The sequence below is a fragment of the Thalassophryne amazonica genome, chromosome 12 (genome assembly GCF_902500255.1).
Source record: "Thalassophryne amazonica chromosome 12, fThaAma1.1, whole genome shotgun sequence".
In the NCBI taxonomy this organism is placed as follows: domain Eukaryota; kingdom Metazoa; phylum Chordata; class Actinopteri; order Batrachoidiformes; family Batrachoididae; genus Thalassophryne; species Thalassophryne amazonica.
In genome coordinates this window covers 32,007,811-32,068,758 of record NC_047114.1, presented here as the reverse complement: position 1 = coordinate 32,068,758, position 60,948 = coordinate 32,007,811, and the positions used below count along the sequence as shown (strand labels likewise).

The 60,948-nt window shown below is 41.1% G+C and overlaps 1 protein-coding gene and 1 long non-coding RNA gene across 2 annotated transcripts; one reads left to right on the top strand and one right to left on the bottom strand.

Moving 5' to 3' along the window:
* Positions 1–261: 261 nt before the first annotated feature.
* Positions 262–16,767, bottom strand: LOC117522550. Its single transcript, XR_004564240.1, has 3 exons — positions 16,756–16,767; positions 1,534–1,540; positions 262–350 (listed from the first exon to the last, which is right to left on the bottom strand). It is a non-coding gene; the product is annotated as an uncharacterized LOC117522550 (long non-coding RNA).
* Positions 16,768–22,711: 5,944 nt separating this feature from the next.
* On the top strand, positions 22,712–45,271 carry LOC117522530 (sodium/potassium-transporting ATPase subunit beta-3-like). The gene is made up of 7 exons (XM_034183976.1): positions 22,712–23,104; positions 24,196–24,324; positions 24,554–24,652; positions 24,798–24,991; positions 37,965–38,015; positions 43,518–43,604; positions 43,684–45,271. The coding sequence occupies exons 1-7, from the start codon at positions 22,990–22,992 to the stop codon at positions 43,849–43,851; spliced, it is 843 nt and encodes a 280-aa protein (XP_034039867.1). The 5' UTR covers positions 22,712–22,989; the 3' UTR covers positions 43,852–45,271.
* Positions 45,272–60,948: the final 15,677 nt, after the last annotated feature.

Genomic DNA, 60,948 nt, shown 5'->3' with positions numbered 1-60,948 from the left:
TGTCATGCACTTCACATGACAGAATCTGGAGGTGGCTTCAAGAACTCTGACTGTACGTACAAGTGATGATTTAATACATATGTTTAGAATAACTTTCCCCTGCCCCACCTTTTTTTATGTGTTGCAGGCAAGAGGAATGATGTCTAGATATTAACATGAAATAAAGTTGACCACACAAAAACATGAAATATCTTTGCTTCATGCTATCTGCAGTGACATAGATGTCAAAGTAAATTTTATATATATATATATATATATACTTGCCTAAACTTCCATGAAAGCTGAAATTACAATTTTGTCCTTTTAAAAAAAGGTTTGTGTGACTATGATACATAATCACACTTAAGAATCTCATTTGTGTTGGGATTGCCAGACGTGTTTTAATTTTTTTCGACAATATTTGCATATAAAGTGTTTTCATGCATAATACAGAAATTGAAGTTGTATGTGGCTTAGTGTTTAGTACTGTTGCCTCACAGCAAGATGGTGGTGGGATCATTTCCTGCCTGGTCCTTTCTTTGTGGAGTTTGCATGTTCTCCACGTTTGTGTGGGTTCCTTCAGGGTGCTCCGACTTCCTCCCACATCCAGAGACACCCAGGTTAAGTGAACTGGAAACTTTAAATTAACCGTAGGTGTTTGTGTGGATGTGTTTTTGTCTATAAATATCACCATTGCTCTGCGACAGACTGGTGTCTGTCCAGGGTGGACCCCGCTTAACACCCTACGAGGTCTGTCAAAGTAACGGTCCTTTTTATTTTTTCAAAAACGATATGGATTTCATTCATATGTTTTTACGTCAGACATGCTTGAACCCTCGTGCGCATGCGTGAGTTTTTCCACGCCTGTCGGTGATGTCATTCGCCTGTGAGCACGCCTTGGGAAGGAGTGGTCCCGCCCCCTCGTCGGATTTTTATTGTCTGGAAATGGCGGAATGAAAAGGACTTTTTTTCCATCAGAATTTTTTCAGAAGCTGTTAGAGACTGGCACCTGGAACCCATTCGAAAAATGTATCTGGCTTTCGGTGAAAATTTTACGGGCTTCACAGAGAATAAGGTCTGTTACTACAGCTTTAAGGACCCCTTTACGGATGCTCGGTGCGCCACGCTCCGAGCTGCGACGACACAGCACAAGCCACCGGACCATTTCTAAACGGATGGCTCTGTGGATACGAGACCGTCGTGTGCTCTTTCTCTGGTTATCACAAGAGCTGGACATCAGCCATTTTCCGGCAGATTTCACTTTTAACAAGAGATTTTGCCATGGAAAGCCGCGCGGAGGCTTCGCGCGTCACGACCGATTCGGTTTGGAAGCGAGACAAAGGAACACCTCTGTTTCGGCGTGTCAGAGGACAAGTTTGGACATGTCCAGCTCTCCACAATTTCACTGATACTTACTGGACTGGTAAGCATTGAAAGCCGAGATAGACATGTCCAAACTTGTCCTCTGACACGCCGAAACGGTGGTGTTCCTTTGTCTCACTTCCAAAGCGAATCGGTCGTGACGCGCGAAGCCTCCGTGTGGCTTTCCATGACAAAATCTCTTGTTAAAAGTGAAATCTGCCGGAAAATGGCTGATGTCCAGCTCTTGTGATAACCAGAGAAAGAGCACACGACGGTCTCGTATCCACAGAGCCATCTGTTTAGAAATGGTCCGGTGGCTTGTGCCGCGTCGTCGCAGCTCGGAGCTTGGCGCGCCGAGCATCCTTAAAGCTGTACTAACAGACCTTATTCTCTGTGAAGCCCGTAAAATTTTTACCGTAAGCCAGATAAATTTTTCGAATGGTTTCCAGGTGCCAGTCTGTAACAGCATCTGAAAAAATTCTGATAGAAAAAAAGTCCTTTTCATTCCGCCATTTCCAGACAATAAAAATCCGACGAGGGGGCGGGACCACTCCTTCCCAAGGCGTGCTCACAGGTGAATGACGTCACCGTCAGGCATGGAAAAACTCATGCATGTGCACGAGGGTTCAAGCATGTCTAACGTAAAAACATGAATGAAATCCATATAGTTTTTGAAAAAAATAAAAAGGACCTATACTTTATTGACAGACCTCGTATGACTGCTATGATAGGCTCCAGCCCTCCTGTGACCCTTAAATGGAGTAATCGGGTATAGAAAATGGATGGATGTAAATCTGGCATCCATGTGTAAATTTTATATTTAATCGAATTAATTCAAACATTTTTACTTGATACCGAACTTTTCAACAATGATGCTCCTTAGTGAAAATAAATTTCTACAACATGATCTCAGGCAATTAAAAATGTAAAACACTAAATAATGGAGGATAAGAACTGGTCCTCTGAGCAAATTTCATCACTTTTACAGCCTTTTTTTTTATATGAAATTACCGAAGCATATTGCATTCACTGGATTAAAAAAAAAAATAGACCCCTGATCTCGTAATTACGAGAAAAGATCTCATATTTACGAAAAAAAAAAAGCTCATAATTGCCTGATCTTGATTCTGTAATCATGAGATCAGGTGTCTATTTTTTTTCTTTTTTAATAGTTTCCGTACAATGGGCTTCTGTATTTCCAGTCCTTCAGTAAAGACAAGCAGGAGAATTCTCATGTCATAATCAAAAATTGGCTGATCTGTAACTACTGACACTGCACTGTGATCACACAGTGTGCGATCATCAGCTAACCTTAACCTGCTTCTTTACTGAGGGATTGGAAGTACGGAAGACACATATATATATATATATATATATATATAAATTAGGCACCTGATCTATAACTATGAGATCAAGATCTCGTAATTACGAGATCAGGTGTCTATCTGTAATTATAATTTTATAACTATGATTTTATAATTATTAGATCATTTTATAATTTTTTTTTATGAGACACCCGATCTCATAATTATGAGATCTTGATCGTGTAATTATGAGATCGGGTGTCTAATTTTTTTTGTTATCCAGTGACTGCAAAACGCCTCCGTATGAAATCATTTCTGAGTTATTGAATGTCCATAGTTCAGTTAAATCAATTTAGAGTGTTACAATGTTTTTATTTTTAGTTTAAGTTTAAAATTAATGAGTAATGTAATGAAATAAAAAAAATTATGTTTAAATTATTTTGATATAAGAATACATGCAGGTTGTTCCAGTGGACTCAGACTGAAAGAATGTTTCAGGTCAGAATATGTATGTTTCATCGCACTTCTGTAATGGCAAATGTCATCCTCCCAAACTGCTGGGAAATTATCCAAAGTTAATTTTTTTTTGTGACTGGAAACATTTTGTATAATTGTATGAAAATATCTGGGATTTTGTGTGTCATCAAAGGGCTAACATTAAAATAATAAATCTCAGCAGTTGTGTGCGTCATTCACACAGAGGGTCAAGCACACGTGCTGCCTCAAAGGTTTTACCGCCCAGAGGATTGTGGGAAAAGGCTGTCGTCGACTTATCAGAATGAGGCTGTGAGATGAGCGTAGGGATCGCGTCCCATTGATGTGACCAACCTCACTGTGAGGGTTGCTATGGTAGCTTGCGGATGGAGTGACTGAGAACAAATGGGGTGTGTATTCCTGCTCGTGGTGCTGCTGTGGTGAAGAGGGCTTTAATTGAGTGCACAGAAAAGGGGCTTTTCCGAAACAATGGGACGATTGTGTGCTTGTTCACTCAGAGGAAGATGCCGTGGCTGGAGTGAGCGCGCAGTGCACAGGCATTGCATTTCTGCACCACCTCACGCACACTTTGGTGTAGCTGTCAGCCTCAGCTTCCATCTTCCATATTTTTTCTTCTTCTTTTTCTGCTGGTGGGTTGGCTTGCCTTCAAGGAGAAATGTGACTGACTACCTACGAATCAGTGCACCAGGCTCTGAAGTGGTGTATTTGTGTCCGGTATGAGTCTTGGTGGACTCTGACTTGCACCAAATCAACTCTGACAGCAGGAAGTGGACAACTCCAGTCTCCCTCCCCCTATACAGGCTGAACCCTGCATCATGGGTCATTATATAACTCTTCTCGCTCAGTGACACACTGGGATTGTTCTGTGAAGTGTCAAAGGGGGGTTGTAAGTTAAGCTTTTCTCATTTCTTTTCTCCGTCACTGTCTCAGCCTGTATCCCAGCGTCCACAGCGCCTTCCTCTTTCCTTAATGCCTCTTAACTTGACTGGTGTACATGATGGCAAGCATATGCAGTCCTGGTCAAAGTTATTGACACCTGATTTTAAATGCTGCATGTCACCACACCACAGGAACACCTCATGTTGTGGGTGGCAGTCACAGAAATGGCCAACAAGTCCACCCTGATTTGATTAAAGCAACCATGTCTACTGCAGCCAGGTGAAACATGAGTGTCGTCTCTGTCTTTTCCATTTGCTGGGGTTCTCAACACTGAGGCACCTGCATGCTGGAGTATGTTGACAGAAACGTTCCACATGGCCAAAATATTGAAGCTGATGGTCCCTCGCTACACAAGTGATACTCTTCATCTGAGTCTCTACAACTGTTTGACACAACCATTCCAGCAGTACCCAAGGATCCAACAAAGACATTGTACAAAAGACCTCCAGATGTCACCTTAGGTCACTGTTAGCATCCATGTCTCACTACCATATAGTATGACAGGAAACACCAGAACCCTAAAGACTCACATCATAGTCTGTTGCATAGCTATTGGCTTTGCTAAGACCTCTGTCCAGCATCCTTGTGACTCCATAACGTCAAGTCAGGCATCTTTCAACCTTAACGACAGAGGACCCGGAGACATGAATGTCACTGTCAGGATAAGTAAACATCTACACAAGTTCAGCAATAACACCACATACAGCTACGCATCTGATGGCTGGATCCAGGAAGTGAGTGAAAGCCTGGATCTTTGTCTTGACACAGAACAAATGCTCTGATTCCTCTCTCAGCTGCTCAAGTACTGAGATGACAGCATTGTCCACAATGCTGTCATCTCCCTTTCTTCACCAACAAAAGAATCTAAGCCACTGGCTTTAACAAACCTCCATATCACCCAGTTTATGTAAGTACAGAGCAGCATAGGATCCAAAATATCCTTGACGAACCCCGGAGATTCTCACCCCACTCCCACTACACCCACACTACTTGTGTGTTGTGTTTGTGTGGTTATGATGTCCAGCATCCTGTTGGAGAACCTCCATATTCTCAGGATGTCCCAGAGAACAGCACAGTCAATCAAGCCAATCACTTTGGGGAAAAATCAACGAAGGCTGTAAAGAAGTGCTGCTGATATCCACGCTTGCATTCAGTGAGTACTTGCAATGCAAGTATGCAGTCAATGGTTGACTTGAACAAGAAAAATAAAGTTGTTAAATTACAAATGCATAGTTAGTGGCACACTGATCAATTTGAGTTATTTCCCTAAAGTAAGTAAGTCCCTTCAGCTACTCCCTTGATTGTACTTGGGGTCACCACAGGAAATCCGAAGTGGATCTGCATCTTGAATTGGCACAAGTTTTACTTGTGCTGGATGCCCTTCCTGACACAACTCCACATTACTACATGGAGAAATGTGGCAGGGGTGGGATTTGAACTGGGAACCTGCCACACTAAAACCAAGTGCACTAACCACTTGGACACCACCCCTGCGAGTTACTTCCCTAAAAAAAAAAAAAAAAACACAAAATAAGACACCTTTACTGTCCTGGTTCACATGACCTAAATTAATTAATCTAAAGTCTACTAGGCAATCAGCCAGGAACCTGAAATCAAGTGGTGGGCACAGTTGCGATAACCAATAATTATCAAAGATAATGTTTTCATTATCGGATTATCTTTTCAGATAACTTTGAAAACCATTATCGGACTACTTATCTTCCAATAAATTTTTGTCCGAAAATTTTTAGACCGTTAACATGGTAAACAAAGCTGAACAGCTACAAACATTTAAAATCAGTTGAGCACCTACCTATTAAAGGTTTTGTAGCAGAAGTGCAGTTCTGCTCTTTGCAAACAGAGGAGAACTGCTTCTAGAAGAAACCACTCTATTCTCTGCAAACAATGGAAAACTGGTCACAAAAAAAAAAAAAAAATCATTTAACCCATACTAATATGACGGCAATATCACCCAAGTCATCCAGAGGCATACATTTTTAACTTATGGTTCAAATTTTAACCAAACTAATTTCGGACAAGTTATTTAAATTGACATCACGTGAAGTTTTATAAAGTGAAAATATCAGATAAATGTTTTAGTTTTAAAGTAATGCGCTAATTTTAAGGTTTTAGTGTGCACATGCTGTGTCCAGGTGCATTATGGGTATAGGATAATCTCAGTGTGTTCACGACATGAAAAATGCATTTGAGACACTCTGATCAGGCTCCACGGATAACAGCATTAAACTCTAGTGCCTAAAACTCTTGTGAATATATTCTCTGGTTTTTAGACATTATTGTGTTTGCGTTTATTAAATTCCATGCATCTTCAAATCAATTTTATTTATATAGCGCCAAATCACAACAAACAGTTGCCCAAAGGTGCTTTATATTGTAAGGCAAAAGCCATACAATAATTGCAGAAAAACCCCAACGGTCAAAACGACCCCCTGTGAGCAAGCACTTGGCGACAGTGGGAAGGAAAAACTCTCTTTTAACAGGAAGAAACCTCCAGCAGAACCAGGCTCAGGGAGGGGCAGTCTTCTGCTGGGACTGGTTGGGGTTGAGGGGAGAGAATCAGGAAAAAGACATGCTTTGGAAGAGAGCAGAGATCAATCACTAATGATTAAATGCAGAGTGGTGCATACAGAGCAAAAAGAGAAAGAAACACTCAGTGCATCATGGGAACCCCCAGCAGTCTGTCTATAGCAGCATAACTAAGGGATGGTTCAGGGTCACCTGATCCAGCCCTAACTATAAGCTTTAGCAAAAAGGAAAGTTTTAAGCCTAATCTTAAAACAGAGAGGGTGTCTGTCTCCCTGATCCGAATTGGGAGCTGGTTCCACAGGAGAGGAGCCTGAAAGCTGAAGGCTCTGCCTCCCATTCTACTCTTAAAAACTCTAGGAACTACAAGTAAGCCTGCAGTCTGAGAGCGAAGCGCTCTATTGGGGTGATATGGTACTATGAGGTCCCTAAGATAAGATGGGACCTGATTATTCAAAACCTTATAAGTAAGAAGAAGAATTTTAAATTCTATTCTAGAATTAACAGGAAGCCATTGAAGAGAGGCCAATATGGGTGAAATATGCTCGCTCTCTCTATCGCTCTATCTTAAACGTAGCAGAGTAGCAGCAGACACAGATTATCTAGAATCTTGTTTTGGTAAGTCTCTACTGCCATCTCCTGGCCAGTAGTGTTCATGGCAGTATTCAAACTGAAGCTGGGCTGATATTTTCAATCACTGTACTCGGTTCCAGCTCAGCTGTACCACAGAACCACACGGTGTAAAAGTTCAAAGCGCACGATTTATGTTCTGACACACATTGTACGTTCAAAAACCACATGTTGGACTCGTGTTTCCAGAAGCAAAACGTAAACAGAAGTGTTACTCCATGTATACTAAATGATGCAGGACGCGCGATTAGCCTGAAACTCTGTGCGATCCAAAAAATTCTTGCACCAATGAAAAATCAACTGAAAAAGGGCCAAAACTCACACTGGCACCAGTAGATCATGACAGTGTTCTATTTGTTTTGACACCGGTTATATCAGATGGTTATCTAATTACAACTTGGCTTTTTTTTTTTTTTTTTTTTTTTTTTTGAAAATGCCTTTTCTTACAAATGAAAAATGGAATATTTTACAAAAAGCACATTTATCTGTAAACACCAACACATGACACACCTCACTTTAACATGTTGGTTTACATGTTGGTTGATTGGTTTGCCAATCAGTGAGCGGAGTCACATTTTACCCAGAATGCCATGTGTCTGTGTTTGTTACAAAACTTAAGAATTAGTGCATTATTCAACATTAAAAGATATATGTTATATCTTAACTTTGCACAAATGACAGAATTGACATTAATGGAGTTATACTATCAGTATTCATTTTTTTATACACCAAACCATAACTCAGCACTGCTTTATTTTCCAAGACCTCAGCCTGACGACAGCACTGTGATTGGGTAGAGAGTGTTGAGCTTTAGGGCTTCTCTCAGTTGCGCTTTTGTTGGGAGCCATGTAGTAAATTGGAGTTTCCAGCAGGGGGCAAGACACTCAAAGACAGAGTGCTGACTCGTTTGGGTTTGTGGTCACCTTTGATGCTTTCAGAAGCATGTACTGGAGACAATACTGGAATTTATTGGTTATAACTTCCGATACATTTTTGGGTGGTTTATTGTTTTAACTTTAAGTCTGAGGGGGAAATTTAATTTAAAGCATCAGTGGGCATGAACAACATTAAAAGGTTTCTGTATTTCTGTCTGTGGGGTGAGGATGTGGAACAGATTGGGAGTGGGGCTCAAGCAATGTCCAAGCATGAACCAGTTCAAACAGCGGTACAAAAATATGTTTGATTGCAGCGTCGGCTCGCAGCCGCAGCGACGCTCCGTCACAGGAAAAACACCTTTGTTGGAAGCCTTGAGGACAAGTTGGAACATCTCCAGCTGATAAACAATTTCTCATATACTCACTCCACTGAAAGCCATCAAAAGCCAACTGGATTTTAACAAATGGTTATCAACACGGAGGTGTTTTTCCTGTGCCGCCGCGCCGCGTCGGCTGCATCCCGACGCGCGGACCCGTCCGCACGTCTTTCATTAAAAAAATCTCCTTTAACAGTGGAATATCCGGATAAAATGCTGAAACCGACTTCTTCTGAAACGTCTCTGTTCTCTCACGACGTCCTGGATCAACAGAGCCTGAAATGTGGAGGTTTTAAGCTTGAAACAGGCTGATGACGCTGCCTGAGAGCGCTGCACGACGTCTCGCACTGTGAAAAGTCCTTAAAGCGACAGAATCACCTCAAAATCTCTCATCAGCTGTTAAAATTTTCACTGAAAACCAGCTTAATTTTTCGAACCATGTCCACTTCGATGTGTCTCACAGGTTTAGAAAAAATTTTGATCAAACAAAGCGCCAGTCTCTCAGCAACTTCTCAGACAAAGGAATTCCGATGAGGGGCTGGACGACTCCTCCCACAAGGAGTGCTCACAGGCGAATGACGTCACCGACAGGCATGGAAAAACTCACGCATGCGCACAAGGGTTCAAGCATGTCTGACGTAAAAACATATGAATGAAATCCATATAGTTTTTGAAAAAAATAAAAAGGACCTATACTTTACGGACAGCCCTCGTAGGTGTGTAGGGATCTATGTGTATATGTGGCAAAGGGTATCACTGGTTGTGGGGAAGAAGGTTGTGTGCTTCACCCTACCCCTTTTTGGACATGTTGGGTACACAGTAGGAACTTTTTTGTTGTTGTCTTCACTGATCTATCTTGTAATTGTTGTATCAAATGTTCGAAATAAACAGTTTTCATTCATTCATTCATTCAACTTTATCAAAGCTGAGTTGAAACTCACCAAGAGACTTGCGTGAAGCTCAGTTTGGATTTTGGGAGAGGGGGAAATAAAACCACAAGACGTCAAAAGAGCTCCAGGCTGAGCTGGATCGAGGTGGAGTGGTGATTTCAGCCCGTCCTGTAAGCCGCATGCTAACCCCAGCAGGTACTTGCCCAATACTTTAGACCTCCTAGGTATGCTCTTAGACAGTACATCCCGTGGTGCCCTCCATCCTCATTTGTCCGGATGATTGCTTCCCCCCAGATGAATGAAGGGATATCCTCGTCCTCCATCATCTGAAACTCTAGGAACCTACCAGTCAGAAGGTCCTGCTCCCTTGCTTTGTTGTAGGGCAGGAGATGGTTGAATCTAAACAGAGATACATTGGTTTGAGAAAAACTCTTTGTGGCAGAAACAGAATGAACCACTATCCCTCTACAGCCCAGATGGTAGCATCCATACCTTTGAGACAAAGTAGAGCATATCATGGAAGGTAGTACCATTTTTTGTCTGAAGTCGACGGACCTTGAATGTTCCAACACAGGGTCATGCAGTGGGAGCTTCGCTGTGGCGTACTGCACTGCTTTAACAAAAAAGTTGTTGATTGCAACATGGAAATTTTCTTCTGTGTCCATGGAGACATCCCCTGCCTCTACAAGGCAGTTTAACATTGTCCTTGTTGTAAAGCCAACACCAAGCTGAGAATCTACAAAGGAATGTATGGATAATTTAGTGCTTAGAGTAACAGGATACCCACATATAATGCAAACATGATATAAAACCTTTGTTTTTGTTACTCCTAATATTCACTTGGCAATTGGCTGTTCTCTTCCGTGAGGTCCACTGTGTCCACATTCACCCCTCTAAAAGCTTGCATCTTCAAGAACTTGAACATGCATTTCTTGATGAAAAACCTGATCTTGAATACAGTGGTCCCTCGCTATAATGCGGTTCACCTTTCGTGGCTTCGCAGTTTCGCAGATTTTTGAGTGCAATTTTGCATGCTTCTTTTTTTTTTTTTAACAGCACATTGTGTTCTGCGTCCTTATCAGGCGGGCCAGTCGTGGCACCAGTCGGCATCACCGCGATTGCTCAACTGCCTCCGATGCGCTTACTGAGTCTGCTGGCTCGGCAGCGGGCCACTCACACAGCCCCCCTGTCTGCTGTGCAGAGCTGCGGACAAGTCTGGCAACAAGTCCAGAGACTACGCTCGCTGTTTTGATGCGGAGCGCTCCACCAGCCCGCAAGGATAGACTTCTTGCGGAAAAATCCGCAGTGCCCCCTGCACGGTCTCGGTAACCGCAGCCGCAGAGCTCCGTGGCCATGTGGATTCTTTGCGGGTCCTGCATCCGTACCCCCGGAGGCAGTGAGTGAAGGGAGAGCACGCGCATTGTGTTCTGCGTGTGTCTTTATAATCTTCTCACCCAGAAGAAAAAAGAGAGCGTTTACACAGGAGAGAAAAGTGAGAAAATGTTAATGCCTGTTTGAGAAAAGTGTATAAAGTGTGGAGTGAGGGGTTTTACAGCCTTAAAACATCTATAATAATTGTAAAAAAAAATAACACTGACTACTTCGCGGATTTCACCTATTGCGGGTTATTTTTAGAATGTAACTCCTGCAATAAACGAGGGACCACTGTGCACAAAAGTCAAAATATAAGGTTCTCAAAAATATGGCCTCTCACACATTTCCTTAAAACATATACCCCCTTGAAAATTATCCCTATTTTCACAATAACTTAAGGCACAGGGCTAAAGTAATTCTAAAATAGCGAATTGAATAGAATAGTAGACACTAACTTTGAATATATTTGAGAATGCAACAACAATTTAAACGCAACAGCAAACAAGAGCAATCAGATATTTCTGCCAATCCAGATCCAGATCACCTCCAAAATGTAGTGGAGTCTTCTATGCCCTAATATCTATCAGTGGTGCAAATTTGGTGAGAATCCGTGAAGTAGTTTTGAAGTTATCCTTCAAAGACTATCCATCCATCCATCTATCCATTTTCTTCCGCTTTATCCAGAGTCGAGTTGCGGGGGCAGCAGCTCAAGCAAAGCCGACACATCCTCTCGATCCACACACATCTCCCCCAGCTCTGGACAACATGCCCAAGCCACCTCAGCTGGCTCCTTTCGATGTGGAGGAGCAGCGGCTCGACTCCAAGCTCCTCCCGAGTGACCGAACTCCTCACCCTATCTCTAACGGAGTGCCCAGCCACCCTGTGGAGGAAACTCATCTCGGCCGCTTGTACTCGCGATCTTGTTCTTTCGGTCATGAGCCAAATCTCATGACCAATCGATCGGTAAATCGAGAGCTTTGCCCCCCTACTCAGCTCTCTCTTCACCACGATGGTCCAATACAGCGACCGCATCTTTGCGGGCACTGCACTGATCCATCTGTTGATCTCACGCTCCATCCGTCCCTCGCTCGTGAACAAGACCCCAAGATACTTAAACTCCTCCACTTGAGGCAAGGACACTCCACCGACCTGAAGAGGGCAAGGAACCTTTTGCTGGTCGAGAACCGTGGCCTCGGATTTGGAGGTGCTGATTTTCATCCCAGGTGCTTCACACTCGGCTGCAAACTGCCCCAGTGCACGCTGAAGGTCCTAATTTGACGAAGCCAACAGAACCACATCGTCCGCAAACAGCAGAGATGAGATTCTGTGGTAGAAAGACTATATAAAGAGAAATTTTGATCCATAATCCGGATCATCTCCAAAATTGAATGGAGTCTTCCATGGCCTAATATGTATCTGTGGTTCAGATTTAGTGAAAATCTGTGCAGTAGTTTTGACATAATCTTGCTAACACACAGACAGATGAATAAATAAATAAATGCCAATGATTTTATTACGTCCTTGGCAGACATAACAACAAAATAAATGCAACAAGTGCTATGTACTTTTTCATGAAGTAGACAAACACAAGGGTCTTGCAGCTGTACAAGCAGGTTGAAATGTGGGAATGTTATCAGTGTGGAGTGGTAGAACAGGACCTGGATCTCCGTCATTGGGTCCTGAAACAATTCACACAATAGCATTGAGAGACCAGCTGATCAATTACATGGTTAATCCAAATCTTAATTTGAAGAATTCATAGTCTGGTGAAGCTGGGACTTTGAAGGTCAGAGCAGAGACAGAGAAGAGAAATGGAGGAGAGGAGAGGGGAGGAATGCGACCGTCCTTGCTGGAGTCCCAAGCTGAATCTTTAGACTGCATCAGTGGTGGGCACAGATAACCAAAAAATTAACTTCGATAACAAATCATCAGATAACTTAAAAGTTATCTTTGATAAAGATAAACCACCCAAAAATATATCAGAAGTTACAGATAACCGATAAATTCCAGTATTGTCTCTGGTACACTTGCAACTACTAACAAGCTGATTTTGAGTTTTAACACCACGATCGCTTTTGGAAGCATTAAAAGAAACAGCAGACCAAACAAGAAGTCAGCACTTCTGTCTTTGAGCATCCTGCCCCCTGTTGGAAGCTCCTGTTTACTACATGGCTTCCAGCACAGACACAAGCTAAGGAGCGCTATGAAGCTCACCTCTCTACTCAATCACAATGATGCCGTGAGGCGGAGGAGGTCTTGGAAAATAAAGCAATGCTGAGTTATGGTTTGGTTTATAAATAAAATGAGTACTGATTGAATAACTGTCATTTGTACAAAGTTAAAATATAACATATATCTTTTATTGTTGAATAATGCACTAATTCTGAAGTTTTGTAACAAACACAGACAAATCACAAAGGATTCTGGGCAAAATGTGCCTCCGCTAACACTGATTGGTTTGACTCATACATTATGTAAACCAACACTTTAATGTGAGGTGTGTCGTGTGTTGGTGTTTACAGATAAATGTGCTTTTGTAAAACATTCCATTTTTTTATTTGTAAAAAAAAAGGCATTTTCAAAAAACAAAAAAAAAGCCAAGTTGTAATTAGATAACCGTCTGATATAACCTGTGTCAAAAATAAATAATAGAACACTGTCATGATCTACTGGTGCCAGACGTTCAGTAAGCTGGGTTTACACTGTGTGAGTTTTGGCCCTTTTTCAGATGATTTTTCATTCATGCGAGAATTTTTTGGGTCGCACCGAGTTTCAGGTTAATTGCGCGTCCTGCATCGTGTAGTGTACATGGAGTAACAAGCTGCGTTTAACATCTCACGGCCACCTCCTGATTGCCGATCGTATGTTCAAATGAAAATCAAACCTGTTTGATATTATTCTGGTCGGCCGTTGTGAGGGTATCCCGCTGCTGAAGAGCTACAAGCGTCCAACCGTTCGCACTGTGCCTGTGCAAACACCGCAGACCTGTCTTGTAATGTTTTTTTGTTGTTGTTTTATTTTGTTTTTAAACTTTGATGTCTCCCATCGAGAGTTTTTGTAAATTAAGTTTGAAAAAAGCTTACGTTTTGCTTCTGGAAACACAAGTCTGACGTGTGGTTTTTGAACGTACAATGTGTGTGAGAACATAAATCATGCTCTCTGAACTTTTACACCGTGCGGTTCTGTGGTACAGTTTGAACTGAAACCGAGTACAGTGATTAAAAATATCATACAGTGTCTGCCCAGCTTCAGGATATACTGCCATGAACACTACTGGCCAGTAGATGGCAGTAGAGACTGTGTAAACTTGCCAAAACAAAATTCCAGATAATCCGTGTCTGCTACATTTAAGATGCGTGGAATTAAACAAACGCAAACACAATAACAACGTCTATAAACCCAGAGGATATATTCATGAGAGTTTTAGGCACTAGAGTTTAATGCTGTTGTCTGTGGAGCCTGAACAGAGTGTCTGAAATGCATTTGTCCTGTCGTGAACGTACTGAGATTACCCTATCCTACCCATAATGCACTGCTGGGCACACCATGTGCTCACTAAAACCTTAAAAATTAGCGCATTACTTTAAAACTAAAGCATACGAGTATATCTGATATTTTCACTTTATAAAACTTCAGACATGACAGTAATTTTAAATAACTTGTCCGAAATTAATTTGGTTAAAAGTTGAACCATAAGTTAAAAATGTATGCCTCTGGATGATTTGGGTGATATTGCCAGTGTATCAGTATGGTATTAAAATATTTTATTTTTATTTTTTTTTTTGTGACCACTTATGCTTTGCCTGTAGAGAATAAAGCAGTTTCTTCTAGAATCAGCTCTCTTCTGTTTGCAGAGGGTAGAACTATACATCTGCTATGAAACCTTTAATAGTTAATTGCTTAACTAATTTTTAAAATGTTTGTAGCCGTTTATTTAGAAATTATCGGATGAAAATTTATTGGAAGATAATTAGTTCAATAATGTTTTTTAATGTTATCTAAAAAGATAATGCGATAATGAAAACATTATCTTCAATAATTATCTGTTTTCAGATTATCGGAACTGTGCCCACCACTAGACTGCATATGAGCTTTGCCATCATCTAACTCGATGGAATGCCCCAGGAGTCTCAATGTGTACATCACCATTGCAGTCTAGAAACAACAGTGACAAGTGCAGGAGCTCACGGTAATCTAGTGCTAGGTTGAAAAGATCGATTCGCTGATTTTAAATCGATTCTCATTTTAATTCTACTCTTAAAAACCCTAGGAACTACAAGTAAGCCTGCAGTCTGAGAGCGAAGCACTCTATTGGGGTGATATGGTACTATGAGGTCCCTAAGATAAGATGGGACCTGATTATTCAAAACCTTATGTGTTATGTGTCGACGCAGATTGAGGAGCGAACCTGCGTCAGACAGGACCCAGCAATAAAAATAACCAGAAAGCGGTTCCATCAACAAAAAACAATTTATTTTTCACCTGTGCCTAAATAAATTATACAAAAAACCCCAACCCAATGTCCTTCAAGAGGAGTGACTGCTGGCACGCTCTCCAGTGTTCATGGGGAGAGAAGTCCGGTGCTCCTGGACTCACTACCATCAGACAGACACCCCCCAGGTGGACACGACAAACTGACTCTCTGTTGAAGCACAGAAGATGTGAGGTACGTTAGCAGTTATAGCAATTTCTTTCACAAAACACATGCTATCAGCAACACATCAAGGTCTGTACTTTTTATCTTTATGCACATGAGCAGCTTCTCACAATAAGTGGAGGATCACTTATCCTGCACGCCACAGCAGTGAGAAGCAAGCCACACCATTCCCATCACAATTTCACGTATACTATGTAGCAAAACATAAAGTTACTATCTACAATTAGTCCAACAGTTAATTACCTTTACTGTGTGCTGACAGCATGTGTCCTCACCCTTCCTTGCTTCACAGGCTTAATGTGTCAAACCCAGGTGCGGTCCTCAGCGTCTCACAAACAAACATCACAAGGTCGAGTTCCCGGCAGTTCTGCTTGGTTCACACATGCCTTAAAAGCAGAACGCCATCCAATTATCCGCTACAGCTGAAAGTCTTTAGGGCTGCACGTGAGCACCAGTCCCAGGTGCCTCACATGATATTGACGAGGGTGAGGATTCTTCAGCCAGCACCTTTTTTCCACAGACAAATCAGCTTCCATGCCACCTGAGGAGCAAAGAAAAGAAAACAACACCAAAACCTCCAGCCACACCCCCCAACACACAACACTTATGAGTAAGAAGAAGAATTTTAAATTCTATTCTAGAATTAACAGGAAGCCAATGAAGAGAGGCCAATATGGGTGAAATATGCTCTCTCCTTCTAGTCCCTGTCAGTACTCTAGCTGCAGCATTTTGAATTAACTGAAGGCTTTTCAGGGAACTTTTAGGACAACCTGATAATAATGAATTACAATAGTCCAGCCTAGAGGAAATAAATGCATGAATTAGTTTTTCAGCATCACTCTGAGACAAGACCTTTCTAATTTTAGAGATATTGCGCAAATGCAAAAAAGCAGTCCTACATATTTGCTTAATATGCGCATTGAAGGACATATCCTAATCAAAAATGACTCCAAGATTTCTCACAGTATTATTAGAGGGTAATGCCATCCAGAGTAAGGATCTGGTTAGACACCATGTTTCTAAGATTTGTGGGGCCAAGTATAATAACTTCAGTTTTAGCTGAATTTAAAAGCAGGAAATTAGAGGTCATCCATGTCTTTATGTCTGTAAGACATTCCTGCAGTTTAACTAATTGGTGTGTGTCCTCTGGTTTCATGGATAGATAAAGCTGGGTATCATCTGCGTAACAATGAAAATTTAAGCAATGCTTTCTAATAATACTGCCTGAGGGAAGCATGTATAAAGTGAATAAAATTGGTCCTAGCACAGAACCTTGTGGAACTCCATAATTAACCTTAGTCTGTGAGAAGACTCCCCATTTACATGAACAAATTGTAATCTATTAGATAAATATGATTCAAACCACTGCAGCGCAGTGCCTTTAATACCTATGGCATGCTCTAATCTCTGTAATAAAATTTTATGGTTAACAGTATCAAAAGCAGCACTGAGGTCTAACAGGACAAGCACAGAGATGAGTCCACTGTCTGAGGCCATAAGAAGATCATTTGTAACCTTCACTAATGCTGTTTCTGTACTATGATGAATTCTGAAACCTGACTGAAACTCTTCAAATAGACCATTCCTCTGCAGATGATCAGTTAGCTGTTTTACAACTACCCTTTCAAGAATTTTTGAGAGAAAAGGAATGTTGGAGATTGGCCTATAATTAGCTAAGATAGCTGGGTCAAGTGATGGCTTTTTAAGTAATGGTTTAATTACTGCCACCTTAAAAGCCTGTGGTACATAGCCAACTAATAAAGATAGATTGATCATATTTAAGATCGAAGCATTAATTAATGGTAGGGCTTCCTTGAGCAGCCTTGTAGGAATGGGGTCTAATAGACATGTTGATGGTTTGGAGGAAGTAACTAATGAAAATAACTCAGACAGAACAATCGGAGAGAAAGAGTCTAACCAAGTACCAGCATTACTGAAAGCAGCCAAAGATAACGATATGTCTTTGGGATGGTTATGAGTAATTTCTTCTCTAATAGTTAAAATTTTATTAGCAAAGAAAGTCATGAAGTCATTACTAGTTAAAGTTAAAGGAATCTCGGCTCAGTAGAGCTCTGACTCTTTGTCAGCCTGGCTACAGTGCTGAAAAGAAACCTGGGGTTGTTCTTATTTTCTTCAATTAGTGATGAGTAGTAGTAGTAAGATGTCCTAGCTTTACGGAGGGCTTTTTTATAGAGCAACAGACTCTTTTTCCAGGCTAAGTGAAGATCTTCTAAATTAGTGAGTCACCATTTCCTCTCCAACTTACGGGTTATCTGCTTTAAGCTGTGAGTTTGTGAGTAATACCACGGAGTCAGGCACTTCTGATTTAAGGCTCTCTTTTTCAGAGGAGCTACAGCATCCAAAGTTGTGCTCAATGAGGATGTAAAACTATTGACGAGATAATCTATCTCACTCACAGAGTTTAGGTAGCTACTCTGCACTGTGTTGGTATATGGCATTGGAGAACATAACAAAGAAGGAATCATATCCTTAAACCTAGTTACAGCGCTTTCCGAAAGACTTCTACTGTAATGAAACTTATTCCCCACTGCTGGGTAGTCCATTAAAGTAAATGTAAATGTTATTAAGAAATGATCAGACAGAAGGAAGTTTTCAGGGAATACTGTTAAGTCTTCAATTTCCATACCATAAGTCAGAACTTGTGTATGTTTGTAAAATAAAAATACTACTCTATCATTCTGGGAGGTGCCATCAGTCTTATAACCATCATTAACTGCCAATACTTTTATTTTTAATAATTTGCCAATACTTTTAATAATTTGCTGTCAAATGTCAATATAATACTAGTATTATGTTGAATAACTAGACAATTAGGTAATAGCTCAAAAACAGTTTTAATAACACTAACCCAAATTAATATCAGATCGAATTGAATTTAATCAAAATAATCGATTCTGAATCTTAAGAATCATAATCTAATCGATTCTTGAAATTTGAATCAATACCCAGCTCTACGGTAATCATCTCTGGGATGAAACTCTCTTAGTTGTTGCCAAATGAAGCGAATGATGTCACCCTTAACTGAATTGACAGCTGACGTTTTGAACTCTATATCTAGTCCACTTTCATAGCCAGACTGGTCAGTTGAGACCCAGTTATATTACGCCATATAGGAAACACCTCAGTTCAATGAATTACCAGTAAATATCCACATATGTGAATGAAACTTGTAGCAGTTAATATGCTTCATTAAAGGAAAAAAAATTAGGAGATCGGACCTGGAAGAAATTGAAAATTTTTTTTGGCTATAATATTGAGTGGCACCCTAATAAACAGTGCAATGATTTAAGAGAAAAAACAATATATTACTACATCTGTATGTAAACTATATCTGGAGGAATGAAATGGATGAATTACCATCCAACATGCTCTTGCGTTTGGTGCTAGGCTTGAACCAATAGTCCACATCTACTGCGAGATCCTCAATGTCGAACCCTGTGAACTGGAAGGATTATTTTCTTTTTAAAGAAGGAATGCTTATGCAAATGGGATAGAGTTCATAAGGAACACCAAATGAACATTTTCTTTCATGTAATAGTGTATGAGACATACTGTTGTTTCTTACGTGAGCTTGAACTACTACATCATCTTTATATTGCTATGACTAGACTAACTGAGCAACCTCTATGTACACGGTACCACCAGCAGAGGCATTGTTGCATGTGGCATGGGCAACCTAAGATTAGCACTGGAGGGTTTTCTCTCATCACCCTCGACTTGATAGAGCTCCTGTCTCCCATATTGACACTGGCATTGTCCACAGAGTGTCTGAAATGCAATTGGCCTGTCATGAATGTACTGAGATTACATCATCCTATCCATAATGTAATGCTGGGCACAGCATGTGCTCACAAAACCTTGAAAATTAGCACATTACTTTAAAACTAAAACATATATCTGATATTTTCACTTTATAAAACTTCAGACATGACAGTAATTTTAAATAACTTGTCCAAAATTAGTTTGGTTAAAATTTGAACCATAAGTTAAAAATGTATGCCTCTGGATGACTTAGGTGATATTGCCAGCATATCGTTATGGTGTTAAAGGAAATTATTGTTTTGTTTTGTTTTGTTTGGCCATTTCTCCTTTGTTTATAGAGGCTAGAGACGCTTTTTATAGAAGCAGCTCTCTTCTGTTAGTAGAGGGTATAACTGTCCATCTGTTACAAAACTTTTAACAGGTAGGTGCTGAACTGATTTTAAATGCTTGTTGCTGTTCAGCTTTGTTTATTGGTCTAAAAGTTACTGGACAAAAATTAATCAGAAGATAATTGGTCCGATAATGGTTTTTAAATTTATCTAAAAAGAAAATCCGATAATGAAAACATTATCTCTATTAATTATCTGTTATCGGATTATCGGAAGTGTGCCCACCACTGGATGCCGGTAATGCGTTACTTAGTAACGTGTTACTCTAATCTAACCACTTTTTTAGTAACAAGTAATCTAACGCATTAATCTTTCCAAATCAGTAATCAGATTAAAGTTACTTCTCCAAGTCACTGTGCGTTACTATTATTTTTGCATTGTGGGCCGATAGCAGCATTAAACTTGGTCCGTGGGAAGGGGTCGGGGTTCGACTGAACTGCCCAGTTTATGCGAGCTGTGAGCTTTTCATCCGCGGTTTTCTGCAGCAGCTACGACTCGTCCTCAAGCACAGTGACAACAGCACACCTGCACTGAGCTTTACAGACATTTTTATGCTTTTTTCTCCTTTATTTAGAATTCTGAGCTGAGCCACGCTAAAAACAGCTGATCCTCCTTGACGTGTCAACAACTAACACTATTTTCCAGTCAAATGCACCTAAACTCGCTTTCTGGGGACCACATGATTTGAAAACGCAATAAAACTTTCTTACCTGTAAATCTGGTCATGTTTTCTGCATAAATAAATGTTATCCATTCTTTGTGCTCAAATGCCAAAGCAGGGGCGAATCCAGATGGAATGGGGGCGTGGGCCAAGGATGTGCCCCCCCAACAACACCCCTAGATTAAAGGTCCAGTTTTGAAGCTGTTTTTTTTACTACAACTACTAATACTACTTATAATAATAATAATTTCAATAAGTAAAATGTTTAGAGATAATTTAAATGTTAGAAAAATGTTAAAAAGAATTTAATAGTTACATTTATAAACAATGTAGGTTAGAAATTGTAAGTTTTACTGTTACAGTGCTGTCAACAGTTAAATATGAGGTCAAGAAAGAAGTCTTTATTTTACTTTTTATAAAACAAGCATTTATTTTCATTGAAGTCAAGAAAGGGTGACAATAGTCCTGGGCTGTCCTCTGGACTCTCTGGAGGAGGTGGCTGAGAGGAGGCGGTTAGCCAAGTTCAAATCCATCATGGACAACTGCTCTCGCCCTCTGCACCAGACTGTAGTGGAGCTGAACAGCTCATTCAGTGACAGACTGAGGCACCCTCAGTGCAAGAAGGAACCTTACTGCAGGTCGTTCCCCCCTGCTGCTGTCAGACTGTACAATAACACTGTGAAATAACCGCATGCAATAATATGTCCACAAATCGTGGGCAATATTAATATGTCCACAAATCATGTGCAATAACAACTCATTTACAAATCCCTGCACTAATGTCACCTTATCACATCTAAACTCCACTTCACATATTATAAATAAGATGCTCCTATCTCTTTTTCAATCCCAATCACTTTATATATATATATATATATATATATATATATATATATATATATATATATATATATATATATATATATAAAGTGTGTGTGTGTACGTACATATTTATATATGCATATGTATATGTGTGTATATATATATACATATTCTATTTCTACCTCATTTTCGTATTTTATTGTACTGTTAAAAGTATTATTATTATTGCTTATCCTTGCACACACTGTTTGATGAACATTTTCCTCTACTTGCACCCATCTTGTGTGTTTTTTAAGAGCTGACATAACATGTGAATTTCTCCTCTGTGAGATCAATAAAGTTTATCTTATCTTATCTTATAAAGTGAGTTTTGGCAAAACAGGTATCACTATCATGTTGAGGTGGCACAGGGTTGTTGTCAGCAGCTGGGAAAAGTAACTAAAAAAGTAACTAGTAATCTAACTTAGTTACTTTTACAATTTAATAATCAATAAAGTAACTAAGTTACTTTTTCAAGGAGTAATCAGTAATTGGATTACTTTTTCAAAGTAACTGTGGCAACACTGCAGATGACCAATCTTGTACTTTGTGGAAGTGGGGGGAGGCAGGGTAATGGGGGTCTCTGGCATTATTTATTAGTCAAGCTGCAGATGAAAAGAAGCTGTGACAAAAAGTTTGTGTCCTGGGTGAGAGGGATCGGCCACAATCTTCCTTGCTCACCTCAGGGCCCTGGAGGTGTACAGGTCCTGTAGGGATGGCAGAATGCAGTCGATCACCTTCTCTGATGCGTGAATGATACGCTGCAACCTGCTCCTGTCCTTATAAGTGGCTTGACTGCTAACTCCTAACCCTGACCATAATCCCTAGCCATAACATGGCTGCACTACCTAGAGAATTTGGAATTCTTAATACACATAGTTTTGAAGCTACAGCATATTACTACTTTGTTGCCTCTTTTATTGTCTGTAGTGTCCCGTGCACACACATATTCTACACAAATGGTGGTGAAAAACAGACAAAATTAGACTCTCACAGCTGCTGTGGTCTCCATAATGAAATACATTTCTTTGTGTTGAACATTAGATGAGTTTTACATAAACTGCAGGGATGCGGACCAAGGTGTGAACTCTGAGTTCCTACTGACTGCTGATGTTTTGTAGGCATACATATATTCATCCCACAGAGTGAGATTTCCTCCTGCTAACTTTGACACATCTGTTTCACTCTAATCTCACACATTTTCCACTTTCATTAGTGCTAAATTGCCATAGCAACAAGGATTGGAAAATGCCCCAAATATCTGCGCTCAACCAGTCACTCACAGATCGTGCTTATGCGCGTGTGCGCATATCAGTGCGTGTTCGTGTAGGTCCATATAGCGATCAGTCTTCATGATTGGTTAATGCTTTCATGACTCAACACACACGCCATGCATGCGGAAGCTGCACTTTATTATATTATTGGAGGGTAGAAAAAAAAAAGCATAAATGTTCCACAGACAGATTAGATTCCTTAGAGGATCCCACATCCAACATGTCCCAGTCTGTTCTCAGGTCTATAATGTAGCTGATGACCTTACGGATATTTAGAATTGCTGCGCGTAACGGCGCGTCGCCGCGCATCTCCGTCATTAGCCAATGCACATCCGTCTGACCGCACTCCATCAGCTGCTGCGACGGGCTTGGACGTCACAGATTCCCCCCCTCCCTTCCTTACCTTCCCCTTCTCGTTTTTTTTTTTCTTTTTTGTTCCATCAGAGCTCTCCTCCTGCTCTCCCTCTTTCTTCGCCGCCCACTCCTCCCCAGCCGCCGACCACTCGCCGCCGCCTCGCCGGCTTCTTCGCATCATTCCATCGCTCGCTGCGCTTTTTTTTTTTATTATTCATTTCGGGACCATTAGAATTTCATCATGGCAAGCACCGAGGACAAAGCGGCCACTAAGGAGAACGAGGCGTCCAGCTGGAAGGACTCGTTCTACAACCCGCGGACCGGGGAGCTGCTGGGGCGCACGGCCAGCAGTTGGGGTAAGTTTTGTGCTGCGTTCACGGTCATCCGTCCGCTCCTCGTTCCGCTTGATGTCGTTCGTGGATGCGTGCTCCCGAACGTGTGTGCGCTTTTGGCGTGCGCGGAGATTGACGGGTCGGGACGCGCTCCGGAGCCTCCGCAGGCCTGCGTGAAGGTGCAAAGGAGAAGCCTGCAGGAAAAAGGGCAAGGTGTGCACGAGCCTCTGCTGCAGAGGCACGAAATGCCAGAGAGGTTGTGACCAATCAAACCTTGCTCCCCCAACATCTCCACCTCCACCTCGCTCCCTCTGTTCTTTAAAAAGAAAGATGTGCAGATCCCATGAAGATAATGAATGTGATGGTGAGTGTGCCAGTGAGGGTGCACGCGTGTGTACTTAATGTAATGGTGATTTTTGCAGCCTGAGGTGCAGCTCAGCGCCTCCCTGCAGCTCTCTGCTCCTGCAGGCTCGCTGGCTCTCAGCTTGCGGGCCCCTGTGCTGCTGTGCAGTGGGATGCTCCACTGCAGTTGCATGGCCGCCTACATTAGCATGCCTGTCAAGGTCAAATGGGATTCCCTCTCTCTTCTTTCTCAGTCTTTCACGCATCAGACAGGTGCATTGTGGGATATTGTTGGAGAGGAATGACAGAAACAGGGGAGGGGGGGTGGAGAAGAGTCCATCCTCCTCTTTTATAAACCCCCCGTCAACTTTAGAGGGCATCTGTGTTGTGAAGCTGGTGAAGCTGGATGCCGGTGAACCATTTTGAATCAGGTCTTTCTGTAACCGCAGCGTCTCACATCGCAGCGGCGAGTCAGCCGCTGCTTTGAGCAATGCGGCATCATCCCCCAAAATGTTAGCCCACGTGAAAAAGTGTAGGTCTGCAGTTGGGAAAATGGCCTCGTCTGCAAAGCAGTGACAAGAACACCCCCATCCAAAATGGTTTCTCTCAAAGGGCTAGTTCACTCAAACGACACTTTGATCTGAGCCGTTTTGGACGGCTGATGAGAAAAAGATGCTGAAAATGTGAAGGCATGTGTGTGTCTGTCTGAGTTTGTGATGTGTGTCTCCTCTCCTCCCTCTCTCTTTATGTCTGCTGTGTGTTTCTCCATCCAGCCCTCATCCTGCTCTTCTACCTGGTGTTCTACTGTTTCTTGGCCGGCATGTTCGCTCTGACCATGTGGGTGATGCTGCTCACGCTCGACGACTATGTGCCGAGGTACAGAGACCGTGTCCTTCACCCAGGTCAGTGTCCTCCCGCGGGGCCGCAAAGGCGCTTTCAATCATTAGTCTCTGTTACGATATAGCTGCTCTTTGCTTCGATCTGTTTTGAAATCTCTTCCTGTGTATTCAAAAGTCTTTATCTGTAATTCAAGACAAATGCTGACGCAGTGAACCGTATCCCGCCCTCAGACACACACTGGGGGAATCCCTCGTGCTTTCTCGACCACAAACCATAATTATGTCTTCACAGGCTTGGTGATTCGTCCTAATACTTTGGATATCTGGTTCAACAAGTCCAATCCGGAGAAGTATTTACACTTCACACGTCATCTGGACTCTTTCCTGCAAAGTGAGTGCAAAAAACCAATTAGGCAATTTGGCTGAAGGAACACTCATTAACAACAATCATCACTGTTGTACACATTGATTTTCGTGCGTAGACCTTCTCTCCTCTGTCTGTCTTTTCTCTGAAAATCCCTTGCTCCTTTTTTCAGGTTATGACGATGCCGAGCAAGAGAAGAATGAGGAGTGTCGTAGTGGAGTGTATTTTACACAAGACAACAGCAGTGAAATGACAAAGAAAGCTTGTCGGTTCAAGAGGAGCTCCCTGAGTTTCTGCTCTGGCCTGTCCGACGTCAACTTTGGATATTCTGATGGGAGGCCCTGTGTGCTGTTGAAGATGAACAGGGTAACATCCACTTTTGTGCCCTCTCTCCACTTTGGTCCTTAAAGGGGAACGTTGGCATTTTTCAGTCTGAGCTCTAATTTTAGATATTTTGGGGTTCAGCTTGTAACTTAGGATGAAATCAATGCTAATCAGTCCACTGCCGAGTTAGACCGCTAACAGTGTCACAGGTTAAATGGCTAAACAGTATAAGTCTATGGGGCAAGCAAAAACCGAGAGGAAACCACTTCATGTTGCCACTAAATCACTGAAAATGTCATAAGAAGGTTCTAGATAGACAAGATCACTGCAGGGCTACATGTGTGCACACTGACCTCAGTTCAGTTTATTTCTGCAGCACCAAATCACAACAAAATCATCCCAAGGCCTTACATATGAATAAGGTTTAAACCTTGCCCACCCCATGAGCAAGTCAGGAAAAACGCCCTCATGTGTTTTTCTGATTATAGGAAGAAACCCCAAGCAGACCAGACTCAGTGGGGTGACCATCTGCTTTGGCCATTCTGACAAAATTAAACAAAAGTAGAAAGCACATACTGTACGTCCACCAACATGTCACACATATCTTGGTAATTGTTAGAGATAACTGTTTGCAGGATTGTGCAAAACCTATTTTTTTATTTTTTTTTTCTTGAAACTTAGTGAAAGGGTGGGGTATGGACCATGGAAGAAACCATGAACTTTTTGGAGTGGATTTGATTGAGGGGTTGGATCCAGAAATTTTCTTTAACATTGTGAGATAGGGCATTTAAAAAAAAATATTTTCTTGAATTTCTCAAGAGATGGTGCACATTTCTTTATTTAAAAAAATGTGGCATTGGAGAGTGCTGATGTAGATATTAGTACATCATCATAAAGATATATGCATTAGCTCATCAGAAATTCACAAACATGTAAAATGCATATTTTATAATGTTAAAGAAAAAGAAAAAAATTAATGGATCCGTCCCTTAATTGGATCCACTCCCAAACGTGATGGGTTCTCTGCACATACTCCACCCTTTCACCAAGTTTTAAGAAAAGCGTTTTTTGTAGTTTTTGCATAATCCTGCTAACATCCAGACAAACAACACTGAAAACATTACCTCCTTGGCGTATGTATAAATGGCATTAGAAGTGTCTGGTTGCATGAACAGAATCCCTACAGAGGTGCACGTGTTTACACTAGTTCATTTGAATTTAAATAAATGTACCAAATTAGTCACCCATGGCCCACACACAAGCAAGGTTTAAAACATATCCACCCCATGAGCAAGGACATTGGCGATAAGTGGTAAGAAAACACTCCCTTGGACATTTTTTGATATGGAAGAATCCTGAAGCAGACCAGACTCAGTGATGTGACCATCTGCTTTGGCCACGTGTAAAACACAACAACACATACTGGTCAGAACACACAATGACAGAAATCAACCATATATAGTCCAGTAAGGACAAACCCAGAGGTGAAGACTGGAGTCTTGGATCCCAGTTCCAACCCCAACCAGCCCCCAACATCTGACAAGCACAATGTGGGGTTCAAAAGCTCTAATGTGGAGACAGTAAATAACTTAAAAAAAACAACTGATTATACAGGCAGCGACTTACCTTAGCCGTCTTCCTGTTTGGCGACTCTACTCTCTACTAAGTCCACACAAGACAATCAACACTTCAGGACTTTTGCTTCAAACAGCAGGACCCCAGCAGACAAATTACGCTGATCCAAACCTGATCCACATTGAAGTTTGACGTTGAATCAGTGTCGAATATACATTGGATTTGGAAAAACTGGATCAACATAGAAGTCCAAATGTTGGCTCAACACAGATATTCTCTGTAGTTATTCAATATTTTGTTCAACTTTTCATAATCTATCTATAAAGCAAGAAAGGTGTGTGTGGCTCATATCTTTCTGACTGTTTGTCAGATCGGCCTCAGCTTTCGGATATGGCTTGCACATGGCACGGTGATGTGCGTCCTTTATTATGAAAATTTGGGGGATTAATTTTCAAAACATTTATTTTGAAGTCATCATCATTATTGGCACAAGACAACATTCTCATCTGCCAGCTTCACAAAGATCGTCAACAACGATGAGTCACTCTCTGCCTTAAACAGATGCGTTCACGGGGGAGAGAAGAAAAAAATTAAACAAATAAATAATACACAAACAGTCTGAGAGATATGTGAGCCACAGACAGACACACAGACGCTTCTTACTTTATTATCACAAGGCAGAACGTTCTCAGCCCCAGCTTCAACAAAGATCGTCGACAAAGATGAGTCACTCTCTGCCTTAAACAGATGCCTACTGTATCTCTAACGTGTTCACAGGGAGAGATGGAAAAAAATAAAGAAATACATAATACACAAACAGTCTGACAGATATGCAACCCATAGACACACAGACGTTTCTTGCTTTATTATCACAAGGCAAAATATTCTCACACTCCAGCTTCGACAAAGATTGTCAACAAAGCTCCCATTTTTCTGCAGACTTCCTGCAGCCACTGAAATGCGTGTTCAGCCAGTTGCACATCTGGGTACTTCGTCTATGAGGTTTTAGCAATGTGCTTAGCAATACTGGCACCTGAAGCAAACTGGATGTTATGTCGCCGTGACAGGGTCCTCATGGCAGATGAAATGGATGGCATGGCACAGCACCCACTTTCAAAATGGCAGCGCCCATTTGTTGTAGGGGTCCTATTGGCAAATGACTCAGACAGCCCAGTTGGATCCTTTTTTTGTCATCACCCGAACATCGAGTGATTAAGCTTCTATAACATACAACCCCTGGCAAAAATTATGGAATCACCGGCCTCGGAGGATGTTCATTCTGTTGTTTAATTTTGTAGAAAAAAAGCAGATCACAGACATGACACAAAACTAAAGTCATTTCAAATGGCAACTTTCTGGCTTTAAGAAACACTATAAGAAATAAAGAAAAAAGATTGTGGCAGTCAGTAACGGTTACTTTTTTAGACCAAGCAGAGGGAAAAAATATGGACTCACTCAATTCTGAGGAATAAATTATGGAATCACCCTGTAAATTTCCATCCCCAAAACTAACACCTGCATCAAATCACATCTGCTCGTTGACATTAACCCTATGTCATGAAATTGACCCTATGTGTCTTTTTGCAAGGAATGTTTTCACAGTTTTTGCTCTATGGCAAGATGCATTATCTTCTTGAAAAATGATTTCATCATCCTCAAACATCAGAAAAGTGTCCAAAATATCAACGTAAACTTGTGCATTTATTGATGATGTAATGACAGCCATCTCCCCAGTGCCTTTACCTGACATGCAGCCCCATATCATCAATGACTGTGGAAATTTACATGTTCTCTTCAGGCAGTCATCTTTATAAATCTCATTGGAACGGCACCAAACAAAAGTTCCAGCATCATCACCTTGCCCAATGCAGATTCGAGATTCATCACTGAATATGACTTTCATCCAGTCATCCACAGTCCACGATTGCTTTTCTTTAGCCCATTGTAACCTTGTTTTTTTCTGTTTAGGTGTTAATGATGGCTTTCGTTTAGCTTTTCTGTATGTAAATCCCATTTCCTTTAGGCGGTTTCTTACAGTTCGGTCACAGACGTTGACTCCAGTTTCCTCCCATCCGTTCCTCATTTGTTTTGTTGTGCATTTTCGATTTTTGAGACATATTGCTTTAAGTTTTCTGTCTTGACGCTTTGATGTCTTCCTTGGTCTACCAGTATGTTTGCCTTTAACAACCTTCCCATGTTGTTTGTATTTGGTCCAGAGTTTAGACACAGCTGACTGTGAACAACCAACATCTTTTGCAACATTGCGTGATGATTTACCCTCTTTTAAGAGTTTGATAATCCTCTCCTTTGTTTCAGTTGACATCTCTCGTGTTGGAGCCATGATTCATGTCAGTCCACTTGGTGCAACAGCTCTCCAAGGTGTGATCACTCCTTTTTAGATGCAGACTAACAAGCAGATGTGATTTGATGCAGGTGTTAGTTTTGGGGATGAAAATTTACAGGGTGATTCCATAATTTATTCCTCAGAATTGAGTGAGTCCATATTTTTTTCCTCTGCTTGGTCTAAAAAAGTAACCGTTACTGACTGCCACAATCTTTTTTTCTTGATTTCTTATAGTGTTTCTTAAAGCCAGAAAGTTGCCATTTGAAATTACTTTAGTTTTGTGTCATGTCTGTGATCTGCTTTTTTCCTACAAAATTAAACAACTGAATGAACATCCTCCGAGGCCGGTGATTCCATAATTTTTGCCAGGGGTTGTATTACCGATTCATTTCATGGAACAATAACTGAAATGTGTCGAAAAACAATGATATAACAGGTTGATTCGATCCTCGTCACAATCCGTCTTTCCCATAAACACTGAGCTCTATGTGTGTTATTATGTCCTGCTTTCAGTAATTCTACAACTAGTAAATGTTAAAATCAACAAGTAACACATCTGCTGTCATCTAAAGAAAGAAATACATTTCCCATGGGTTGTTTACAGACATTAAAAAATTGGTAATAATAAATGGACTGCATTTATGTAGCACTTTTCCATCTGCATCAGACGCTCAAAGTGCTTTACATTTATGCCTCACATTCACCCCGATGTCAGGGTGCTGACATACAAGGCGCTCACTACACACCGGGAGCAATAGGAGATTAAAGGCCTTGCCCAAGGGCCCTTAGTGATTTTCCAGTCAGGCAGGGATTTGAACCATGATCTTCTGGACTCAAGCCCAACACCTTAACCACTAGACCGTCACCTCCCCTAATAATACACATCAGGGGCCTAACCACATTTCAACACGTGTCAATGTCACATGACTGACTTTGTTACATCGGGAGATCAACGGAGGAACAACGGCGATATCATGTTGATCAATGTTGCAGTGTAATACAACCAAAAACCAACTTTGATACGATGTCTCCGTGCCCACTGAAAACAAGTCCCTCATCTATAATCGACTTGTGTGGACTTGGTGAAGAGTGGCGCCACCAAACAAGAAGAAAGCTAAGGTAAGTTACCGCCTGTATAATCAGTTGTTTTACACCTTTCTTTACATTTTTGGAGGTAAATAAACACACGTGTCCCTCCTGTCTGTGCTACCACGTACGTCTAATGACATTTTTGTTGTGGCTGGCGTGCCTGGCTGGCTTTTGTGTCTTTTGTTTCTGTCTTTTGGTTTTCCTCCCAGGTGGTGCGCATTTGGGACTGAGTGGCTGTGTAGCTGAGTTTATCAGGACCTCACCCTGATCACCTGCGGCTCGTCAGGACTCACAGCTGTGGTGCATCTACATGGATTGGAACATGGTGGCATTTAAGACTGGAGTACACAGTGTGTATTTGCCAGAGACTCGACCTTGTGACCAGACGGGTGAGATCGTCGTCTCGGGAGCCATCTCATCATCAGTGGATGCAGAGAACGTCCAGGTTTGATGCATGGTCTGTGAAAGAGGAGGGGGCGAGGTCTCACGCTCGTCAGCACACTTCCTGAGGTACGTTAGATTTTGTGACTAACATTTATACAGTCAGTAAATGTGGTGTCCCTCACACCTTATTGTATTGAGCTGTATGTTGGTCATGTAATCAGCTTCCTCTGCAGTGGAGTTTTGTGAACTGGGTGTTCCATGCCTGCAGGGTGGGAAGCTGATTAGTAATTAAGCCAGGAAGTGTTTGCTGTTTGTGCACCTTTGAGCGTTCTCTCTGTGTGTTGAGTGTGGACTCACATAATGATTCCTTCTTTCACAGACTCGGTTTGTCGCGGCCACCTGAGGGGTGTCGGCGGGGTCCTTGGGTCCGGGTTGGTTCTGGCTCCGGACCGTTGGCGCTGCTGGGAGCGCACCGCAAAACCACCATGCCAGACCGCGCACTTTTATATTTTTTCACAGCACTGTTATGTTCATTAAACTCTGTTATCCTTTGTACCGTGCTCTGCTTATTTTATACTGGGTCCTTCAAACGCTGGTCGGTTCTCTGGGCTGCGTCCGACACATAACAATTTTCACCTGTTTAGTGGTGACATGAAGCATTTTACTGTAAGTTTTTTCAGCTTGTCCCACAGGCTTACATTGTACAGCTGTTTAGCCCGTGACAGCGTTGGCGTTCTAACTACAGGATCCATTAGTATCATTTTTGCCCTGTGTGAAAAGTTGAACATAAAAATATCTAAAAATCAAGTCCAGGTTGAAAAGTCCTTGGGCTTGATTTATCAAACTGTGCACAGAAAAGGTTGTAAATGTTGTTGTGCAAACTACATTTAGCATTTAAATACAATAATACGAGCGGAGCGCCGTGCAGTGGCGCGAGACTCGCTGTATGGTAGACGGAAGCACAAACTGGAAATGGAAAAATCTCAGCAGTGGGAAAAAGCCACAAACCGTTGTCGTTAAAAGCCGCAAACCGACGGTAGGCAAACATAGACATTATAAAGAAGAGCAGACACTGCATTGGTTGCTGTGGCACAAGAAATGCGGCCGCCATCTTGGACTAGTCATCATAGTGATTCTATCACAAGGTACAGTGAATGTTTAATTTTTTTTTTATTTACACACAAAGTGCAGCAACAGTGAAAAGTATTGGAACACTTGGTATTTCACACATATTATGTTAGAAAGATTAAAAAAGAAAATAAGATTATAAAATCAAACATTCAATCAACAATCAAACAAGGCGGGGGTCTGGAGGGGCTCGGCCCACCAGAAACTAAAAGTTTTAAGCCATGCTCATGCTCCACCGAAGCATTTACTCAAAAAAAGCCTGAAGGACCTAAATGACATGGTGAGATGCTGAAGAGCTTTGCTCGTCATGTCCGCGACATATACATATTAATAATAATAATAATTCTAATAATAATTACATATTTATCAAAGAGGTAAACACACATCAGTAAGTGTTAATGGTAAATGCACTGCATGTATCGAGCACTTACATAATCAGAGTGCTTCACAGTGAGCCTAGGGCTGCCACAAACGATTATTTTGATAATCGACTAGTCGCTGATTATTTTTGCGTTGAGTCGACAAATCGGATAATACGTAAGTTATGTCTTAATGAACCAGTATGCAGCTGCTGTTACATAATAATCATTAGTTTCAAGCTTGAAGTGTTAAAGATATGTGTGAAATAAAAATGAAGACAATTAAGATGGTGACAAAGTCGTTCATTGAAGAGGAACATATTTTTTTAGCACTGTAATTTATAAAACATTAGTGTTATCACATTTCCTATTCAAACATGACATCATTGTTATAAGGTTACAGTGAACACATACGCTATGTGTGCTAAGGCTAATGAAATTGTTATTGTGAGTGTTAAGGTTTACAGCTAAGTAAGCAGCTCACTATAGATGTTAATGTTAGCGGCTAACTAGCCAATTAGGTTGCCGAGACAAATGTCCCTTTGTCATAATCAGCCACAACGTGCTTCTTTCTCAGATGTTTCTTCATTGCAGTTGTACTGCCGTGGAAGGCAAATTCTGCCATGCAAATTTTGCATTGCACAATTTTCTCGTTAATTTGGTTAAAATGCTCCCAACTTTTGAGCTTCATTGCTGGCTAGCCAGGCTATTGTTTGGCCTTACCTTTTCCGGTGACATCACGGCTGACCTGGATTATCAGCCTATCCCAGCAGTCATAGGGCGTGAGGCACGGTACACCCTGGACAGTATGCCAGTCTATTGCAGGGACACATATTGACAAACAAACACATTCACACACACCTACAGCCAATATTAAAGTCTCCAGTCCACCTAACCTACATGACCAGAATAATGTAACACGAGAGGGATGAACATCAGCTTGTGTGAAATAAAGATCAAGATACCTGTGTGTTAGAGCATGACACAGGAGTGGATTTTCACTCCCATCCCATCCCGCTCCCAGAAAAAAAATGCCATCCTGTCCCAATCCTGGACTGGAGTAAAAAAATAAATCCCATCCCGTCCCACTCCTGTAAAGATGACTCCCAATCCCATCCCGCTCCCACTCAAAATCAGTCCCAATCCCATCACACTCCTGTATGTCTCACGTCGTGATGACCAATCAGGGACTGAATATGTGGTGACGTTCAGATGTCTGGAGTTTGACTGAAGATGTGAACATGTCCTGTATCTGGTAGCAGCCTGTGAGCAGGACTTATGTCTCTTTTGTCCTTTATTTCACAATTATGACAGAGTTTTTGGAGCGAGCAGCAGCACCACGGCAAGCAGCGGAGTTTCTTTCTCTTTTTATTTTACGTGCGCGCGAGCGAATCGTCTGTGGAGAATATTTTATTAATTAACTACACAGATGTATAATAAAGCAAATGGTGACTGGTTTCTAAACACAATTATGACAGAGTTTTTTGGGAAAGAGCGAGGAGCAGCCCTGCAGCAAGCAGTGGAGTTTCTTTCTTTCTTTTTTCTTTTTACGTGCGCGCGCGAGCAAACCGTCTGTGGAGAATATTTTATTAATTAACTACACAGATGTATAATAAAACAAATGGTGACTGGTTTCTAAACACAATTATGCCAGAGTTTTTTGGTGGAAGAGCAAGCAGCGGAGTTTCTTTTTTTTTTTTTTTTATTGTTTACATGTGCGCGCGTGAACGGGACGGTTGGTCCTCAAGTTGGGTCCTGCAGAGGCGGAAGGACCGCTGAAAGTAGCTGTCATCCAGACTCAGCTTCTGGAGCAAATAATGATACTCTCTGTATTGGGAGCTTTCCACAACAACTCGCTCCATGTGATCAAGCTCCGTCATGTTAACTTGACTGACAACCGGAGCCGGCGAGCGGAATGGAAGCTCCTCCTATTTGATGACGCACCGGGGTGAATTTTTGCAGCAAAAGCAGAGCGACACACCGGGCGCGTCCGTCACCACGCGACCCCCGCAAATTTGTAGCGTCTGATTGTGCCCGGTGTGAACGCATTTTGGTTGTTTTAAATAGATGAAAATCATCATCTATTTTTGGCATTCCCGCTCCTGCCCGCTCCCGTTCATTTTTATTCCCGTCCCATCCCAATCACGGGATTGATAAAATTTTGACTCACATCCCGCGGGAATCCCACAGGAATCACGTGACCCACGGGAATTCCCGAAAAATGTCATCCTCTACTGTGTGTGTGGTTACAGCAGTGAGAAGAGACATATACAAAATATATATACAGTAGTGTTCAGAATAATAGTAGTGCTATGTGACTAAAAAGATTAATTCAGGTTTTGAGTATATTTCTTATTGTTACATGGGAAACAAGGTACCAGTAGATTCAGTAGATTCTCAAAAATAAAAAGACCAAGCATTCATGATATGCACACTCTTAAGGCTATGAAATTGGGCTATTAGTTAAAAAAAAGTAGAAAAGGGGGTGTTCACAATAATAGTAGCATCTGCTGTTGATGCTACAAACAAAACTATTATGTTCAAACTGCTTTTTTAGCAATCCTGTGAATCACTAAACTAGTATTTAGTTGTATAACCACAGTTTTTCATGATTTCTTCACATCTGCGAGGCATGGAGTCAACCAACTTGTGGCACCTTTCAGCTGTTATTCCACTGCAAGATTCTTTCAACATTCCACAATTCATTCACATTTCTTGGTTTTGCTTTAGAAACAGCTTTTTTGATGTCACCCCACAAGTTCTCAATTGGATTTAGGTCCGGGGATTTGGCAGGCCACTCTAAAACATTAATTTTGTTGGTTTGGAACCAAGATTTTGCTTGTTTACTAGTGTGCTTGGGGTCATTGTCTCGTTGAAACACCCATTTCAAGGGCATGTCCTCTTCAGCATAAGGCAACATGACCTCTTCAAGTATTTTGACATATCCAAACTGATCCATGATACCTGGTATGCGATTTATAGGCCCAACACCATAGTAGGAGAAACATGCCTATATCATGATGCTTACACCACCATGCTTCACTGTCTTCACTGTGAACTGTGGCTTGAATTCAGAGTTTGGGGGTTGTCTCACAAACTGTCTGCGGCCCTTGGACTCAAAAAGAACAGTTTTACTCTCATCACTCCACAAAATATTCCTCCATTTCTCTTTAGGCCAGTTGATGTGTTCTTTGGCAAATTGTAACCTCTTCTGCACATGTCTTTAATTTAACAGAGGGACTTTGCGGGGAATTCTTGCAAATAAATTAGCTTCACACAGACATCTTCTAACTGTCACAGCACTTACAGGTAACTCCAGACTGTCTTTGATCATCCTGGAGCTGATCAATGGGTGAGCCTTTGCCATTCTGGTTATTCTTCTATCCATTTTGATGGTTGTTTTCCGTTTTCTTCCACGTGTCTCTGTTTTTTTTTTTTTTTTTTTTTTTTTTGTCCGTTTTAAAGCATTGGAGATCTTTGTAGATGAACAGCCTATAATTTTTTGCACCTGCGTATAAGTTTTCCCCTCTCCAATCAACTTTGTAATCAAACTAAGCTGTTCTTCTGAACAATGTCTTGAACGTCCCATTTTCCTCAGGCTTTCAAAGAGAAAAGCATGTTCAACAGGTGCTGGCTTCATCCTTAAATAGGAGACACCTGATTCACACCTGTTTGTTCCACAAAATTGACAAACTCACTGACTGTATGCCACACTACTATTATTGTGGACACCCCCTTTTCTACTTTTTTTTTTTTTACTAATAGCCCAATTTTCATAGCCTTAAGAGTGTGCATATCATGAATGCTTGGTCTTGTTGGATTTGTGAGAATCTACTGAATCTACTGGTACCTTGTTTCCCATGTAACAATAAGAAATATACTCAAAACCTGGATTAATCTTTTTAGTCACATAGCACCACTATTATTCTGAAAACTACTGTAAATGCAGCAAGTAACAACACTAGGTGGTAACAACAAGTCCACAAGTCGTTGTGAACCCAACTATCCATACAACCATTCACTTGCGATGTCATGCGTTGTTTCTCAATTTAGACATCACAGTCACTTATGGAGATCATTTTAACATGTTCACCACAAGAACCAATCATAAAACTTACCAAATGACAGAATACGTAGACAAATATTTAGCATTATTTATAATATTTACTAAGCTTAAAACTCCTCTAATGGAATTTGACCAGTGAAAATAATGCGTGCCCATTTTTAATATAAAATTGTAGAAGGGGAACAATTAGATTCCTGCCTTGTCGAAGCAGGTGGAGATTGAGGTGTTTGTTTGAGGTTAAAAGCTGCTGTTTAGTTCACAAAGGTGTCTTTTGTAGGTTTTGTCACAAAGGAGGCTACACACCTGTTTCTAACTCAGCATAATTATTAATTGTGTACTTATTCATTTGAGGAATTAAAGAATGTGTATGTGCAAAAGGTTGTATGCTATGAAGCCAGTAATATTTCTAGTTACAGTTTCCCTGTTCTACCGCTAGATGCTATGTGTACGCACGGTCAGAGCTGTGTGGATATTTGCCCTACGGTCACATTAACCACAAGCGACAAGAGGCAAAGCAATGATCTGCTGTTCATTTTCAGTCAACAGTCTCTATGCTGCCAGCTAGCCAGGGCCAAAATAGATGAGAAGTCTATTTTATGCAAATACTGAGGGATGCGACACAGCAACTACCAATCTGAGTGAAAAAGCAGCGTGACATCAGATGGTTGTTTGCTTGGACAAAATAATCCAAGTTGGCAGAATATGCTCCAATACACTGGGAGTTTGTCTCATATATTTTGTAAAAGCCAGCTGAAGATAAACACTTCTAAATCTAAAAATGCTGTTTTTGTAACCAGATAATACCTCTGAAGTGATTTACAAGGTATCTTATGGAGATGCTAGCATGCTAACTAGGGATACACCTCGGTGAAATACATTAGACTGAAACAAATCAAGCGAACTTTGTTTTCGTTAACAGGGCTATTCCACAGAGCAACATTCTTTCCATTTTAATCTGAAATAGTGAATTGGGGTATGTTTTGAAGCATCATAGTAACGTCTTGATCCATCTTCGTGAATCTTGAAGAGACTTGTTATATGTAGTAGTTATGGCCATCATTAACACCAGATTTGAATTTCAGATCCAATTGTTGAACTGGCTAAAAATTGCATCCCGATTCTCAAAGTCACTGATAGTACCTGGTAACTACTGGGTAGTCTTAATGGCTTCAGTTATGTCTGAGGTGCTTTAAACGGGGTATTCATAGTGACTACAGCTTGAAACGTGATTGTGCTCCACTGGAGTAAAAATTTGAAGTCAGACTATTGTTAGTTGCAGTTTTTGTTCCTTTTCTTTCATTTTCAGGTGTGTTGCCAGGTCTGCATTTTATAAACCAGCCTGTTGCCAGGTCTGTACTTCATAAGCCAGCCTGTTAGGAAACAAGGCAGGTTATGGCAGTTTTGCATTTTTTGCATTTTTTTTTTTTGTATCGAAGTGGATCGTAGTAGAATGGCGGCCTGTGGAGTAACCTTGTAAGCAGTCAACCATGCAGGAAAAACTCATACTAACCATGTCAGGTTTTGCCGTCCTTTATAATCTCTCATACCTGCCAAAATTTGAATGTACCAATGCGGGACACCCATGCGGGGGGTAAATACTGGGTACACAGGGGAAATACTGCTCAATGTGGAACAGTTGGCAACTCTGAGCTATCATTAAACAGTGTGCACATTAACGCGAAGTAACCACGCCCCTGGAACACCCATCAAGCGACAAAAGCCAACTGCTTGTTGCCCTCAGATGTAACTAATTTGACCATCGAGTAATACATATTTCTAAATATTAATACAAGTTGTGAATTTAGCACTTTGCGTAGAAATGTTCATCTGCCCTATTTACGCAGAAATCTGTGTGTACGTATGTACGGATGATAAATGAGGGCCCTGGAGTTCCCCTTTAAATCTATATTTTCCTGTTTTTGCTTTACAACTTCTTCCTTTCATCCCCTTCTCTTCACGTTGTCTAAAGCCTCTTTCCTTTGGTCACTTGGTGAAAAGTGGGTAATATATATATCATTATATCATTTGTGTCTCTTCTAATTGTCTTTGACTTTTCCCGTCGTGCTGTAGATCATTGGCCTGAAGCCTCGTGGAAATCCTTATATCAACTGCACAGTAAAAGTAAACATTTTTCTCCCAACTTTACATGTGCTACATGCTTGCATGTGTATTTATTTTATTTACTTTTTTACTTTTTGTTTCTCACATGAAAAGCAGTCGTTTGCTTTTTAATTCTTACTTTGCATTTTCCTTTCTTTGTTGTGTGTGTGTGCGCGTGTGTGTGTGTTTTTCTGCATGCTGTCACTGACGCCTGTAGGGTAAGATAATACATAAATGATCAGCATTAGACCAGCAGGAGTGTTCAAGCTTTGCATTATGTAACAGGTCATTATGCACGTGTTTCTAAAACCATCCTACTGCTGCACAATTGTTTGCCATTTTCAAGCTTTTTTAATTTAATCGGCATAATTTCAGACGAGTGTCATTTTTGCAGATTAAAAAAAAAAGCACTTCATGCTTGTCGCGTCATTAAAATCTCTTCACTAACAAAAGTGGTTTTGCGTTTCTCTTTTTTTTTTTTTTGTCCCTCATGTCCTGTCCTGTGTTATTGAAAGTGTCTCATAAATATGCAAATGTTTGTGTACCTCTGAGCAAATTACATATAATTACGGCATTCTTTTTTCTATTTTTTTTATTTATTATTGAAACAAAAAGAGACTTATTTGTATAAAAAATTAAAATCATGCACTTTAATATCAGAGTGAGCCACAAATTTATAATATTTATCTTTATTCATGTAGTGCTTTCTGGTGTAGGTTATATGTTTTGAAATTGAAATGTATAATGCTTTTACATCAACATTTATGATTATTAAACCATTTAGTAAAATCAATCATGTTTAGGCAAAGTAACTAAAAATTATTGTAACACAATAAAACTGAAAACATATAAAATAATTACAACCCCAATTCCAATGAAGTTTGGACGTTGTGTAAAATGTAAATAAAAACAGAATACAATGATTTGCAAATCCTCTTCAACCTATATTCAATTGAATACACCACAAAGACAAGATATTTAATGTTCAAACTGATAAACTTTATTGTTTTTGTGCAAATATTTGCTCATTTTGAAATGGATGCCTGCAACATTAACACAGTGGTATGTTTACCACTGTGTTACTGTTAGACTTTAACTGGACCTCCTCCTGTAGCCAGACGTTTCCAGAAATATTGATTGGATCAGTTCCATAGAATCGACCTGTTCCATAGTATCGGCCAGTTTCATAGTATTGGTTTGCGCCTTGCAGGGCGCAGACCGATACATAAGGTTTAAAAATGTTTACCAGGTAGGAGGGCACTAGTCCATTAAGGATTTTATAAGATTTTAAGATTTTATAAGTTTGATAAGACTTTAAAATTGGACTGTGCATGAACAGGAAGCCAGTGAAGTGAAATTTTAAAATTTTCTTTGCCTGGTTAGGAACATGCACCAGGAAAGTTTGCAGAGTAAAATTTACTCTGCTGGTATAACATTTGGTCCCAGTCTAAACAGAGTTAAATATACTCTACCCCGAAGCTAAATCAACTCAACATAGTGTAAATTATTGCAGTCAAATCACATGCATTGACTAGACGGTGTCGCAGACCAAACGGTCCGCCCTAAAACTCAGTCCCCCTTGCCTTCACTGCGCATGCATCATCAGCCGTGGTTCACTGATTATTATCTCGTTTCTGCGCAAAACTGCACTCCAGTCATCATCGATCTCAGTGACAGATATCTGAAGCTTTTGTACAAGAATCATTTCCACATAAATTCAGCATTATTTCATCAGAAAAGGCGAAGGAAGCGCACAGCTACACAGGCTGCTAGCTGTTGCGTTCACTGATCATCCGTCATTTCAAAGCATTTATGGATTAACGCCTCGTTTCTGCTTAAAACTGACTTTAGAATGATTTAAGAGGTTTTACCTTGTCATGTGATGGTTAATAATCACATTTATCCATTTGATCGCTTTGGGTGAAGACAGTCTGAGCTCTGAAATGATGCATGCGCAGTGAAGGCAGGGCGGGGGGCATTCGGTCGGCGACACCAGTAGAGCTCTTTTCACTCTACAATAGTGTTTTTTTTTTACTCTAGATTATTTGAATTAAATAAAAATATAATATAATATAAATAAAAATATCAAACACAAATAAGAGGTTGCACCTTTTAATAATCAGAGTGTCTGCATGTGCCATTGTCCCAAATCAAGACTCAGATCCAGGCTTTCAATGATTTTCTGGACTTGGCTATTAGAAGTACATCTATATGCAGTAAAGGTGTCAAACTTGTAAAGAGATTTTCTCAGCAGTGTCATCCATCTCTCAGAGACTTCTGCCTTTGAGATCCAGGGACACCTGGGAAGATCTTGTAGAGTCATGAGGTCACTAGACAGAGGTGTTTGGTGAGGCAATACCTTTGCAGAAGAACAACGGTCCAAGTCTTTAGGGTCCTGGTGCTACCTGCCATCTAGAAATAGTCACCCAGGGATTGTTATTATTTCTTACCAAGTTTGGTGAAAATCTGCTCACCTGTTTCCAAGTTGTTTTGTACACAGTGAAACACACAAGTGATTACTAAACCCAGCTGTACCGCTGGCGTGCAGGGTAATACACTTTATAGCATTACAAAGTACAAGAACAATCAAATTTTAAACTAGAGCACCGTGCTCCACCAACACTAGTTTCCAATTCTACAAATTTTTACCTTGGAAAAATTTTTCAAGGTTAAACTCCTGTTAGAAGTGGCTTTTCATAACCTAAATTAGGGCCCCTTCAAACAAAATACAAATGTGGTCGAATTGCGCACGAAGCAGGAAACATATGCAATACGTGTAAAATCGTAGCTGCTTCCAACTCCTCGTACACCTGTTACTACAACTATTTGCGCACACCAGTGGCTGAAAGACAGAGTGTGCGTTGTGAGAGCCCATTCGATCCCTCTCGCGGCAGGTGTCGGCCAAATTCCAGTTGGCACACACGAACATCCAACACAGCTCGCTTGACACTTAGAAAAGGTGGCGCCATTCACACACCTGGTACGATAGCAGACAGCAGGCGACCACGTTCAACCTGTCTGTGAAAAGTGTGTAAGTGCCACACGAAAGTGGCGTAACCTAGCAACACACATGGGTGTGACTGTGCCGAATCCCCCCAGACACAAACACACACACACACACACCAAGAATCCAATATTGTCAGCTGTGGCTGAACCCAGAGTCCGCTGCTGGACGTTCCGCTGGAGAACACACTGTGTACTAAAACTAGGCTTTACAGGTTTTCTATGTCAACAACATTTTATTGAGTCTTAAAGTAAATAAAGATGAAATCGGTCACTGGCTCCTCGATCTCTGGACATAAATACAGATAAACAAAATCTGTAGTCTTTGTCAAAAGCATTTCCTTTCAGATATTGAGACAAATTTAACCCCATAGCCTCTGAGCTGAGCTCTTACAGCCGGTGGCACTGCGCGTCAACATCAATGAAATTCATAAAGAACGGAGGACGTCTCATTTTGGAGGAAAAAAAACAGTTTTGGTCAGTTGTAGTTTATTGCTTGTATTACAGTGTGTGGAAAAAGATGTCATTTGGTTTAAAACAGCAATTAGCTTTGAAGTTATTAATTCTGACCGGACTCTATCTTTCTAACTTGACTCGGCAGAGAGTGGCGCAGCGTTTGGAGTGGTGCAAATGGAATGGAGGACTATTCTTGTTTCTTGCCCACAACAAGACAAGAGTCCCAGTTAGTGACTTTAATCTGCACAAAAGTGATTCATGATTGACATCTTTAAATGGCTTTGAGAGGGGTTAATAAAGAAATTGTGGAACTGCTGCTTCTGAAAAGTAGCAAAGCTGAGAACCAATGAAGCAGCGGGTCGGCATGCTTCTTCGTTAGTTCAAGCTTCCAGCAGGGCCACTGCAGAAGCAGTTGATTATGGCGGGTCTTTTTTGAGAAAATGTAATGGCACAATAGAAAATCTGCACAGCTACAAACAAATAGCATACTAAAGATAGAGGGCGGTCTTCCTTAGGTGGCGCTATTCTGCCTGATTGTTTCTAATGTTGGGCTGTCGTCATCCTGTTTCTCACTTTTACCAGGTTCTGGTTGCTGGACTGAGTTGCTTGACATGGATACGATCCATTTTATCACACAATCAAACAAAATAATGATAAATAAATAAATAAATACATCTTGTATTAAATGACCACAGAAAACTCAGAAAAGTGCATAAACACTATCTCATGGGTTTGATATTGTCCTGGATCAAGACTAAGATTTAGGCTTTCAGTGATATGTGATATGCTGGACTCAGCCATCAGAAGTGTATCTGTGAAAGTGTCCAACATGGAGAGACATTCACTCATCTAAGAAGTGAATGTCTTTGGCTCCTCAGCCTTTGAGGCCAAGAAATCCCTGGGAAGAGCCTATGGAGTCTTGTGGTCACTGGACAGAGGTTTGAGCGACATCAGTGTCTTGGCAGGAGAACCAAGGTCCATGTCCTTAGGTTCCTTGTGCCACCTGTCTTACTGCATGGTTGTGAGACTTGAACATTAATTATTAGGTACTATGTCTCTTCAGAGGACCCTTGGGTACAGCTAGAATGACTGTGTGTCAAACAAGTGGTTCCTTAGGGAGATTTGGATGAGGAGTATTATCTGCATTGTGAGGCAACATTAGCTACAAAATTTTGGCCCTGTGGCATGTTTCTCTGTGCATGATCCAGCATGCAAGTGCCTGAGTGCTGAAGACGCCAGCAGCTAAAGAAGGCCAAGAGGATGCCCACATTCAGCAGATAGATGGTTACTTTTGGGAGGTGGGAGAAGGCTTGTTGTCTATAAGGTGACGTTTCTTCAGCACTAAATAGGGGGCTGTAGGATTTGATTAGTCAGAAAACAGTGGTGAAACCATGGCTGACATTATAGGATTCTGAAAGGTAAATGTCAGATTATCATTGGGTTATGATGTGGCAATTCAAATTCTGGGGCGGGTTACAGCCTCATCAGGCTCGGACCTAGAGTTGCCTATGACAATAACTTCTGCATGGAGAGATGAAGATAATATATTCAGCATTGATTAATAATATATAATAATATTTCAGAAGTGTTAAAAGTAAGATGGTTTGACCTTTTGAATGTGATTATCAGTTTTGTCTTTACTGTTAACAATGGGTTTGACATTTTTAGACAGGTGACCAAGGATGGATTTCAGCTCCAAGTTTACATGGCCCACACCAATAATAAGTACAGAGGTTTGATCAAAATTTAGTGTCACCCACATAACAAAATGCCATGCCTGAGGATAATATGGCCAATTGAAAGCATACGATTTGAGAATAAACTAGGCCCTAAAATGAAGCCTTGAGGTACTCCACAGGTTACTAAATTTACCGTCAATCAAATGAAATACAAATAAGCCTCAGATAGTTTTTTATTTTTATGAAATGAAAATAAAAATATGTATTAATTTGCCCAGGAGTGTGCTAATATTTGCATATAACAGTAATATCAAATGAATGCATTTTTATTTACAATCAAATTAACTAGATGCACTGACACATGATCTTTCATTCCTCTTAACAGAGAGATCATTCAATTCAGATACAGTACTTTCCCAGTGATGGCCATTTCGATAAGATGTATTTCCCCTACTATGGAAAGAAAGCCCATGTAAGTACTTAGCACTGGTTCTATCCTGACAGCTAATTCCTCAAGCAAATCTTTGACAGATGTGTCCTTCCGACTGCAGGAGCGCTACGTGCAGCCGCTGGTTGCTGCCAAGCTGCTATTGAACAAGGTGGACTACAACAAAGAACTGGCTGTGGAATGCAGGGTAGAGGGTACTGATCTGCGCAACGACGATGAAAGGGATAAGTTCCTGGGCCGTGTCACCTTCAGGATCAAGGTGGTCGAGTAAAGAGATCTGGACAAGAAATCAGTGCTGAGGCTGCCCACGTTACTACGGATTTATTTAAGAAACACACACAAAGAAGGAGGTGTCAAATACGTCACAAAGACTACATTTGGGATGTAACTCAGTGGCGAAATGGCTTTGTTCTAATTAGTTTGGTTCCAGTAGGCGGTGCCTGTTAGATACCGAATGATGCTTTGACGACGTTTCTGACCCTTCTTTTTTTCCATGATTTGACCTCCTGAAAAATCATCACAGAACACCAGGCTCAGCTCCTGACCAATGACTCCATCTGCCCATAAATTATGTCACACCTATCATTCCTCACTCTGTTTTTGTTTGTTGATTTTTAAATATTGATCTGATTAGATACTTTATAGCCATTACGAGCAAGCCATTTGGAGTTGTTATTGCAGATGCAGTTTTTTTTCTTTCGTTCTTTCTTTTTAAGCCTTCAGACCTTGAAGAAGAGAAAATCATTTTCACCGCTATACAACGACTGCTGGCCTTGGAAAGATTTTTATCTCATTGTATAGTATATAAATGAAAAAACAGAACATTTACAACACATTTCCAGAATACTGACCATCACAAAGACTTGATAGGAAATGTATGTTGATAACCAAGTATAGTCACTGTATCCCTGTATATGAAATATGCCCACTACAAAGTTCCTTTCTACATATAAATACATTGTGATCCTGACCATATTTAGGGAATTATAGCTAGATCTGTGTGTTGTGGTCTGCTTACCCACAGCCCAAGTATTGTGCTGTCTGTCTGACCGTCTGTCTGCATGTCCGTCTGTCTGTCTGCCCGTCTTCCTGTTTACTGTCTCACCTATCCACTGCAATAGCCGACATGCGGGTGAGGCCTCCAGGGCAACGTAGTGGTCTCCCTCCACCTCGGGGGTACCATGTATTGGGGTGCTGTGTATCGGCGGTGGCTGCGGCGACACACGCACAGAAGGTAAAGTGTAAATTTGCTTTTAGGCAGAGAGGTGCTGGAAAGCGTTGAACAAAAAAATAATAAATACTAACTGTAACTATGTACTGTATATCTCTATGTGCTCTGTATAACTATCTGGGTCTCAAAGATTGTTTTCTCTCTTCTTCAGCCTGTTGATCTGATTGTCTGCCAGTCTATTACTCTTCAGTGTATATATATACAGTATATATACACTATCTACCACATTTAACTAATTCACACTGTATTTTTGTCACAAAACACAATGTCTGTGCACTGTAAAGAAATAATTTAAGCAAAGATTTACATTAAATAATCTTATTCAGAAAGTATGTTTACACAGTCTTAAAAGGAACCCGTGTTTAAAGAACAACTTGTAACATCTCTTCAGGGTGCCTTAAGACCTGATCAAATAAATTGTGGAATAAAAGTGATTTTGAAAGAAAAAATGAAATTTAGACACGGGATTTTATTTTTTTAAATATGTATTTATTTGTTGTTAAAGCATTTCTGAATCTGGCCAGGATTTTTTAAAGAGGTTTTTATTTTAATTTTGAGGAATTGCATTTTTTTTTTCACAGAACGAAGTGAAGCAGAGAAACAACGAAGATTACATTTCTGTAGTCCAATTTTTTTTTTAAATGCAACACTTTTGCTTTAATTCCCATTTGTCACTCATTAAAGTAAAAGATTAAATATTTATTTTATGTTTATGCGTGTGTGTGTGCACACACACACATGCACACACACACACACACACACACACACACACACACTGCAAGAACAAAATCTTACCAACTCCATTTGTTCTGAGTCATATCTGAAATGAAACAAGCTCTTTTTTTGCACTCCATGAGATTTATAAAGTGCTGTGTTGTTTATAAAAGACTGCACATTCTGCACACTGAGATATATTTATATTCAAATATTACAAGGGGTATTTGAAGGGCTGCAGAGGGATCAGTTATGCTGATCCGCCGAAGCAGTTTAAATTGGGCACTGTATGAGGAATGTGCCAATTGAATGCATATGAGACCATCAGCTGATGTGGGCTGAGCTTGACCTCATTGAACTAATGTGTTTAATTCTTAAAAAATTCTTCATCTTTCACCAATACAGCAGTTTAAAAGTGTTATGGTGAGTCAAAAAAGCTGATTTCATCTCAGATCCTGTATGACTCAAAAACATGATAGTTCAAGGATTCTTTCACTTAACATTTTTAAGATTTATTTTCCTAAAGACAAGCCTTTATGTCTTAAACATTTTTATTTCTTTAGGGATTGTGTTTTATATTCAGTATAGATTAAATATTTTACCCGAAATTAGACAAATATACTTTGTACAACCCCAAATCAGAAAAAGTTGGGATAATGTGGGAAATGGAAGGGAAAAAAAAGCAATGATTGTTACATTTACTTTGATTTTTATTTTATTGTGGACAGTATAAGGCCAAAATATTTTATGGGGTCAACTTCATTTTATTTGTTAATAAACATCCATTCCTGCAGTTAAGGCCTCCAACACTTTCCAAAAAAAAAAAAAAAAAAAACTTTTACCCCTTTCGGTGACAGGACAAATCCCAACGGACAAAATCGCAAAATCTTATTACAAAAGTGGACAAAAGCCCAATCTCATGAATAAATCTAAATCTAAACTATAATAGGGTTAGCGTTAGGGTTATGCCCCATCACACATAGCAAGAATGTGCAGGAACCAGGCCGAAGCGGCAAATATTGCCATAGTTGGACGCAGCCGGGAGGGAAAGAGGCATGGGCAGCATTGTCAGAACGCATCCAGACTACCTCGTCCACACCTGCACAATGGCATCCAAAGCACATGTAGACAACAGGTAGATGACACAGACTGCTGTCAGATGGTCATAAAAGATGCTGAAGACTGCCCGATGTTCAAACATCTGGATGGCAAATACGGGACCGGAGTGGGAGGGAGCGCTGTGTTCCTCCCTTTGCACAGTCCCTGCTGGTACTGGACACCAGAGTACAACCAACGTATGGACCGGACTCACGCCATATGTGCTAAAGCTGGCATCGGTGCGGTCACTCACTCAGTTATGCAATCACAACTGTGCTCGTCCTCTCCTTCCCAGCGCTGGTGATATCACGTGCGTGTGTGTGCACGTGTATATGGTGAGTGCACGTGTATATTGCACACATGCGCGGGGCTGAAATGATCACTCAGCTGTGTGTGTGTTCATAACAGCTTCATGAGCCACTAAGCGTGCGTGCTTGTGCATGGGGCGCACGTGTGCTCGTGCCACTGGACACCTTTGCAGAAACTTTGCAGCATTCACACCATGCGTCAGATGCAGCCTTTCCAGTGAACTTTAATTTCTTTTTTTCATTTTTGATCACTTCAGCAGCACAACACAAGTCTGTACACTGTGATGTCGGTTTGATTATCACATGGGATTAAATTTTTTTCGTGGTTATTTGCAGCACACAGCAGCCGGGTGAGAGTCTTTTCACCACAAGGTTGTGCGCTCTGCGCTGTCCTGGTTCCGTGCTGCAGTTGAGTTTCATGTTTAATAATGTTGTCATGGGCTGGGATACAGCTCCACGTCACACCCGCTACAGTGTTTAGATGGTGATCAAGTAATAATATGTATATTACAGCGGTGAGATCCGTTCAGCTCTGACACGTGCGATGACATGTTACTGCACAAGACCATTGAGAGGCACAGCGGCATACGGTACTTACGGTTTGATTACACATTGTTCACACCCACTACACATGATGAATGTGTCTGAATCCATTGCAAGCAGAAGATCATTTACCACTTTAGTGAGAGCTGTCTCAGTGGAATGATATTTTCTACATGCAGACTGCAGTGGCTCAGAGAGATTATTCTCAGTAAAATGTCCCACGAGCTGCTGTGAAACCAATTTTTCCAGAAGTTCAGAACAAAATTATAGGTTTGGCAGCAGCCTATAATTTTCAATACACTAGTACGGTGATGTCCAAAGTATTCCAGAAAGGGCCAAGAGGGTGCAGATTTTATTTGCAGCCACCAGGCTCGGACTGATAATCTGTGATTTTGGGCATTTGCCCGGTGGGCCGCTGCACGTTTAGACGTGCGTGGGCCGGCCCACCCATATTTATAGAGATTATGGAAATACAGTGTTCTTGAACCGCGCGCTGCTGTCAACACGAGGAAAATCCGTGATCGGTGAAGCTACAGCATTTAATCGGGGCAGCTGCAGAGCCACTTCCTGAATTTGTGTCAAAAAAAAAAAAAGTGCGCACTGGAGGAGACGTGCGCTCCTGGAAAGCTTGTGTATTTACGCTACACCGTTATGTAGACTAAGAGTGAAGAGTTTTCACAGTATTTTTTTATTATTATTATTTGAACGTATAGACGCTCGGTCAAGTGATCTCCTGCATACCACAGAGCCGGTGTTCTGTCAAGATGAGGTGCGCCAACTTTCGACACTCTGAGCTGTGACGTACCTTCGTGTTGTCCAATAGGAACGACGCGTCGGGCCAAAACACGGAAGACTCGTGGCAGAAACCACTGATCTCTACAAAATGGATTGGACCAACCACTGATCTGTACAAAACATTAACGTGTGACAGGACTGCTCATTTATAGAGCAGTTTTCTGAAGAAAAATCATTGGAAATGTTTTTTTTGTTGTTGTTACCTCAAAATTTCTGATTACTGTTAAAAAAAAGTTTAGAACACTTGTATTTAAATAACGCTAATAAATCAATAAATGGTTCTTTAGAAACCTTTCATCTGTAAATAAAAACCACCTGTTATTTCAGATTAGATAATTTCTTGTTTAACATAAGGAACCTCAGACATTTATTTTTAGACAAAATAACATGGAAACTTGTATATTTTTTGAAGTCTGGTAGATTATTTATCTTATTTCAACCAGAAAAATAAACCTCATGATGATTTATATATATATTAGATATATATATATATATATTATATATATATATATATATAATATATATATATATATATATATAGTCATTTAAACTTGTAATTTCGTCAAAATATGTAATTGCCTTTAATGTTATCAGGACAGAGTCATTTCTAAAATATGAATTTGAGCACAATAAGTGGAGAGCTTTTACCTGTGCAAATGTCTTTGACTTTGATTCGTGGACATTTTTAATGATCGTTCATTTATTGTTAAAATATAAATTGAAACAGCTTTTTTAAAATAATAAAATAGTTGCTGTTTAAAGAGCCTTTTATTTAGAAGAGGTGATGTTCTGCTGGATGTTAAATACGTGATATATTGAATAACTAATATTTTGCTATATTTTCCAGTATTTCTTTTTCTTTTTTCTTTTTTTGATAACTCTAACATCCGAGGGGGCGAGGTTGATGACGTGAGGGGCGTCGCCCCCAAACGCCCCCTCGTGGCCCCGGGTCTGCGTTTTGTACTATGATCAAGGTGAAATGACAGTGAAAGTGTGTGTTTAGGTATGTGTTCATGGTGTTTAGGTGTATAGTATTTGTTCATTGGGGGTTCAGTATGGACGGGTGGGTGTGCGTATTTGGGGGTGGATTCGTCCGGCCAATAGTGGACTGGTCCAGAGGAAAAATGCCATGGCCGAAATTTGTTCCCAGTCCGACCCTGGCAGCCACTGACTCCAGCAGGTGATTTCATTGATTAACATCACTTTGAGCAGATGGGAGGAGTTCATCAGTGTTTTTCCCTTCAAAATTATTTTTGAGTACAGGTCAGCACCTGCAGGCAGACCAGTTGTGTGCAGCATGTGGTTTTGGATTGCCTTTTTGAAAAATGCATGGACGTCCCTCTGAAAGATGTCATTTTGAAGGCAGCATATGTTGCTCAAAAAAATTCAATCTATTTTTCTGCATTAATGCTGCCATCACAGAAATGTAAATTACTTTTGCCCAGAGCACTGGCACAGCCCCCATACCATGACAGACCCTGGCTTTTGGACTTGTTGCTGATAACAGTTTGAATAGTCATTTTTGTCTTTGATTTCAAGCACACTGCATCAATTGTTTCCAAAAAAAGATTGGGAACACTGAGTCATCTGACCACAATACATGCTTCTTCTTCTGCTGTGTGAGGGTCCAACCCAGATGTCTCCGAGCCCAGAGAAGTTGATGCTGCTTCTAGACAACATAAGGCTTCTTGTTTTTGCACACTAAAGATTTAAGTGGCAACTCTAATGTAATTCCATTACTGTAGTGCTTAACAAAGGTTTCCCAAAATAACGCCTTGCCCAAGTGGTTTTTTCAGCTATTGATGAATGATGCAGTGCTGTCTGTGGATATTGAGTTCATGGGGCTTCGTCATCCGCCCTTGCCCTTTGCACACTGAGATTCCTCCAGATTCCTTGAATTGCTGAATTATAGTCTGCACTGTAGAGGGAGGAATATGCAAATCCCTTCCAATCTTTTATTGAGGAATATTATGATTTTTAAACAGTTCAATAATTTTCTCACACATTTGTTGACATTCTGGAGATATAGAGCCCTCCAAAAGTATTGGACCCCGTGCTATTTCACACATTTAAATTTGTTTATGCCAGAGAAGCCTATAACGTCTACTGGGTTGTCTGGGTGTCTTGTTGGCTTTCCTCACTCTTCTCTTTCTTGCACAGTCACTCAGTTTTTGATAACTGTCTACTCCATATAGATTTAACATAGCGTGTCATACTGTTTGTATTTCTTCATAACTGATGTAAATAAAGTCCAAGACATATTCAGTGACTTGGAAATGTTCATGTATCCATCCCTTGACTTGTCTGAAGAAAACTAGCAAGTTTGAGTTTGAGTTTAAGGAGGATAATTTTAGACATTTTTATACTGAGAAGCCTGATTTACTTTTTGTATTTGAAATGACATAAACATATAAAAAAATATGTGAAATACCAAGGGGCCCAATATTTTTGGATGTAATCTGCCCATCTTTGCTCATCAAAGACTCCTGCTCACCTGTGTGAAATAACATTTTTAACATCATTACTGACCCACACCCCAAATAACTCACAAACAAAATGAAGTCGGTATATATCTGACATGATTTTTGTCATTTTATCATTTAGTACAGACACCAGATTTAATGTACGGTGGCCGATGCAAACCACAATATTTCCATATGAAGACAACCCTAGCAAATGCAGAAAACACACAAAAAAAACCCAAACAACATCAATTCAACTTATGGTTGTGTCATAAAGCATCTTGCAAACTGAAATCAGAGAACACAAACAAATATGACCTTCAGCATGTGCAACAATTTAATTTGATAACGTGTCAACTGTAATTTGACACAACACATCTAAAAACAGGCGCTGCAAAGCTTCACAAGACAATGAAAGTACCCACAACACAAAAGTGGTTTCTGCCCAGAGGACATTAACTGACAGACCAGCGTTCCATGATCTTTATCACGACCTAGTCAGCAAAGCTGATAGTTCTATTTTCAGATAAGTAGACTACCCAAGCCATTTTGTGTTAAAAGCAGACAACATGCTGAGTTCAAAAATTGCTGCTGGCATGCTGTATCTTTACTCTTTCACCTTCTAATTTGCATAAAACAAAATGGCCACCCATTTCATCAAATTTCCCACAAGTTTACTTGTATTTGCATTAGAAACAGTAATAATAGTTCTATTCTTATGTATTTTGACCTGCAGAATTTAAATATTGCTGTTAGGATCCTGTATCTCTACTTCTTCTCTGCCTAATTTGCATAAAACAAAATGGCGACCTGGTTTTTCACATTTTCCCAATGTTTGCTTGTTTTTGATCAGGAAAGGCAATGAAAACTCTTATCTTTGTATTATTTGAACTGCTGAGTTCATAGTTTCTTATTTGCAAGCTGTATCTCTCCATCCATGATATGCATGAAACAACATGGCCGCCTGCTGTTTTCATACATTGTAGAAGCTTGTTCTACAAAAGAAATTGATAACAAAACCAAATTTTCTCCATGCCTCTGCTGCACAATCAGGTCTACAAATGCATGTATTTGCCAATCTTGCTTACAATGGCCTGTTAAAAAACATCTGTGGATTTAGAAATCACAGTGTCATTGTATTCATTCCTTGATGGTATGTGAATGACTCTTCTTTGTTTCATCATAAATACTGAACAATATAATGATAATACTATGTGAAAACTTATATAATTGGCTTAGCACAGCACAGATAATGTATACAGCTTCAACATCAGCGGGCAAGATGCCAAAATTCCTACCAATCAAAGACGTCCTCCAAGCCAGTGCCCTGAATGATGAGGATGTGGAGCTGTTGCTGCCCTTTCATGCACTCACTGGAAGTGACTCAACTTCCTACTTAAATGGACACAGTAAGAAGACAGCTCTGAAAGTATTCAGAGAGCGCAAGATGCTCCCAGCAAAACTTGGACAGGAATCATTCACCAGGGACTCTGAGGCAAATGCTAAGAAGTTCATATGTCTTGAGAATAGCACTTCAGATGACACCACTGACAGTGCTAGGGTCACTCTGTTCAAGAAGAGAGTGAAGGAAGAGTTTTTGCCACCAACAACTGATGCTGCACAACTTCACATCAAAAGCAGCTATCACCAGGCAGCAACTTGGCTGCAAGCAGACAAAGCATTTCCCCATGTTCTCTCAGCAGCTGGCATGAGCTGGGAGCAGAGAAATGGACAGTTAGTGCCAACTCTGCTCACATTACCCCCCATACCAGAGTCCTGCTTGCAACTGGTAAGCTGCGGTTGCACATCTGGCTGTTCCTCTCATCGCTGCAAATGCAGGAAATCTGGCATGCTTTGCTGCGGGTGATGCAAATGAATCTTTAACTGCTGCAGTGTGGATACATCATAGATTCAGTAGGGATAAACCCTTGTGTTTATTAGTATGTTTCTATCAATGTAGAAATTGATATATATTGTTATGTATAAGCTTGTAAAGTCTTCATATTAGTGTAGGGTTAGGGTTAGGTGTTACACCAGTGTTGTTTCAATGTTCATGTTCGACTGTTTGTATTATGTATCAGGTATCATGTAGACTTGACTTGTATTATTTATGTAACCACAGTAACATGCATATGTCATGGACATGAATGAGCGAAGGTCGTCAGCATCTCACCATGTCATTTAGGTCCTTCAGACTTTATTTTGAGTAAATGCTTCAGGGGAGCATTAGCATGGCAAAAACCTTTCACCTCCAGACCCCCACCTTTTTTAAGCATTTTTCTTTATTTGCCTCTCACATGCCTGGAAAAGCTACTTGCCATCTAACCATGTCCTTTAGGTCCTTCAGACTTTTTCCAGTAAAATTGTTCTTGGGAGCATGAGCATGACTAAAACCTTTCAGCTTTTTAAGCATTTTTCTTTATTTGCCTCTCGACATGCCTGGAAAAGCTCCACACCATCTAACCATGTCCTTTAGGTCCTGCCCCCCGCCTTTTTAAGCATTTCCTTGTTTTACCTTCAGCTTCTGGAGGTGCTCTACCCCATACTCCCCACCTTTTTAAGCATTTTTCTTTATTTGCCTCTCACATGCCTGGAAAAGCTACTTGCCATCTAACCATGTCCTTTAGGTCCTTCAGACTTTTTCCAGTAAAATTGTTCTTGGGAGCATGAGCATGACTAAAACCTTTCAGCTTTTTAAGCATTTTTCTTTATTTGCCTCTCGACATGCCTGGAAAAGCTCCACACCATCTAACCATGTCCTTTAGGTCCTGCCCCCCGCCTTTTTAAGCATTTCCTTGTTTTACCTTTCAGCTTCTGGAGGTGCTCTACCCCCATACTCCCCACCTTTTTAAGCATTTTTCTTTTTTTGCTTTTCAGCTGACCCCCGAATTACAGCCCTCTTAACCCCCTGCCATTTTAAGCATTTTTTTAATGTAGATGTAAATTAATTATCGTATCTCAATATTGTCATATACAGTGAGGAAAATAAGTATTTGAACACCCTGCGATTTTGCAAGTTCTCCCACTTAGAACTCATGGAGGGGTCTGAAATTTTCATCTTAGGTGCATGTCCACTGTGAGAGACATAATCTAAAAAAAAAAAAAAAAAAATCCGGAAATCACAATGTATGATTTTTTAATAATTTATTTGTATGTTACTGCTGCAAATAAGCATTTCAACACCTGTGAAAATCAATGTTAATATTTGGTACAGTAGCCTTTGTTTGCAATTACAGAGGTCAAACGTTTCCTGTAGTTTTTCACCAGGTTTGCACACACTGCAGCAGGGATTTTGGTCCACTCCTCCATACAGATCTTCTCCAAATCTTTCAGGTTTGGAGTTTCAGCTCCCTCCAAAGATTTTCTATTGAGTTCAGGTCTGGAGACTGACCAGGCCACTCCAGGACCTTGAAATGCTTCTTACGGAGCCCCTCTTTAGTTGCGCTGGCTGTGTGTTTGGGGTCATTGTCATGCTGGAAGACCCAGCCACGACCCATCTTCAATGTTCTTACTTAGGAGGTTGTTAGGGTTGTCCCCTCGTCCTGTCCCCTTTGCAGAAGAGCACCCCCAGAGTATGATGTTTCCACACCCATGGTTGGGATGGTTTTCTTGGGGTTGTTCTCATCCTCTAAACATGGTAAGTGGAGTTGATTTAAAAAAGCTCTATTCGAGTCTCATCTGACCACATGGTCTTCTCCCATGCCTCCTCTGGATCATCCAGATGGTCACTGGTGAACTTCAAATGGGCCTGGACATGTGCTGGCCTGAGCAGGGGGACCTTGCTGCCCTTCAGGATTTTAAACCATGACAGCATCATGTGTTACTAATGTAATCTTTGTGACTGTGGTCCCAGCTCTCTTCAGGTCAATGACCAGGTCCTTCTGTGTAGTTCTGAGCTTTCTCAGAATCATCCTTACCCCACAAAGTGAGATCTTGCATGGAATCCCAGACCGAGGGAGATTGACAGTCATCTTGTGTTTCTTCCACTTTCTAATAAATAATCATAACAGTTGTTGTCTTCTATCAAGCTGCTTGCCTGTTGTCCTGTAGTCCATCCCAGCCTTTCGCAGGTCTACAGTTTTGTCCCTGGTGTCCTTAGACAGCTCTTTGGTCTTGGCTATGATGGACACGTTGGAGTGTGATTGATTGAGTGTGTGAACAGGTGTCTTTTATACAGGTAACAAGTTCAAACAGGTGCAATTAATACAGGTAAAGAGTGCAGAATAAGAGGGCTTCTTAAAGAAAAATTAACAGGTCTGTGTGAGCCAGAATTCTTGCTGGTTGGTAGGGGATCAAATACGTATTTGCAGCAGTAACATACAAATAATTATTAAAAAATCATACATTGTGATTTGCTGATTTTTTTTTTTTAGATTATGTCTCTCACAGGGGACATGCACCTAAGATGAAAATTTCAGACCCCTCCATGATTTCTAAGTGGGAGAACTTGCAAAATCGCAGGGTGTTCAAATACTTATTTTCCTCACTGTAAATTGTCATGTAAATGTTACTTACACTCAACAAAAATATAAATGCAACACTTTTGGTTTTGCTCCCATTTTGCATGAGATGAACTCAAAGATCTAAAACTTTTTCCACATACACAATATCACCATTTCCCTCAAATATTGTTCACAAACCAGTCTAAATCTGTGATAGTGAGCACTTCTCCTTTGCTGAGATAATCCATCCCACCTCACAGGTGTGCCATACCAAGATGCTGATTAGACACCATGATTAGCGCACAGGTGTGCCTTAGACTGTCCACAATAAAAGGCCACTCTGAAAGGTGCAGTTTTGTTTTATTGGGGGGGATACCAGTCAGTATCTGGTGTGACCACCATTTGCCTCATGCAGTGCAACACATCTCCTTCACATAGAGCTGATTAGGTTGTCAATTGTGGCCTGTGGAATGTTGGTCCACTCCTCTTCCATGGCTGTGCGAAGTTACTGGCTATTGGCAGGAACTGGTACACGCTGTCGTATACGCCGGTCCAGAGCATCCCAAACATGCTCAATGGGTGACATGTCCGGTGAGTATGCCGGCCATGCAAGAACTGGGACATTTTCAGCTTCCAAGAATTGTGTACAGATCCTTGCACCATGGGGCCATGCATTATCCTGCTGCAACATGAGGTGATGTTCTTGGATGTATGGCACAACAATGGGCCTCAGGATCTCGTCACGGTATCTCTGTGCATTCAAAATGCCATCAATAAAATGCACCTGTGTTCTTCGTCCATAACAGACGCCTGCCCATACCATAACCCCACCGCTATCATGGGCCACTCGATCCACAACACTGACATCAGAAAACCGCTCACCCACACGACGCCACACACGCTGTCTGCCATCTGCCCTGAACAGTGTGAACCGGGATTCATCCGTGAAGAGAGCACCTCTCCAACATGCCAAACGCCAGCGAATGTGAGCATTTACCCACTCAAGTCGGTTACGACGACGAACTGGAGTCAGGTCGAGACCCCGATGAGGACGACGAGCATGCAGATGAGCTTCCCTGAGACTGTTTTCTGACAGTTATGCAGAAATTCTTTGGTTATGCAAACCGATTGTTTCAGCAGCTGTCCGAGTGGCTGGTCTCAGACGATCTTGGAGGTGAACATGCTGGATGTGGAGGTCATGGGCTGGTGTGGTTACACGTGGTCTGCGGTTGTGAGGCTGGTTGGATGTACTGCCAAATTCTCTGAAACGCCTTTGGAGATGGCTTATGGTAGAGAAATGAACATTCAATACACGAGCAACAGCTCTGGTTGACATTCCTGCTGTCAGCATACCAATTGCACGCTCCCTCAAATCTTGTGACATCTGTGGCATTGTGCTGTGTGATAAAACTGCACCTTTCAGAGTGGCCTTTTATTGTGGGCAGTCTAAGGCACACCTGTGCACTAATCACGGTGTCTAATCAGCATCTTGATATGGCACACCTGTGAGGTGGGATGGATTATCTCAGCAAAGGAGAAGTGCTCACTATCACAGATTTAGACTGGTTTGTGAACAATATTGAGGGAAATGGTGATATTGTGTATGTGGAAAAAGTTTTAGATCTTTGAGTTCATCTCATACAAAATGGGAGCAAAACCAAAAGTGTTGCATTTATATTTTTGTTGAGTGTATATACATGCTGTCCATATTCTTGAGCCACTTAGGTGGGTAGGGAGAGTTCCCATGGGATAAAAAAGCTTTTCAACCTACCATCCCTGGTTCTCAAGACCAGGCACCTAAGTGGCTGTACTCTCTTTTTTTCTTCTTCTTTAAAGATACGAGGTCTATTAGAAAAGTATCCGACCTTATTATTTTTATCAAAAACCATATGGATTTGAATCACGTGTGATTACATCAGACATGCTTGAACCCTCGTGGGCATGCGAGAGTTTTTTCACGCCTGTCGGTTACGTCATTCGCCTGTGGGCAGTCTTTGAGTGAGGAGTCGCCCACCCTCTCGTCGATTTTTTCATTGTTTAGGAATGGCTCAGAGACTGCTGCTTTGTTTGATCAAAATTTTTTCAAAACTGTAAGGCACAACTGAGTGGACACCATTCGATAATTCAGCTGGTTTTCTGTAAAAATTTTAACGGCTGATGAGAGATTTTGGTCTGGTAGTGTCTTGCCGTAAGGACGGCCCACTGCGCCTGACGGCGATCTGCGCTTCAAGGCCGCAGCGTCTCGCCGTTTCAAGTTGAAAACTTCTACATTTCAGGCTCTGTTGACCCAGGAAGTCGTCAGAGAACAGAGAACTTTCAGAAGAAGGACATTTTGTAATGAAAGAACGTGCGGGCAGAGTCGCATGTCGGGCCGGACCTGACCGCGGGGGGTCGCGACAGGAAAAAACACCTCCGTTGGAAACCTTAACGGGCAAGTTGGAACTGCCCAAGCTGTTAAACAATTTCTCAGTTACTCACTTGTTGAAAGCCATTAAAAGCCGCCTGAATTTTACAAATGGTTTTCAACACGGAGGTGTTTTTCCTGTCGCGGCGCACACAGATTTGCCGAGTCATCACGGAAACGACTCGGCGAATTTGCGCGCACGTCTTTCATTAAAAAATGTCCTTAAACAGTGGAATGTCCGCATAAAGTCCTCATGCCGGCCTCTTCTGAATCTTCTCTGTTCTCTCACGATGTCCTGGGTGAATTAAGCCTTAAATTAGGATGTTTGTTGTGTGGGCCGCCAGAAGAGGAGGTACTGCTGGCCCACCACCAGAGGGCGCCCTGTCTGAAGTGCGGGCTTCAGGCACAAGAGGGCGCTGCCGCCACGGACACAGCCGGGGTGACAGCTGTCACTCATTATCTCTTGACAGCTGTCACCCATTCATGCTTCATCATCTCACTCCATAAAACCCGGACGTCATCTCCACCTCATTGCTGAGATATCGTCGAACCGTTCAGGTACTATTCTCAGCCTTAAAGTAAACTGTGTGTCAGTCTGAACTCTTTTTTGCAGCCGCTTTCCTGTGGTGTTCCTTATCTGTGAGACCGGCGTTTGGTGTGATCAGCGACGGCTTCGCTTCACACCTCTACCAGATAAGTGGGTAGACAGGAGCCGCACGAGTGTGTGTTAGAGGTGGAGGTGGAATTCCCACCGTTGTTGTTACTGGGTGTGCACACACCCATATCTTATTATCTCTGCTCCCTGCCAGCAGTACCAGATCCGACCTTCGAAGACGGTGGTCACCTGGGGACTCGGGACTTGGCGGCTCCAGTATTCTCCGGGTTCGGTGGCGGAGGAAATCGTGTGGTTCCGGTTCATCTCAGGACAGACGTCTTCTATCCTCGAGCCTGCCCACACGTCACCCTTGTGATTGACTGTCTGTAAAATTTCACATTCCTCTGTGTTGTGCTCATTCACAACAGTAAAGTGTTCATATTTGACTCTTTCATTGTCCGTTCATTTACGCCCCCTGTTGTGGGTCCATGTCACTACACTTTCACAACAATGTTTTCAGGTCGAAACAGGCCAACGACGGCGCCTGGAAGCGCTGCACGACGTCACACTCTGTGGGAAGTCCTTACACCGACAGAAACACCCCATAATCTCTCATCAGCCGTTAAACTTTTCACCGAAAACCAGCTTCATTTCTCGAATAGTGTCCACTCGGATATTTCTCACAGGTCCAGAAAAAATTTTGATAAAGCAACGCGCGCCGTCTCCAGCAGCGTGTGAACCAAAGGAATTCAGCCGAGAGGGCGGGACCAAATCTCACTCAAGGCCTGCCCACAGGGAAATGACGTCACCGACACGCGTGAAAAAACTCACGCATGCGCACGAGGGTTCAAGCATGATTGGTGTAATCGCACGTCATTCAAATCCATATAGTTAAAAAAATAAATAAAGGGTCGGTTTATTATCTAATAAACCTCGTATTTAGGTGTACCTTAGGAAACACTAGTAGAGTTCCACCTTAGATTTGGAATGTACAACCCCTGGCAAAAATTATGGAATCACCGGCCTCGGAGGATGTTCATTCAGTTGTTTAATTTTGTAGAAAAAAAGCAGATCACAGACATGACACAAAACTAAAGTCATTTCAAATGGCAACTTTCTGGCTTTTAAGAAACACTATAAGAATCAAGGAAAACAAATTGTGGCAGTCAGTAACGGTTACTTTTTTAGACCAAGCAGAGGGAAAAAAATATGGACTCACTCAATTCTGAGGAATAACTTATGGAATCACCCTGTAAATTTTCCTCTTTTGTCCAGAGGACACGACATCCATGATTTCCAAAAACAATTTGAAATGTGGACTCATCAGACCACAGCACACTTTTCCACATTGCGTCTGTCCATTTCAAATGAGCTTGGGCCAGAGAAGGCGGTGGCGTTTCTGGATGTTGTTGATGTATGGCTTTCACTTTGCATGGTAGAGTTTTAACTTGCACTTGTAGATGTAGCTACAAACGTGTTAACTGACAGTGGTTTTCTGAAGTGTTCCTGAGCCCACGGGGTTACTATCCTTTACACAATGATGTCAGTTTTTAATGCAGTGCCACCTGAGGGATCAAAGGTCACGTGTATTCAATGTTGGTTTTTGGCCTTGCTGCTTACGCGTAGAAGGTTCTCCAGATTCTCTGAATCTTCTGATTATATTATGGACTGTAGATGATGAAATACCTAAATTCCTTGTAATTGAACATTGAGAAACATTGTTCTTAAACTGTTGGACTATTTTTTCACGTAAGTGTTCACAAAGTAGTGATCCTCGCCCCATCTTTGCTTGTAAATGGCTGAGCCTTTTGGGGATGCTCCTTTTTTACCTAATCATGACACTCACAATTAATGTCCTCAGTTCCCAAACACTTATTGAGTGTTGTTAGAAGGAAAGGTGATGTAACACAGTGGTAAACATACCACTGTCCCAGCTTTTTTTAAACATGTTGCAGGCATCCATTTCAAAATGAGCAAATATTTGCACAAAAAGAAGAAAGTTGATCAGTTTGAACATTAAATATCTTGTCTTTGCAGTGTATTCAATTGAATATAATAGGTTGAAGAGAATTTGCAAATCATTGTATTCTGTTTTTATTTACATTTCACTCAACGTCCCATTGAAACTGGGGTTGTACTTACAGTAAAATTTGGAGGTGGTTCCATCATGCTGTGGGGCTGTGTGGCCAGTGCAGGTACTGGGAATCTTGTTAAAGATGAGGGTCACATGGATTCTGGTCAATATCAGCAGATTCTTGAGAACAATGTTCATAAATCAGTGATGAAGTTGAAGTAGCGCCAGGACTGGATCTTTCAACAAGACAACAACCTTAAACACTGCTCAAAATCTACTAAGGCATTCATGCAGAGAAACAAGTACAACATTCTGAAATTGCCATCTCAGTCTCCAGACCTGAATATTATTGAAAATCTGTGGTGTGATTTTAAGTGGGCTGTCCATGCTCCGAAACCAACAAACCTGAGATGTCTTTAAGTAGAATGGTCCAAAATACCCTTCAACCAGAATCCAGACTCTCATTGGAAGCTATAGGAAGTGTTTAGAGGCTGTTATTTCTGCAAAAGGAGGATCTACTAAATACTGATGTATTTTTTTCTGTTGGGGTGCCCAAATTTATGCACCTGCCTAATTTTGCAGACTTTCTTTAAATCCTAGAAACTTTATTCATCATCTCAAATATCACTGTGTTTGTCTGCTATGTGATATATTTAACTGAAATTGCTGATCCAAACAACCAATGATTTATAAAGGAAAATC

What these genes read in the sequence shown, in the direction of transcription:
- LOC117522530 (XM_034183976.1), top strand. Translation starts at nt 22,990, where the DNA reads ATGGCAAGCACCGAGGACAAAGCGGCCACTAAGGAGAACGAGGCGTCC. An exon ending in AGACCGTGTCCTTCACCCAG is followed by an intron (nt 24,325 to 24,553) that starts GTCAGTGTCCTC and finishes ATGTCTTCACAG; the next exon opens with GCTTGGTGATTCGTCCTAAT. An exon ending in ACTATGGAAAGAAAGCCCAT is followed by an intron (nt 43,605 to 43,683) that starts GTAAGTACTTAG and finishes TTCCGACTGCAG; the next exon opens with GAGCGCTACGTGCAGCCGCT.